Here is a 60,948-nt window from a genome sequence, read left to right as displayed (position 1 = left end):
AAAAAAACATAAATTTTGAATATTTTCTTCTTCCGAGGTTTCTGTGGAAGACAAAAATTGCTCCTCAGAATTTTGAGTCCGTTTCCCCTCTTGGGTGGATAATACGCATTCAACCAGCATTTGTGGGTGCCACTTGCAGTTGTTATGACATTGCTCCCACCCTCATCCAGTACAGTGGCTATTTAAGTTTAATTAGCTAAAAATCTAAAAGTCTTACATTCATTTTCATTTAATGAGTTAACTTTAAATTAAATAACCCAGTCCCACAATCACAGTAACTCCACTTGCAGTGCTCAAGAGCTACCCATGCTAGTGGCTGCCATACACTCAGCACATCTTATTCATCACTTCCACCCTTGCAGAAAATTCTGTTGGGCAGCAATGCCCTAAGCTATACTCTGGATAGAGAGCCAAGAACTTGACAGTCAACCTTGAAAAGGCAAAGTCAGGCAGATTAACCCTTTTGGTCCTGCTCTTCCTATTTTCAGGAATGACAACAGTTCACTGCTGCTAGAGATTAGAAAAAACAGATCTTTTATTTAAAACTAGAGGCCCAATGCACAAAATTTGTGCAAGGGGCTCGGCCCTCACAGCCCAGCTTCATCTAGAAGGTCGTCCGGACAGTTGTTCTGCTGTTCGGTCTAATTAGCATATTAGCTCTTTATTAATAGGATTTTCATGTGGGAAGAAATAAATTATGTGGTGTCTGTCATCTGGATCAGTGGTCGCCAACCTTTCGGACCTCATGGACCACCAGTGGTCCGAGGTTCACTGGTTGCCGACCGCTGGTCTTCATCATATAATAGTTTCAGGGTTACTTTTATATTTTAAAAGAAAAACCAGAGGAGACAGTAATTCCTGTTTTCCTTTCCCTATTTTCCTTCTCAGTCTTAGAGCGGTGAAACAGGGTTAAGAACAATGCTCTTTTCTCCGAATCCCGCTCACCTCCCAGCTCGCATGGTAGAAGAGGAAGAATGGGTGTGTGTGGGGGGGGGAGGAGGGGGGAGACAAAGTCACCTTGTTCCTTGGAAATACTTGTTTAAAGTTACAGGGACCAAATGTCCATAGCAGGGCTGCACTGAAAGGCCACCGGGCCAGACTGTGTGTGGGTCAGTGAGGTCAGCTTCTCAAGGTGGAAGGAGAAACACTGAGTCCCTTTCCCTCCCCTCTTCCCTGCCTTCCCGGTTCCCTCTCCTGCAAACAGAAAGCTGACAAAGCTTCCTCTCCTGAACACCAGCTCCTCTGCTCAGCCGCCAGGCTGTTCTCCTCGGAGCTGGACATCATCCCTGCACTGCGGCGAGGGCGATCTCTGTCCCTTCAGGAAAGCAAAAATAGCAGAGTCCCCGTCTATGTATGGAGAGAGTCACCATCTGTCTCAGGCCTGGCACCAGGAGACTTCTCCAGAAAGGTCGGGCTACATGATGCACAGTCAGGAAGACAGAGATGTGACCTGGAGTTTCAGAGAGTCCTTGCCTTCTCATGGAGACCCCTCAGGAAGGAGCAGTGGACTTGGTAACTGCCACCACTGCTGCTGCTGGTAATAATAATCATTAATAATAATAATAATAATAATAAATGTAGCCCTTTCTACTCATTGAATTCCTTCATTCTCACAGCAGCTCTGCATAGTGGGTACTTTTACTTTTGCTATCCTCATTTCCCAGAGGAAAAAACTGGCACAGGAAGGTTATTTCATCTGCTCAAGGTCACGCAGGCAGCAAGCCGCCTGCCTGTCCCACAGGCACCCACTGCTCCAGCCGCGTCCAGGGTGCAGGCGGCGCAAAAGCCAACGCTGGGATGGTTTGCAGTGGTCGGTGGGGCTCAGCGTGGCTTCTTCCTGCCTGCCTGGAAAAGCTGGTTTGTCAAGCCAGCGAGGCATTGCCAACAGTGTCCTGTACACCCAGCATCAAGCGGTGTGCACTGCTCCCCAGGTGACCCCGTCTTGACACTTAGCTGCTCACTGTTCTGTTGAAATTCAAAACTCCACTGGAAAGTTTTATAAAATAAAAATAAAAACAGTATTATAACTTAAAAGCAGTAATAAAATTAACCCTTGGAAAACATATTTACTTCAAATAGAACTGCAAAGAGGCTATAATATATAAATATGACATCAAAATGAATAACATAATAATGTCATTATCCTATCTAATAAAGAGGGGATATGATAATTGACCATCATGCCCTCACAAGATGGTGGCACTCACAGCCAATAAAGAGGGAATATGCTAATTGTCTGTCATGCCCTCAGAAGATGGCAGTGCCCATAGCCACAAAATGGCGGTGCCCTGTCCCCTCAACCCTGCCTCGTGCAGCCTCAATCCCCCAGTCCCCTCAGCCCTGCAGGGGAAGGCAGTTGGGGGCGATTATGCTGGCAGGAGAGCAGTTAGGGGACTATCAGGCTGGCAGGCAGAGTAGTTAGGAGCCAGCAGCCCCTGTGAAATTGGGCCTAACCTGGCAGTCACACATCCTCTGAGGGGTCCCAGATTGGAGAGGGTGCAGGCTAGGCTGAGGGACAACCCCCACCACTGTGCACGAATTTTGTGCACCAGGCCTCTAGTGTTATTAATAATGAATAAGATATGAAATATTGGACAAAAGGTATCAATAAAAGAAAAATTTCATAAGTACTGGCTAATCTGGGTGCTCAGAACTGTCTGAGGAGACATGGACTATAACCTTAACTCAACTAAAACCTTACAAAACTGAAGTTCAGGAGGTAGTGAATAAATTCCTCAGGGTCACGTGGCCAGACAGAGCTCTGGTGGATGAGGGGAGAAGTTGTCAAGAACCCAGATGAGCCAAACATTCCTGGATCCCTGATGAGATTCGGTCGAATGATTCAGTGCCTTTGATACTGTCAGAGAGTGAGCGCACTTGCTGGCTGATTGTTAGCAGGAAAGAAGCCATTTAGATTATCAGAGATGTTCAGGCCTGAACGTGAAGGAATCAGATTGCCGGTTAACTTAATGACTTCATACTGTGATTCCCTAATACTTCGGACTCCCTGTGTCCCAAGCTGACAGCTCTATCGCCACAGAAACACAGACAAGTGTGAGAATCACTGGAGTGACTTTGGGTCTGGATAATGACTCATAATGGCAGAGCAAGACTCCTGTACTTATCAGCCAGGTTGGAGGAGGAGGAGGCTGAGGATTCTCAAGCCAGAAACTATGCAAAGTTGCCAACAATAGACTCTACTGCTGAATTGCCTCCTGCACCTGTCATTTGAGTCTGCATTGATAAGAAGAGGAAGAACGGTTCTAAAAATCCCTCTAGATGGTTGGCACAAGGAATACAAACAGTGGCAGTGGGTGTGGCAGCTGACCTTTGGGACCTGAGAGCCTGGCAGTGCCACTCTCCCACCCATTGTTAAGGTTCATGCATAAAACTGTGAACAGCCAAGGAAACCCATGCTTGTCTCTCCTCCAAATACATTGTCCTCCTAGAACTATTTGAAAAAATGCTTCCACTAAATGCAATGGCAGCTGGGTCCCTGCTTAGGATCCAGATATCTGAGTTATGACCCTACTTCTATATTGACTTGGGGATGTCCTTAAAGTCTGTCTGTCCTTTACTCGGTCTCCTCCTCTTTGGGGAGAGGACACAGTGGTCATGGACTAAGGCTCACTTTGATGATCATAAGTTAAGCAAGAGATGGTTATCTGCATACACCTGCAGCACGGGGTGACCATAAGCTCACCTCTGAGCCTTCCGATATAATAAGTGAGTGAAGCACCCACTGGCCAGTCCGTCTCTCTATCCTAAGACCTTCTCCTCCCTGCTCTGTCTCCTTAAAACGCTCCCACCCCCAAATGCTCTTTGTGTCTTTTCAATTCCCCCTGAATTTAAAGCTTCCAACTCTTTACCTCTGGTTTCAAATATTCCTTATACTTTTGAATAGTTTTATTTGTGACTAGAGCACATAAAATCATGGGAATTTACAAACTCTTTCTCCTTCCCATTCTTTGTTTGACCAGACTCGGGAGAACCTGGAGAGATGGGAGAGCACCATCAGCACGGAGCCTCAGAGAGGAGGATGCAAGGGGGCAGAGAGGGAAAGGATGAGGAGAGGCATGGATGGAAGCTATGGAAGTAATAAATTGGGAAAAGACAAAAAATGCTCTAAGAGGATTTTTTAAATTGATTTTTACAGAGAGGAAGAGAGAGGGATAGAGAGTCAGAAACATCGATGAGAGAAACATCTATCAGCTGCCTCCTGCACTCCCCCTCCCCCCACCTGGGATGGGCCGGCAACCAAGGCACATGCCCTTGCCCGGAATCAAACCTGGGACCCTTCAGTCCGCAGGCCGACGCTCTATCCACTGAGCGAAACCTGTTTTGGCACTCCAAGGAGATGTTTATAAAATTTTACTTTAGGATGTGAGATGTAATTTCCACTCGTGTTTTCTGGCATCCACCCTCAAAAGCCTTTAATAAGAACCTTCAACAGGGTTGTGTGTGTGCGTGCGTGTGTGTGTGTGTGTGTGTGTGTGTGTGATGTAATAATGTCCTCAGACTGACCTTAAGATGAAAACTTTCTGGATACATTCAAATTATACAGTGTTATGAAAATTTCCTTATATAACTTCTCAGGTGTGCATGTCTGTGTCTCTCTCTAAATTATACACTTCTTAAAGATAATAATTTGAGGCTCTGCAATTATTCTCTGTATATAGCATATTGCTTATCACTGTGTCTTACATCTGATAAATACTCATTAAGTACTTTATTCTTTGATTGACAGGGAAAGCAAGAATTATTATAATTTGGTACGGCAAGGAACCAATACTTTACAATATGAGAGAATTGAGAACTTCAGCAAAAGGACACATTTTTCTTAGGATTAAAAATATATATACATAACAATGTTCATATTAACCTTGAAAGCAAAAGCTCAGTACTCAGGGTTATGCTAAGAGAATCACAAATGCCTATAAGCCACCATGTGCAATTGGTGTCATTATTTTCCAGCCAAATTAGTCTCAGTAATTGTCAGTACTTTCCATCAAATTTCCCAGCAGAACAGCCTCTCAGAGGACCCTGCCTTAGGCTTTGGAAGTTTGTCTGATAGGAAATGAACTGTGGGCGAGGAACTCCGAGCAGTAGAATGCTGGTAACCCTTTAACAACTGGTTTCAGGAAACCAAAAACACCCAGGCCCAGAGTGTGCGCCATTTTCCGTGGTGTAAGTGCTCTCATCATGGTGGGTTTCAATCTACCAACGTGACGTAACTAACTGTGGAATTGGGGAGAAATGTGCAGAAGCAGCTCTTCCAAGCCAGTACAGGCAGCTCCAGTACTCCACGGAGTCTAAAGCAAGTTTGCAAAATGCAGAGGAAGGTGGGGGGCACTACGAATTATTTTTAAAGCATGACAGAAAGGAACAAATAGAATTTAAGGGATAGTTATTAAGAACCTAACAGCTACAAAATGTATAATTAGATAGCAAAGATGTAACAAAGATGTAACAAATTTTAAATATAAATATTAGGGCTCAGAGAAAAGCATGATTAGCACTTATAAAACTATGTCCATGGGCTTTAGTTTTATTCAATTCCATTAAATCAAAGAATGCTCCAGCCTTGAACTTAGCCATTAGATCTGTCAATTTAACCACTGTTTATCTGAACTCTGGCATTCCAGGATAATTCGTCAGCACTATCCTCCAGTCCCTTAGTCTCTCTTTGTGTCCAGTTTATGGTTCAAATTACTTATTAAATGCTTAATTTTAATAACACCTTTTCTTTCTAAAGTTTTGAATTGATTTTTAGCCATATGTACACATGCTTTTGTATTTCTGCCTGATTTTGTTTCACATGTTTAAGTTTCTTATTATAAACAATATTCCTCTACTTAACACTTTGAGCATTCTAAACATACCTAATGTTAGTCTGTTTCTCAGACCAATAGCCTGCTTTAACTCCGGAACTAAATTCATATTACTTATTGATTTTGCTTTCTTTCTTAGCATCAAATGTCTTTGTGGGTTTCTTCACAAACCGAAAAAGCTTTTGAAGCCAATAGATTTGCAGGATCATTTTGAAGTGTTTGTTTGTTCTGGCTTTATTTCTCCCTTCTTTTGTGTTCCAACTCCCAGTCCATATGTTTGGGTGCTACCCTGGTCCACCTGCCTGCGCCCACTGCCCAGGGCCAGGCCTTATATCATCATTCAGCCTTCTTTTCCAGTGAGATGCGCTCAGCCTCACTCTCAACCAACAGGCAGTTTCATGAGGCTCCTTGTTGCCCCACTGTGTCTTACTCTCCCTTGGTTTAGAACTTCCTTTGGGGGCAGTAGTTTTTTACAGCTTCTTCTTATAAAGGATGGCTTAGCTCTGCCTCAGCCCCACGCTTCAAGCACCAAACCTGGTAGAGGCCCCACCTCCAGTGGAAAGCTTTCCTTTTCTCGCTCCTCTGGAAGCCAAACTGCCCGGTCCCTGCCTGCTTCCAGCCAGAGACCAGCAGGCCCACATCTCGAGCTTATTAAACGGCTTTGTATTGCTATTCCATTTCTTGTCTAGGTGAAAGTTTACTAGTATATTGAGTGTTAAGCCAGCCGTGATTGCTCACTTTTTTTTTTTTTATCAATAATTGTTATATGCTTGGAGCATGTTATTACTTCAAAGTGTGAATTTACTGTACCCTCCTGTCCATCCTATATTATAAAAGGCCTGTGGTCATGACGCCCTAACAGCCAAACAACGGGTCAGAGCTGTGCAGCAAAGGCGGGTCCTGCAGCACCTCGTAGTGAGGCCTGGGGTCCCTCCGGCCCAGTGGATCTGGGTCTCCAGTGATTTTGCATGCTGGGCCTCTAGTTAATAATAGAAAGGAACATTCATTAAGTACTTATGTACAGGCATTTGGCTAAATATTTTCAGAACTTACTGAACTTAATTCTTAAAATGCTTCCATGAGGCAGTTGCCATTCTGTATCTCCATTTTACAGAAGAAAGGAATCAACATTCTCTAGAGTTTAAACAACCTGTTCTGTGACTGGAGTCTAGCAAGTAGCAAAATGGGATTAGAATCTAGGCATGTCTGACTCCAGCGCCAGAGCTCTCGACCTTAAGCCATGGTAAGGATAAGAAAATGTCTCCTGTTCCTGGCCTTATGACCCTAGACAAGAACACACAGGGGGGTGTGGGTTGGGTTCGGTGGTACTGGTTTCTAGCTGCAATTATTTTGTTAACTACCAGAATAACATAGGGAAATCACTGAAGCAACCTCGGTCTCAAATTGCTCCATAAGAGGGAGTAATTAACAATTGATTTTTACCCGTTTCTTTATGAAGGTAAAAAAAAAATAATGGATAAAACATCATTTAAAAAAATAATAAGTAAAAATAAAGCATGAACAATTATGTATTTTATACTGTTTATATTGATTTCAAGCTCCTTTCCTTGTATTGAAACCATGAGGTGGCATAAGCAAAGCTCATATTGTTTTCCCTAAGAATATCACCTTACACTTGCCCACGCTAGAGCTCATTTTCTCTTTCTCTACCCACACAAGAAACCTCATGAGATCTTACTACAGTTTATCCCTGTCAGTTTGAAATTTCACTTCCATCTTTAATTTTGTAGATTTCACTGGGTTCTCTCCAATCCATTCACTTATAAACTATTAAATAAACTCATAAAAATTTTCCATCTGGAGAAGCAACTATATTTTTTTTACTTTTTTATTTCCTATTAAGCCAGTTCTTTATCAACAGCAAAACAAATACTACTCCCACCTCATCCCCTGGTTGGTGGTGAATGTCTTGACTGTTCCACAATTTCTCATCAGCATTCCTTCTTTCCTCAAGGGGAAGACATCAAAGAGCAGATTATGAGGCAAACCCACCTGCTTGGATGTCTATGAGCAGATTGGCTAGGGCCACTTACTTAGCTTCCTTAAGCTGCTATTGAAGGCAGCCTATAATCCTAAAGAGAGCATGCAATGGTTTTATGATATCAAGTATACCAAATTCAAGTACAGTATCTGACACATAATAGGATTTCAGTAAATGCAAATTATCTTTATCAATATCTGAAGCCCAAAAGCATTTATTAGTGGCAATCTAATACATATTAGATTGACCATACGCCAATGATGCAAATAATAACTTGCTTTTTCATTTTTTTTTAATCTTCACCCAATGATATGTCTATTGATTTTAGAGACAGAGAGGAGAGGGAGAGAAATCGGGGGGCGAAGAATGGGGGGAGGAGAGAAATAGAGAAATATTGATGTGAGAGAAAAATATCAATTGATTGCCTTCTACCTGAAACCCAGGTATGTGCCCTGACTGGGAATTGAACCTGCAACCTTTTGGTATACAAGAAAACCACTCTAACCAGCTGAGCCGTCCATCCAGGGTTGTGTTTTCATTTTTATTGCACTATCAGGTTCAATAAAACAGCAACATGCCATAATTTTCGATGTTGATAGATAACAATGATTTATTTCAAACTCCAACAAACATGTGGGCTTCATTTTCCACATCAGCCACGGTCCCTTTTAAAGCCACTCCGAAGTCTTTGCAAGGAAAGAAATGCAGGATCTTGAGTAATGTCGGTGAGTATGAAGCCTGAAAGCATGTTAATTCCAGCCCTGGGCCCGTCACAGCCAGCCTTTCCAAACCAGGGACAAGCTGTTTGTGTGACACATTGCAAGATGCTTCCCAGAGAAACGCAGTTCTATCCCTGAGAAACCGATTACCTGCTCCGCCCGAGAGTGACACGTCATTAGAATGAGTTTCACATCCCTTTCCCCCATACTTTATAGCCTGTGGCTCCATGGGTACTAGACAGAGAGTTTCCATGTGAATAAAACTTATAAGAAATCTCTGGCTTGAGGTTTCCTAGGTCGTACAAATGCAGGTGTGTGTGTGTGTGTGTGTGTGTGTGTGTGTGTGTGTGTGTAATTAATTAGGGGTAATGGAAAGACATGAGGAAGGGAAGGGGGATGTAGAGATGAGTGAGGGAGGGAAGAAGGGAGGATGGTTGGGTGTGTAGAGAGGGGCAGAGGGAGTCTCATTGCTGTTTCCTTTTACTTTCCCCTAGAGCACTGTACTCACCACCACCTCTGTGCTACCTTGCTAACTGCATCTTTTCAGAAAGCTACACTGTCAGGTTCAATAAGGCAACAGCATTCTCTAACTTTCAATGTTGGTAGATAACGATGACTCATTTCAAACTCCAACAAACATGTAACCTTCCTTCTCCATATAAACAGTGGTCCCTTTTAACACTACCTTGCGGACTGCATATTTCTACAGATTTTCCAGACGTTGTACAGATTCATCTGTCATTGCAGACGGCAGGAAGTGGAAGGGTTTCTCCCTGGAGGAAAGGAGACGCAACTACAGCCTGCTCCTTCTTAACCGTGTTTGTCTGCACAGATTTCTCTCCAAGTCACTGAGTCATATCTTCCCAGACACAAAACTGAAACCTTCTTTTCTTTTATCAGGAGATTGGGATTCTAATATAACATTTGATGATGTGCTCAAAGGGCACGCTTAAAATATATGAAATGCATATGAAATAAAGTCCTGGAGAACTGGAGATAGTACAAGCCTCAACCTAACAGTCTGGCTTCAACAAGAACCACAACAGCTTCCAGAGGAGAAACTCCGACTACGGCCCGGAACAGAGTCCCTCTCCCACTTCTTTGCAGTGAGCTCTCGTGTTTCCTGGTGCTGCCCCAGGGAAGAATCCTGAAGCGGATTACTTCAAAATGATTTTACATTTTCAAAACTATACAAGTGTGCTCTGAGAAATAAATAACATTAAATTTAAAATATGATGACTTCATATCCGTGATGGCTGCCTTGTAGGCCGTGTTGAGTTTAGCACAGTATGGAGAATTCCAATAACTTCTTGAAAGACTAACCCCTCTCTGTTCAGCACTTGCTGTCATTTCTCAAATGTTTATGGAAGCTTTATCTTATCACACCCTAGGGGATTTTCTTCAGTGAAATTACATTCCTGTTTCTATGATCCAGAACAAGTGCACAGGTAGGAATTTTGTAAAGCTATAATGAAAACAGTTTCTGTACTGGTGTATTAAAAAGTCTCTTCTCCCAAGTAAAAACCTGTATAACAAGAGAAAACCATGCCTTCCCAGTACATTGCTGTCAGCGAAGCACCAGCAACTCGTATTATGGGAGCACAGTAAAGTGAGCCCTTCACTAAAACCAGTTTTCCACCCACAAACTCCCGGGTGCTCCCAAAGAGTTGTAACCCAGATGTGACCATGTCCCTGAGGCTTTCCAGCCTCTCAGGAACTCCGTCAGATTGGGCTGAGCTCCCCGAGGAGGGACAAAACTGTGGATCCCTGAAAGGCCCTTGTTCTCCTGGGCACTTTTCACTCTTCTTGCTAACCAGATGTGAGAGTCAGCTTCTTCCTCAACGCACACACGCACACACACACATACACACTCACACACACACTCACAGACACACTCTCACACACTCACGCATACACATGCACACATACACACTCACTCACACACACGCACACACACTCGCGAACACATACTCATGCACTCATGCACACACACACGTGCACATACACTCTCTCATACACACTCATGCACACACACACTCATGCACACACACTATCACACACACTCATGCACACACACACACTCACACAACACTCTCACACACACTCACATACACACACACACACACACACACACACACACACACTCACACACACCAATATGCAAAGCTGGCTTTCCTGAAGGTTGGGGGATCATGAGAAAAGGTCACACATCCAGAGTATTTCACAGGACGTTGCATCTCCCAGTACACAGTTCTGTCCTTACATATTCTTTGGCCATCCTTTGCTTCCCTAACCTCCGAAGGAGTTTTCACTGGTGCTTTCCCCAGGCAGCCCCAGCCTCCTCTCCTCCCTCCAGCCCTGGCCTTCCTGGGCCCCCATGGCATTCTCCTCCCAGCTGAGCAGTTGGCCTCTCCAGGCCCTGCCCCCAAATGCAGGCTGTGCTGGGTAGAGGGCAGCAGCTGGAGTCCCAAAGAACTGGCCCTCAGAAAGGTAGGTGGGTATACACATCCGTCTCCCATCACACAGTACATATTTTTCTTACATTTTGGTTTTTTGAATCTTTTTCTTTTTTTTGCATTCTACGTCTTTTTTACTTTCTGTTAGAGGTTATCAAATATGTTTGCAGTATATAAGGCTTCAGCCTCACATTTTATTGATATAACAAATAAACGTATTTGCTCACCAAGTGGAACTTTTAGAGAAGGATACGTTCTCTCTCATATGTTGAGTGACAGGGGTTGACTTGCCGGCAGTAAGACTGATAATAATTTTCTCTTTTAATCGGTCTTGGTTGTGTTGTCACGAAGCTTTCTTAAGTCTGGAGGAGTAAATGCAGACTCATGTGGCTGTGAGAAGCTTAGAAAAACAGCTTCTCTGGTATTTTAGGGGCAAAGAACTACCATCAGTCAATGCCTAACTCCAAACTAGGTGTTTACATCATTACAGCATTAAAGTCAGTATGTAGTTAGTTTTGAGGAATGTTCTAAATATATGTGTTTAATGACTATTTTAGCATATACTCATGGTTTCACTTTTATTGTGCAGTAGCTTTTTAAAAAATAAATCAAGTGCCCCCAGTTAATGGCTATTTTTTTCTTTCATGCTGAAATTTTTCTTTTGTGCAACTTCAAGTATCAAAATCAAATGTTAATGTCAAACACTTTTATGAATCACTGTTAATTGGGGGGAAAATTCCAAATGACCAAAACCTAGTGTGCCCTTAGCACATTTTCAAATTAATATGCATTTTGTTACTCACAGTGTCAGTTGCATTAGGACCCAGTCTCTGTAGATTGGGTTGTTAAGAGGCCTCTCTGAGGAGGTGACAGCTGAGCTGAGACATGGAAAAGCTCTCCTGGGAAGATCAGAGGATCAGCAAGTGCAAAGGTCTGGAGGTGCAAATGGGCCTGGGATGTTCAAAGGAGAGAAAGGCCAATGTGGCTGGGTGTAATGAGCAAGGGTCAGTCTTCAAGAGGCTCTCAGAGCCAGACACCACAGGCTTTGAAAACAAGCTTTGAAACCAAGGTAAGCACCTGGCCTTGATTGTAAATGCAGTCATGGAGGGAAGTGAGCAGGGAAATTGCATTGATCTTGTTTCAGCTTTTGCAGGATTTCCTCAGCTGTGATAAAGAGAAAATGGTAGTGGCAGAGAGAGAGCAGATCCATAGGAGGCTACTGCCGGAAGCCAGAGGAGAAATGTCGGGGCGTGGCTTAGAGCAGGAGCATCCCAGGAGAGAAGAGGGCAGAATGGGAACACATGCCATGCATATATGTACCACACAAGCCCGGCACCATGTATGTACCAAAATGATACGACTTATATGGCAACAGCCAGGATCCATTTGATGTTATGGGTTATATGTATGGAAACACAGGTCCCTTTCAATAACACCAGGTTCCTCTTGAGAGCCAGTGTTTTCAAATATTGCAGTAGAATACAGTGCCAGGTTGGGATCCCTCCATAAGTTATATAAATGTCTAACCCCTTTGCTGTGTGCCTGAAACTGGTATAATATTGAATGTCACCTGTAATTGAAAAAATATATGTATCACTGTAGGCATAGTGGGAGGCACATTTCCTCCTTTACTTCATTAGGTGAACTTCCTGAAGTATCACATGAACTATTTTCAGCTGCAGAGTTCTAGAGGTAATGCCTTTTCCATCGGTGCCTGATGAGGCTTAATTAGTTAATGCTTACAGGAGGGTGAAAATAAAAGATAAAAATATGCTTAAATGTCAGCCATGGCTCTGTATAATTGTATTGTAAGCATTTAGCTCAGAAGCTTGCTGAGAATTCCTCTTTCAACCGACAGCTATTCCCCGGGGATGGTAAGAAGGCAGAAACAGCCTTTTCTAACCAATCAAAAGCCCATCCATCACTTCACACATCTCCCGGAAAGGATGCAGGAACCAAGTCCCATAGAGAGGTCCATTGTTACCTTCTAGAAAGTGACGTCAGAGGGTGATCGTTATGAGAGGAATAAGCATGCACAGAAATACCACACAACTTGACATCATTAAAGGAGAAACTTTTCCAGATAGCTGTCTACCTTGAAGCATCGCATCATTTTTCTTTAACTAATTTTGATGGCTCTCTCTCGTAGATGTTGAGCACTCCTCCTTACATTATGTATGATGATCCTTTCCCACCTGTGGTGAGGACCATGTTGTGATGTAAATGAGCAATACCTCCAGGAGCCCTCGCATCCCTGAGCATCTGGTTACCACTAAATGGTAACCTGTGTGTGTGTGTTTTTATTTTTTTTTTTCTGACAGTAAGGCATTCATTATCACATATTGTAACTGTCTTTATTTTTGCTCCAACCATTCATTATTTGTTATATTTAATCTACTTCAGGCTGGTGGCCAGCTAACAAAGATGTGAGCATTGCACGTGGAATAGAGAGGGAGGGATTCTGGGTGAGGAAATTAGGCTGCTATGTTTTGAGTTGAAGTGCTATGACTTTTATGACCTCTCTCAGGACCATGCAGATGAAGTCAGAACACTAGCTTTACTTTACAAATGAAAAAGCAAGCTAAGAAGAAATATATCTTTACCACCACGCTCACTGCATTAGTCTCCTATTGCTGCTGAAACCCATTGGCTTAGAACATACATTTATTACCCTACAGTTCTGGAAACCGGAGGTGCAAAACGGGCCAAGCTGGTCCCTTCGGGAGGCTCCAGAGGAGGCTCTGTTGCCTTGCCTTTTCTGGCTTCTGGAAGTTGCTGCTTTCCTTGGCTCGGAGCTTTCTTCTGTCTTTAAAGTCACAGCAAGGCACTTCGAATATCCCCTCTGAGTCCCACACTCTGCTTTTGTCATCACTGCTCCTTCTCTGACCTTTCCAAGGACCCTTGGGATGACATTGAGCGCATGCAGATAATCCAGGATAGTCTCCCCTTGGCAATGTCCTTAATTTAATCACATCTGCTTTGTAAGGTAACATTATCACAGGTTTTGAAAGGGAGTGGGTAAAACATCTTGGAGGCGTGTTTTTCAGCTCACCACACTGGCCAAATGTGACTCTGTTATGTAAGCAAAACAAAAATAATAAAAAATGTAATTGAAGATTGCCATTAGGCCATGAAATAAACAGGGCTGAGGTTGTTGTGCAGTTGAACATCAGGGAGAACCTGGAAGGCAGGGCGGTTACCCAGCTCTGAAAGATCAGCAGGCATCCATGTGAAGCATTAGGCAGACTGTTCTAGGCAGAGAGAACCAATGCGAAGAACCTGAGGTAGAAAGGAGCCAAGCACGTTGAAATAATGATTCAAAGGTCAGTTTGGCTGGAGGATAGAGGGTGATAGGGGCCCGTTGGTTTCAGTTTTATTTTAAAATAAACAGCAAATCATTAAAGCGTCAGGCAGATGAATGAGATGAAGAAATGACATTTTCCTATGATCACATTGCCTGCTATATGGAGACTGGATGGATGAGAGCAGGAGTGGAAGCAGGAAGACCACTTAGGTAACCAGCATAGATCCCCCACCTCCCCCAGCAAGACAACTGCTGGTGCCCATGGAGATGAGCTGCAGAGAACATGGCCAAGAGCCTGTTCTAAAGGTAGAGATGCTCCTGGATTACATGTGGTGGGAGGAACACTGGAGTTCAGAATGATTGCTCCTTCTTTTTTGGCTTATAAACTGGATGGATGAGAATGCCATTTTTATCAAGAAGAAGACTATCAAGGGGGAAACAGGTTTGTGGGAGAAAATTAAGAATTCTCTTTTGGATGTTTATTATGAAGAAGCCTGTTAGACACTCAAGTAGGCTGTTGGACACAGGAGGAACCAGAGACAAACTTGTATTTGCTGTAGCACTATCTCATGTTCGAGTTCCTCCTTCCAGGTAACACTCTTTGCTCGTGGGCGTTCCTAACAAACATATCCCACTTCTTGGGGTGACTCAGGTTGCTCCTTGATGAGGAAATAGCCCTGAGTGTTAAGAATCTATCTGATTTTGGGACCTCATAGTCTGTAAGTCACCAGCATAAATAAATACCCCAAACCATCATTGGGTACCTATATGTAGAGTACTTAGAGTGTAACTCCAAGAAATTACCAAGTGTTGAATGGTCTCCTTTCATTTCTTTATTTTCTCCTAGAGGCCTGATGCACAAGGATTCATGCAAGAATGGGCCTTCCTTCCCCTGGCTGCCTTCACCCTTCACTCTGGCTGGAGCTGCCTTTCCGCTCTGGCCCGGAGCCAACTTTCTGCCTTCCCACACTGCCCAGAGGCCCAGAGCAGCTGGGATGGTGTGGAATGCCCTGCCCCCCACGGCTGGGGGCCTGTGTATGCAAATTAACCCGTTAGGCAGTGTGGGTCAATTTGCATACTCACTCCTGATTGGCATCTAGAAGGTAGAGTCAATTAGCATGTTTCTCTTTTATTAGTGTAGATTAGAAAGAGAATGGGATTAGCAAGCATAAGTCTAATTTTTCCCTCAGGGAGAAAAAAAGCTACTTACCCATTGCAAGACCAGTGCTTCTCAGCCCTGGACATTCTATGGACCACTGGGTCACGTTGAAATGGGGTTTCTGATGAGTCAGTTTGGGGCGGTGCTAGAGATGCTGCATTAGTAACAAGTTCCCTGGAATTCCTGACGCAGCAGCTGGCTCTCAGATCACACTGTGAATAGCAGGGGGATACAGTCAGCCTATGTCCTATTGTCTAGCCAAGTGAACTTTCATGACATGGACAAAAGTAAGTGGGCAAGGCTATCACAACCAAGTGTGACCAGAGAGGCCACTGTCTCCTGTGGCTTTTGACAGCAATTCTTTTCTATTTTATCATTTGACACTCATTATTTATTGCCTTATGTTGTTAGTTACCATGTTATGCTGTCTTATTTTCCAAACAAAAGTAAAAGTGCCTAGAGATGAAGAACACAGCTGTATAACATTTTGTATAATAGCCCCAATACTCAATTTCCATTTGTTCACTAAGGAATTTTCCTATTAGGACCTATGGGCCCATCAGCATTAGTTAGACTCATACAGACATAGCAATATACCCTTTGCCCTGATGTTTCACATTGAAATCAGGTAGATTTACAGTTACACTCACATGCAACACAGAATGGACATGTCTGTGGTAAAACTCTGGGTTAACTGCATAAAAGAATTCTCCTAAAAGTTGGGTAATTGAATAAAGAAGTATTTCAAAGCACCTGAACATCTAACTGCTTCTCATTTACAAAAGGATTACATAAAACTGTACATCCTTATTAAAAACAAATCAAACAATAATCATGAATATTACCCCAAATAATAAAGTAACAGCAAGTAGCTGCTTGGAGTGAATTAGCAGGACTGTTTTCCTGATTGCTCTTTAATTAATTGCTGTATAATCTGAAAGCTTCTCTGCCTCTCAGTCTGCACAGCAGCATCAGCATCGTGTTATGTCTCCTACTCCGGTGCTCACTGGCAGCTGAAGTTTGTTCGGAATAGCATGGCTGTGAGGGGAACATCGTTGTGTAGGAAAACAACCCACCACCTGGCCAGAGCACGGAATCACAGACTGAAGTGAAGTAGAAGATCACTGTCTGAATGACCGCCATCTCTCGGGGGCCATTGCTTTCCTGTGCTCACAGGGAAGAGCGTTCAGAGGGCAGAAGCCAGCCAAGGCCACTCCACAACTCCGGAGGCCAGCTCTGATCTCTGCCCCGCAGCATAGCTCAGAGATGCTGCTGGAAGCGGTGGCCCGTCCCAGGAACAGCTGGGAGGAAATGTAACCACCGCTGACTTTTCATTTTTCAGAAGTGCCCATTAGGCAGTCATTTTTAATAAACACTTTTAAAGCATCTCTCTTGGTTAAGCGCTGTGGTTGGCTCTAGACAAAGATACAGGGACAGGATCCCTCTTTTCCGGAGCTCACAATCCACAAGAACGAATCTCTGAGGGGGCTGGGCCTTCATCTGGCTGTTAACACTGTATCCTCCAATCCAGCCATGTGCTTGGCTTCTAATAAGACTTCAGAAATATTTATTATGTGAATGGATGAAGGGTGGGTGTAATGGGGAGCACAGATACATAAGGGATTTACTTCTGGTTAATAGAGTATTTTATATTAAATACAGCAAAGCCACAATGTACAGAGTTCTCGCTAAGCCATGTGCCAGGCATATTCTATGAGCTCTGCACATTAACTATTTTAATCCTTGCAGTCACCTCTTATAGCTGTTAGGCATCACGGCATTGCACGTGTGAGATGGTGTGAAGAGGGTTGCACATTGTGCCAGAGCTCACGCTGTGTTAGTGTTGAAGTGAGAACTCAACTTTAGGCCTGCTGACCCTAGAACTCTTCACCACAGCACTACACTGCTCTCTCCTCCAGCTTCCAAAATAGCCAGGGGGTTCCAAATTGTGGATACAAATATAAAAAGGAAAAAGGATGGGGTTGCTAAGTGGTTAGAACATCAGCCCACACACCTCCGGGTCAAGAGCATGTACCTAGGTTATAGGTTTGATCCCTGACCCAGTGGTGGTGCATTCAGAAGGCAACCAGTTGATGTGTCTCTCCTCATATTCATGTCTCTCTCTCTCTCTCTCTCTCTCTCTCTCTCTCTCTTCCTCTCTCTCTCTTTCTCTCTCCCACTCTCTCTAAAAATCAATAGGAAAAAAATCCTTGGGTGAGAATTAAAAACAAAAAAGAATCTGCTATTGAAAGCAAAATTAGAGAATGGTAGGAAAAAAACATAATATTTTTAAAGTGTTATTTCTCAGTGTAGTAACTTCCAAATATTGCATCACACAATTCAATAGTAAGTGACAAAGGAAGCAAGCATGCATGCCATAAATACTTGAAGTGAGTCATAGACTTTACATTCTGAGGATTTACTCTTCAGATTACTTACCCACCACTTAGCTTGGGAGGTGATCATTGAGCTGCAGGTGTGCTGGGGAAGGTCTGTGTGGAGAGCACAACTTGGCAACACTGAATAGTCAGAGGCCCTCCGAATGCTAAGCACTGGGAAGGCAGGGCGACTAGAGCTTACACAGAGAGGTGGCACAACATCCAAAATTATTTTCAACTCTCTTAAAATTTTGCTAAAGAATAATCACCATATTTTTTAATCCCTTTCCCTACACTTCTAAACACATGCTAAGCCATTTCCCACATTCTGTTCCACAACACAGATTCCCTTCCTGAAGTAGAATGATAAACAGTGAGGAGTTAGTCTCAACACTGTGTAATAGACCCAGACCAGCTGAGCCAGGGAGCAGAAAAAGAATGTAATAAAGACAGTTTAGAGCATTGGTTTTCAAAGCCATTCCCAGATCAGCAGCATCCACTAGCCCAAGGGTCTGCCAATGTTTTCTGTGAAGGGTGAGAGAGTAAATATTTTAAGCTTTATGGGCCAACAGGCAAGACTGAGGATATTTTGTGGGTATTTATATAGCAAGAGAGTAAATGAAAATTCCAGTAATTTTGATGAAATTCAAACTATCCTATATAATAAAAGGCTAATATGCAAATTGACCAAAGGGTGGAACAATTGGTTGCTATGATGTACACTTACCAACAGGGGGACAGACACTCAATGCAGGAGCTGCCTCCTAGTGGTCAGTGTGCTCCCACAGGGGGAGCACCACTCAGCCAGAAGCCAGCTGGGCTCATGGCTGGTGAGTGCAGTGACAGTGGTGGGAGCCTCTCCCACCTCCACAGCAGCACTAAAAGTGTCCAACTATCAACTTAGGCCTGCTCCCCCTAAGCCATCAATCAGACATCTCCTAAGGACTCTCGAACTGTGAGAGGATGCAGGCTGGGCTGAGGGACTTCTCTCCTTCCCCCTCCCCGATCCCCTCAAGTGCACAAATTTCCTGCACCGGGCCTCTAGTAAGAGCATACTTTTCTTTAATACAAATGTACTAATAAGAATATAATTCTTTTTGTTAGGGATAGCATTTCACTTCATTGCAGCTCAAAGTTAGTGTTTCCTATCATGGGATCAATTGCAAAGGTTCTTCCATTTAAACTATTATTAGCTTCAGGCCTTACAAAAACAGGTGGCCACACAGATGTGGCTCTTCGGCTGGACCTAGGTACTTATTAGAAATGCAAATTATAAGGTTCCACTTCGGACCTACTGAATTAGAAAATCTGGAGGTGGGGCAATAGCCTGTGAGTTAACAAGTCCATTAGGTAATTGCGATGCACCTCACATTGGGCCAGAATTAGCCCCGCCCACACTGTTATTGCCATGGTAACAGTCATTTCTCAATCCTGGTCTTCAACCCTACTTTCCCATTGCCATTATTTTAATTAGTTTGGGCATATATTTAAAATAACCTTTTGGGTATTAACTCGTTTAAGAAACATGGCACGTCAGCTCCCAGATTTCTAAGCAGAGGCTCCAAGTCAGTGAGGAGAAAGCATTTACACTCTACACCAGATGGATAAACTCTCAGACACTCTGTTCTCAGTCAGGAGCTCTAGAGATTGGAAGTGAGAGTTGTGACTTTTCACATTTTCAATTGCTATCTCCGACCTACCTCTTCCCAATGAAAACTAAATGGAGATATAATATAGGAGCTGTTTCTTGATTGAATTGGTGGTCTTGGTGCTATAATCATTTCACACAATGCGTAAATAATATTTTTGTAACAAACTTAGAGGGGAAAAATATAGAGACTGTCTCCGGGGTTAATTCTCACTCTGATTAATCTTTTTCTCTCTAAAACACTGCCTCAATTTCTCTATTTGTACAATGGAAATAACAAATCAAACCCACTGACAGGATTGTCTTGAAAATAAACTTAGTTTTGTATGTTTATTTGTCTGCGGTAGTCAAATGCTGAGAATTATTATTAGATATTATTGTCCTAATAAATGGACAAGGTGATGTTTACAGTGACAAAAAGAGTATAGAGAACCCATTATTCATGCAATATCTCTCCTGTGGCTCAACAGACAGCTTCATTGTCATCTGGCGCCTTTTAGGCATACTAAATTTTGTTTTGCTAAAAATCCAGATAGGTATTTATACCCAGGTTGCCTCTGCAAACCTTTAAAATAAATTCCCCAGCAGCCCAACCGCATCTGTACCCACCACTGGAAATTCAGATCAGTTAAGTTGCGTTGGGGGTAAGACCTCAAAAGAAGAAGAGGGAGGGGTGTCCTCTCCAGGAGGGCCCCGGTAAACCGTCTAGGATAGGGGTGTCGAACTCAATCAGAGAAGGGGCCAAAATCTAAAATCCAGCCTAAATCGCGGTTTACTGAACAGTCATAAACTGACAATGTCATAAACTGACAGCGGAGTGCAGTGATGACAGCGCGGTGCGGGCCACATTGCAAGGCCTGGCCGGCTGGATTTGGCCCGCGGGCCTTGTGTTTGACACATGTGGTCTAGGAGCACTGGTTCCAGCGGTTTCCTCTTAATGTCAGTTAACTAATCATATTAGCCGGATGACACCTAGGAAGTCATAAAGAGCCGCACCCAAGTGAATAAAAGGTGGGATTTAAACTTTCCTGTTTGAGAGTTATGGGATAAACCCAGGAAGGCTGTAGATGTGAGAATGCCCTGAGATCTTTTATTTTTAAGTTTTCACCTTAAATGTAAGGAACTCAATGTACTCTGTGTTCGAATCTTATTCAGGCTTAGCTCCAGTGCAATGGATGCAAAGGAAGGATACAGACACCCAGGTAAGCACACAATGTTGGTGGACTGAGTGAAGGCACTTTTAAAGGAGAGCAAACGGAGGGGGTGAAGACTTTAGGAAGTGTATCCTGAGGCAAATATTCAGCTCTGCATCGACTTAAAAAACCAAAGTCCTAAGAGGATAGCTTGTTTTCATTTGCACTGGAGCATAGAAGGAAACTACAGGAAAAAGCATTGATTATGGGAACAAAGCAAATCTTGTAAAAAGAATTCCATAGAAGAGGACCATAAAAGGCTTTTTAAAAATATGCAGATAAAATGTATGTGGGGATGAATCCATAACTGTCTCAAAAACGTTTACCTTAATAGATGACACTGCTGAGTATTTCTAATCCCCACTTCAAGTTGTGCTTGGTACTTGGATTGTTTGAGTGTTGTGTGTTTTTGATCTTTTATTCATTCCTTATGAAGCCAATAATTAAAAAAAAAAAAAAATACCTTACTTAGCCCTAGAAATACTCCAGGTGGCATTTAGATGTTAACTTATTGAGGCCAATTCTTTCAGATGGTAAATGGTTCTGAGACTCTCCTAGCTGAGCCTCAGGTAAGCAAAGCATTGACCATTGACCAATAAGTGATGCTTTTGTCCTCTATTGCTTCATAACTTGCTTTCATGTAGTGACAGAGGCACTTCTTAGAACTAACTTCTAGAACAGTGGTTCTCAACCTTTCTGATGCCACAACCCTTTAATACAGTTCCTCATGTTGTGGTGACCCCCAACCATAAAATTATTTTCGTTGCTACTTCATAACTGTAATTTTGCTACTGTTAATGAATCGTAATATAAATAACTGTGTTTTCTTATGGTCTTAGGCTCTGCTGCAATGGTTCTCAACCTGTGAGTCATGACCCGCTAGCGGGGTCTCCTAAAAGGACTTTGGCTATACAACAAAGTTTCATGTGCCTCCATTTCTTTTTTTTTTTTTTTTTTTCAGGTTTTAAAGAAACTCTTTTTTCTAAAGAAATGTATAAAGAAATTCTGTGAACACTTCACCATCTTCTCCCAATGTTAACATCTTGTATCAGTGTATTATGACATCAAAACCAGGAGACTAACATTGGTACAACCACAGAGCTTATTTAAGTTCACCAGTTATAAAAGTACGTGTGTGTGTGTGTGTGTGTGTGTGTGTAGCTGTATGCAATTTTATCACATGTGTAACTTCATGTAACCACTGTCACAATCAAGATGCTTAACTCCATCTACCAGAGCTTCCTCTATGCTGCTTTGTAGCCACACTCATCCCCACTCCCACGATCTCTAACCCCTGGATACTACCAATCTGATATGTGAAAAGGAAAAAAAAAATCTGTCAGAATTTTATTGGAATTGCATTGTGCTAAGGGAATAATTGGCTTCTTTACAATATTGAGTTTTACAGCCAGAAAAATGGCATGTTCCTGCATTTATTCAAGAGTTAGAACCTCCTTCAAATGCTTCTACTTTTATGAGCTCTTTGTTTAATGGATGCTGTCTAATATTTCTAATTCATTTTTGTGTACTTGCCTCTTGCCCATAATCCATTCACTGGATGGAAAGTGTGTGATAGATCTTGCCAGGAACTTTCATTGGGGTTCAGGATGCTGCATTTCTATAATATGTCCATTTTATCACCTGAAAATGGGGTTGGCATTTCATATCTTATAGTTACTTCAAGAATTTCTTCATTGGAATACATGCACATACACACACACACACACACACACACACAGTGGGGCAAAAGTAGGTTTACAATTGTTTGTATGGAAAATAATAATTAATAAATAATAATACAAGAATAAACTGTTATGCATATTCACAACTGTAAACTTACTTTTGCCCCATTCTGTGTGTATATGTACATGTGTATGTATCCGATATAAGAGCCTAATATGCTAAGTGTCCAGTCATCCAGTTATTTGTTCAACCAATCAAAATGTAATATGCAAATGATATGCTAAGGCCACTCAACCACTCACTATGATGTGCACTGACCACCAGGGGGCAGACACTCCAACCAGTAGGTTAGCTTGTTGCTGGGGTCCAGCCAATTGGGACTGAGCGAGACAGGCCGGACATACCCTGAAGTCTTCCTGCGGTCCCTCCCCAGCTGGCCAACCTCCCACATTCCTCCCTGGGCCTGATCATGCACTAGTGAGGTCCCTCAGCCTGGCCTGTGCCCTCTTGCAATCTGGAGCCCTTGGGGGATGCTGGAGAGCTAGTTTTGGCCCAATCCCACAGGCCAGGCCAAGGGATGCCACTGGTGCATGAATTCATGTACCAGGTCTTGTGTGTGTGTGTGTGTGTGTGTGTGTGTGTGTGTATTTAACTGTAATTACAAAAAATGTATCCATGGCAACTGTGGAAATGTTTCACAAAAAAAAGAAAAATATGCAAAGAAAATAAGTGGAAACACATTTCCTATGAAGTGCCACTACTGAATATCTAAGTGCCACGAGGTTTTTGCTATGTTTCTCTACTCTCCTTGCTTGAGCCTCTGTCAAAGAGAAAACTGGAGTTTTGAGAAGTCAGCACTTCTCAAGGCAAAACTGGGAATGTAGAACTTCCTTTCCATTTTGTATGAATTAGTAATGCTTTTGGATCACCCAACTAACAACGGCTTAATCACATCAGGAGGTTTTTGTCTTTTGTTTTCCTCTGATACCGGCCATTGGCAGGGCAGCACCGGGGCACGACTAAGGCATTTTTCATACCCCGCTCTCCTGAGCAGTTGCACATGATCCCCAGGCATGTAGGTGCCCTCTCATCAGTAACATAAAAGCTTTCTCACAAACCATCCTTCACAGGCTTCTCCTTAACTCCTGTGGCCAGAACTGGGTCCCAAAGTCGCTCCATGCTGCAAAGTGGGATGGTAAACACTGGCTTCCCAACTGCCAGAGTAAGACAGGAAAACGAGTTTTCTACACCTTTGAAGAGCCAAACAGCAGTGTCTAGTATACACCTCTATGGAGTTCCAAAGTCACTTGTATTTGAACTTTAAATACATACTTTTAAAAAAATCCTCACCTGCCTTTTTCACTTACTATATCATGAACAGCTCATATCAAACCTGTCATGTAGGCTCTACAGCAGAAGTCAGCAAACTATAACCTGCAGGGGAGGGCCCGCCCACTGCCTATTTCACAAGGAAAGTGTCAGTGAAGCACAGCCACTTCCTCTGCTCACTCACTGTCTCCGATGCTTTGCTCTCAGCAGAGGACCCAAGGGCTCCAACGGAGACCATGGCTGACATGACTTCAAATAGTTACTATCTGGCCTGGACAGAACAGTTCGCCAGCCCTAACTCCCAGCAGCATTATGGATGGATGCTGATTTTCCACACGGTGATGGATGCCCTTACATTATCAAAACAAGTCTCTACTTTCCAATGTTGAAGTTGGGCTAGTTTTCACCATTTTAAAGCAAACATTGATGAACATACATGTACTGAATTTCTTTCAATCCTCACCTGAGGGTATATTTTTATTGATTTAGATTTAAAGAGAGGGAGAGGAAGAGGAAGAGGAGAGAGAGAGATGGAGAGAGATGGTTAGAGAGAGAGAGAGAGAGAGAGAGAGAGAGAGAGAGAGAAATATTGATAAGCTACCTTTCCGTACACACCCAACTGGGGATCAAACCCACAACCTTTTTTGGTGTATGGCCTGACACTTCAACCAACTGAGCCACCAGGTCAGGACATGTACTTTTTTTTGCATGTATTTCTAATAATTTTTATAGGAAGAGAGGGAGTATACTTTAGTACTCAATAGCATGTTCTCTGGAGCTTGACTGGTGTGTTCAAATCCTGGCTTTAGCAATCATTGCTGTGTGACCTTGAGTAAATGATTTCACTTTTAGGAACCTCAGTTTTCTTATCTGCAAAACCTACCTCGGGACTGTAATAAAAGGATTATGTGACGTAATACATGCCTTGTATACTGTATATATGAGCTATTACTGTCGCAGTTGTTTTGGCATTATTATCATTAGTAAGTTAAATCTCTAAAAGTGGAATTGCTCAATCAAAGCGTACACAGATTTTAAAAGATATTACACAAAAAAAGATATTACACTACATGCAAATACATTTTCCTATTGTAGTTTCTGACTAACAGAGAATATTATCTTTTGAAAAAATTGTTCTCTTTTGACATTTTGACAGGTGAATAATTGTATTGAAATACACATTTTGTTCTTACACTTGCTATTCTTTCATTATTAGTGAAATTAGCCATTTTTGTCTGGAATTCATTCTGGAGTATAATGAAAAGCAGGGCCCTAATTTATTTATTTCATTAACTGAATATCTAAACTAGCAAGATTTACTTAAAAAAATATTGACCTCTGACAAAAAATGATCATCTTTTTTAAAAAAAATATATTTTGTTGATTTTTTTTTTTTTTTTTTACAGATAGGAAGAGAAAGGGGTAGAGAGTTAGAAACATCGATGAGAGAGAATCATCGATCAGCTGCCTCTTGCACACCCCCTACTGGGGATGTGCCCACAACCAAGGTACATGCCCTTGACCGGAATCGAACCTGGGACCTTTCAGTCTGCAGGCCAACACTCTATCCACTGAGCCAAACCGGTTTCAGCAAGAAAAAAAAAAAAAAAAAAATCACCTTTGACATGTTGAAATCTTTTTTCATTGATTTGCCCATCTATATATTTTTAGACTATTTATACTTTTAAAATTAGAACTTTAATGATTTACTCTAATTATTATTTGAAATTTGTACCAGTAGACTCTTTTTCATTATCAACTTTTAAACTTTTAATTTTTAAATAAATTAAAATTAAAGTTGCAAAGATAGTACAGGGAGGTCCCACGAACCTTTCACCCACTGTTGCCCAATGGTGGCATCTTATACAATTGGAGTACCGGACCAAAATCAGGAACGTGACATTGCTACAATGTGCGCGTGCCATTTTATCACATGTGGATTTCTGTAACCACCATTGTAACCAAATTACAAAAATTATTCTTATACCACAAAGGTCTTCCTTGTTCTACCACTTTATAGTTAAACCTAGCTCCCTCCTCCCCACCATGCTGAACCTAGACCACCCTCGGAACCCCTACCAATCACTTATCTGTTCTCCAGCTCGATAATTTTGGCATTTAGAGAGTGTTACATTGATGGAATTATATAATATGAACCTTTGAGATTGTTTTTTGGTGTGTTTTTTTTCACCCAACCTAATGCCTTTGACTCATTCAATATGTTGTGTCTTTGAATAGTTTGTTCCTTTTATTGTTGAGGATGGGCATGTTTTATTGTGCTTTGCATTATGGTGGGTAGAAGTGGAAGAGGGCATAGAGGGGATAAAATTAAAATGTTCTTAATTTGCATTTTCCTAATGAATAGTTAGGAACATCCTTACATCACTTTGGGGAAATGCCTCTTCTTGACTATTGCCCATTTTTCAATAGGAATGTTTTTTTAACTGTTGAATTTTAATAGTTCTTTATGCATTCGAGCCATGAGTCCTTTGTCATATATGTGGTTTACAAGTATTTTCTCACAGCCTGTAGCTTTTATTTTCATTCTCTTAACAGGATCATTTTTTTTTTCACAGAGAAAAAGTTTTCCATTTTGATGATGTCCAATTTATTGATTTTTTTCTTGTGTGGATTGTGCATTTTTTAAAATATATTTTTATTGATTTCAGAGAGGAAGGGAGAGGGAGAGAAAGGGAAAAACATGAATGATGGAGAGAATCATTGATCTGCTGCCTCATGCATGTCCCTCCCCCCATCCCCACTGGGGATGTGCCCTGACCAGGAATTGAAACATGACCTCCCAGTTCATAAGTCTACCCTCAACCACTGAGCCATACCAGCCGGGCTAGATTGTGCATTTTTAAGAACTTCTCACCAAGACAAAATCTTTCCCACAGGAATTTTTCTGTTTTATTCTCTCCATTTTATAATTTTACATTTTACTTTATTAGCAAATATATATTTTGGTTACTTTGTTTAAGATGTAAGGTTGTGATCCAGGTCTGAGGACAGGACCATCTTTCTAACCTGCAATATCTGGGAAATGCAAATGAGCCACCTTTTTGAGACTAGCATGCACCTGAGACTCTGCAGACCCACCATGCTGGGAAGAGGAGTCATAACAAAGACCTGTGTAGTCATTGCTAATTGTAGGGTAAGAGGGTGAGCCATTCTCAGAAATAAAATAACCTGCAATAAATCCGATGAGACTCCCATTTACTATGTCATCAGATTGTAAGATTCTGTAATCCCTGCAAATTCCTTAGGTATCATATACAAATAATGCAGGCTATTGGCCCATATGATTGACGGCAAAATTCTGAAAACTGTTGGTGCATTTGTTGGAAGGGTATGAGAATGGTGGTAGGCAAAAAGTGACATCCTACTCTGAGAAGGTGATTGGGGAAAGAAAAACCCAAAGGAGGAGATGGTGGTGGTAGCTCCTAAGAGGAGAAGGCAAGTGGCACTCCTGGGGCCCCTGAGAAGAAGGGAAGGAAAGCCCAGAGAGGCTGTGTAGTGAGGGAGGAACTCTGGCTAAGGAAGAGGAGCTTCCCTCCAGAGGCACAGGGCTGCTGACCCTCAGCCTGATCCTCTTTGGACAGTGGGGAGGGGAAGGGGAGGGAGGAAGAGAGAAAAAGAAGCCCCTGAAAAGCCTCCTACAGAATTTTGCAATAACCAATCCATCATTATCAACTTCATACAGAGATACTATGATGAAAAACTGTTCGTCTATTAAATGAACACTTTTGATACAAAGCCGATAAAAGGCCAGAGGGGCGTTTGAATTTGGCGTGAGCTTATTACCTGATTTATGTGAGGAAAAAAATAGTTCATAAAGTGTTTCTTCAAAAACAAACTCAAAGTGGGATTGAACCCTTCTCTGACTTAAAACAAAACAGGCCGCTGTGAGGTACTTATGCCTTTGAGGATAGTGAGGGCTTGAATACAAATAACCAGAAGGAAATTCCCTGGTGACCCTGAACTTCTGTGAGTTCACTAATGAGGAGGAGAAGGGAGTAAACACAGCCTTAACTAAAGGTGAGACAAAATGAGGAGGAGTCATAGACACCCATACAGAGAGATAAATGAAAGCAAAAGGTTTGCTTAGATAAAAGAAGTTGCTCTAGGGGGAAAAATGTGATTCTACTGGGACAAGTGCCACTAATACCTCTGGGGTATTGTCCAGAGAGACAAGGTGGCTAATGAGCTAGAGAAACCTGAAAAGCAGCAAGAGCAGCATTGCTGAAAGAGATCAGACACAGAGAGCCAGAGAGCAGGCAGGTGTGATCCTGGAGGCCAGTATGTTAAGTGGCAAAATCAAAAATAATGGGGGAAGACAGACATTCTTAGCTACCTAACCGTCAGATAGCTAAGACCATGTTTTAAAAATCATATTCTTTTTTTAAGTGAACAAAATTATTTAGTGAAGCATTTTTAATAAGAAAAAAATGGAAACACCTTGAATGGCTACAATAAAGTTGTGATTAATTAAAATATAGAATATTTGTTTGGTGGAATTGGTGCCTTATTAAACATTATTTTTAAAACTACATTCTTGAAGAATACTGGTGTTCCATAACTAGGCTTAAACAAACGATTGTGTTCTTTTCCAATTTGTGGGGAGAAACTTAGACAAAGATTCATAGTTTCAAGGTGTTCTTCCATAAGGATTCCTTAAATATTTGATAGTATATTTCTATGTAAGAATCTAATGTTAGATGGTTTGTGATTCGATCCAAACCATACAGGAATGTAAGTTCCGATATCTCAAAATGTTCCAAGAAGAGCTCTGAGATTTTCAAAGTCCCACCTCCTGAAGAAGCTTAAGAATCACTAATCCAGCTGAAACCGGTTTGGCTCAGTGGTAGAGCATAGGCCTGCAGACTGAAAGGTCCCAGGTTGGATTCCGGTCAAGGGCATGTACCTGGTTGCGGGCACATCCCCGGTAGGGGGTGTGCAAGAGGCAGCTGGTCGATGTTTCCCTCTTATCGATGTTTCTAGCTCTCTATCTCTCTCCCTTCCTCTCTGTAAAAAATCAATAAAATATACTTTTTAAAAAAGTAGAAGAAAAAAAAAAGAATCACTAATCCAAGGTAAGGCAAAGTTTAGACAGTTATAAGACCAAAATCCAGTAGTTTCTCTATGCTTTGGGACATTGTTATTTCACTGTGTTTTGTATAAACCGATGTTTCTAATCACATAAGAGAAGGAGAAAGCAAAGCGTTCTAACAAACATTATATAAATGACCTGTCCCCAGTTCCTACAGTTTTAAGTGAGAACAGTAGGGCCCAAAAGACAGGAAGGAATCTTTAAATGTCATTTGTACTTTTCTTCAAATCACATGATTCAATACCAACTATTCAACACAGTGCATCATTTAAATAGGACATTAATATGTATTGTGCCCAAGAGGTTATGCAATGTGCCCTTGAGGTTTTCGTGGCTGCATAAACAAAAAGGGAATCAGCTTATCTAGTGTGACTTTCCATATCCTTTGAACAAATAGGACATTTTCAGTCTCCACCTCACTTGTGAGGTGAAGCATCACCCGGGAAAAGAGTACCAAGACTCTCATCTGACATGGGTTAGAGCCTGTCTGGCTCAGAGAAAGAGACACTGGCTGGCTTTTTGATGTCTCTCCATGCCAGTAGAAATGGGCCAGAAAATCAGAGAGTGAATTCTATTGATGGAGTCCTGGGGTCTCATAACTGCCTTCCATTTGAGAAACATGACTGCTTTGCCCCACCAGACCAGCACTCCTCACCTGTGCCCTCAGCTTTAGCAGATGCCTGGAGAAATTCCTCTGTAAAATAAAGCTGCAGATAGTCTCTGATTTCTAGCACTTCTAAAGTGAGCCATTAAATAGACACCCTGATGTGTAAGCTCTTAAACCGACTGCTACAAATTTCATCTTTCCTAATTCTCCTCCCTTGGGTGTGGATTCTCAGCCTTGATCATAATATATTTATCTCTGTAAATGGGAAAAGCATCATTTCCTTGGCAAAGAAAAAAAGAGTGGAGCTGTAGCATTGATTGATATCCAATTTTCAGAAAGTATAATTTGTCTATCATTCCATTAATATTAATGTCATCAAAAGCCAGGCATTATAAGTGATTGGGGGGAATTTAAAGGAACTGTGACACAGCTTCACTTTATGAGGTGCATATGTTAAGCTCTTACACCATTTGCTGTAAAACTCCCAGCCCTTCAGATTTTTCTGTAGCCAAACCCTGATCTTTGGAGGTGTTTCAAAGAATAATAAAATCAGGAATATTTTGAAACATTATCTCTGCTTTTTCTGTATATCATTTTTTCTAGTATGCCACACCAATATCTTACCTCTATAAGATGCTCTGTAACCACTTTACCTGTCAAGAAGTGATGTTTGCATCTTTCTCTCTGGAAAAAAAAAAAATCTGTACTGCTTTTCTGATGTAATGATATTTCAATCTGCTCCTGTATAAAGAAGCCAGCTGAGGTTGTTGTCAGTAAGATTTTATAGAAATCCAAAATTAAATTTAGTGTGGAAATGCTGTGTGCTTTTTCCCTTTAGGAAAATATTAGATTAATGTTACTTGGAGCCCATTGTAATCATTTAACATATCTTCTGTGGCTCTAAAACAATCAGAAGAGTTTCATTGGGTGAAAGTATGCTATCAGTGTTGATTTACCTACTAGACATTTATGTGCTTTGTGATGGTAATTTGGGGGAGGCAGTTTTCTCTTTTGCAGTGACCATTTATACCCTCAAAGAATATAAATGTATTACAGATGTTACTAGGGGGTCATTTGAAAGGTTTGTATAATGAAAAATGATTGGGCAGCACCCCCTTCAAATGTGAAATTTAGTTCCTCCTTGTGGTCCTTTGGCTCCTAACAACCTTGAGGCCCAGACCTTAAAATTACATAGTTATATAGTCAATCACTCAGCATTGGGGATTCCAAAACATTGTGAGGTTGTGTGAGCCCCCTCACACACCACACACCTGAATTCCTAAATGGTGGAGCAAATTGTGGGTCTGACATGATCGTCACAATGGCATGAGACTGAGGAAACCCAAGCCTCCTTCAGAGCACAACTCAGAGATAAGGAAGTGAGGGAGTGGAGATCAGAAAGCCGCTGCTACCTAGCTGGGACTCATTCAGAACTACAAAGCCATTCGGGGAGATTCCCTGTCTCTGGGATCTGACACAAACTTCACAGGTAGCTTTAGCCTTCCTGTGCATCTCCAATACCCAGCCCAAGGCACATAATGAGTGCTCTATAAATATTCACCATCGTCACCTCAACCACTAGCATCTGAATAATGCTGTACAGGCCGCAATGCTTATATCCCAAGCAACACCTGCAGCAGGGGCTTCGAAAGTTATACAACAGGCTTAGGAACAGTGACAAGGGATGAAGAACATTGCAAGTACTCAGTCTTTATTTCTACAAGTCCGTTTAGGTATAATTTTTGGGTAGTGGTGTTGATGGGGTACCCACAACTATCCCATCAGCAGCCCCGGATGATGATCTTATTTCTTCCTCACAACTACCTTGACAGAGAGGAATTACAAATCATCCTTTATAAATAGAACAACTGCATGCAGGCAGATAACTTGCTCAGTATCACATGTCTAGAAGGGACCAAGTTACTTGAGTATAAATGATCTGAATCTAACTCAAGAGTAGGGTAAGTTTGATCTTTTAGAACACTGCACTCAGACCTCAAATCCACCAAACCCAATTCCTGGACAGATGCATCAACCGCAAAAGGACCCACGTTTTCACCTTCCTCTTCTATTTGAACTAAAATCCATGCTGCTGCGCTATGGAAAAAAACAAAACACATTTGTGGCCACAGATGTTATATACTTCTATGTTCACTATTTGAAACAACAATTAAAGCAGATTTCTCACCAAAACTGGTTTGGCTCAGTGGATAGAGCGTAGGCCTGCAGACTGCAAGGTCCCAGATTCAATTCCCGTCAAGGGCATGTACCTTGGTTGAGGGCACATCCCCAGTAGGGGGTGTGCAGGAGGCCACTGATCTATGTTTCTCTCTCATCGATGTTTCCAACTCTCTATCCCTCTCCCTTCCTCTCTGTAAAAAATCAATATATTTAAAGGGGGGAAAAAGCAGATTCCTCTCTCTTTTGTGCATGCTCGTACAAACAAAGGGCATCAGGTAAATTATATTCCCTCATCCCCAAAATGAGAGTACTGAATTGGAGCATGGTTCTCAAAATTTAACATGCTCACAGATCATCTGGGCATCTTGTTAAAATGCAGACTCTGAACCAACAGGTTTGGGTCGGAGCCCAAGATTCAGCATTACTAACAGGCTCCCAGGTGCTGCTGGTGCTGCTGATCTGGTCCACAGACCACACGCTGAAGGCCCTTCCCATTCTCAGCATCTTAACACCTCCGTGACTGGCAATCTTGGCTCCCTACTCCCTGGGCCTCTTACACCCATCAGAGAGATTATGTCCACATCATTTCGGTTCCCACGCCCAATTCTATGCCTGCACTCCACTTTCCAAATCTATGCCGAGTCAAGGCTGAGATCCATATCCACAAAGTATTCTGTAACAGCTGACCTTAAACAACACGGATTTGAATTGTGCTGATCCACTTATAGTCCAATTTTTTTCAATTGACCTTTGCAGCTCAAAGCTGGGTTGTTCAAGGTTGAACCAACTGGCCACTAGGAACCCATGTATGTGGAGATATGACTTAAATTATAGGAGAATTTCGACTCTGGTGGTAGTCAGCACCTCTCATCTCTTATTTGTTCAAGGGTCAACTGTAGTTTTTCTCCCCACTGGCCATTTTATTCTGAAGTCCTCTAGCACCTAGAGATTTATCCTTCTGCCTTGTACTGGCCACTAATCTTAGTTAGACTTTGTTAAATCTAACTAATTATAGGCTAATAAGTCCATGTCCCTTCATTCTTTTCTGCCCCTAGGAATACTTTCAAATGGTCAGCTCCTTTTCAGCTTTTAATTCTCAGTGCATATGTCAAGCTTTGGTGACACCGTCCTTAAATACCCAATCTAAATTACCCCTTTCTGCTGCCCCCTCTGACCAGTGAAAGCACCCTCTTTTAATTTCTTCATATCACTTATCAAATTTTGATGTTTTCTTGATTATTATCTGTCCCCTCAAGAGAGAGGGACTTTGTTTACACTGTTCACCACTCTATCTCCAGTGCCTAAAATGGTAACTATCACATAGTAGATGCTCAATAAATATTTGTTGAGTGAATAAATGCAAGAATCAAAAAGATGCCGAAACTGGTTTGGCTTAGTGGATAGAGCATCGGTCTGCGGACTGAAAGGTCCCAGGTTCGATTCCTGTCAAGGGCATGTACCTTAGTTGCGGGCACATCCCTGGTAGGGGGTGTGCAAGAGGCAGCTGGTCGGAGTTTCTCTCTCATCGACATTTCTAGCTCTCTATCTCTCTCCCTTCCTCTCTGTAAAAAATCAATAAAAATATATTTTTTAAAAAAAGAATCAAAGAGATGTTCTTACAAGCAGTGCTTAAGAAAATGCTTATTAGATGAATCAGAGACCTGCCACCCAAACACTCATTGTGGAATCTTTTGTTTCTACAGTTTTGAAAAACCAGTTCCTTGCCTGTGTGTTTGTTCTTTCCTACTGGGTACTCACAGCAGCTCACATCACAATTAATTCTGAAAGGAGATCAGATATGTGAGTCCCTATTAGTTCTCAGTAGGACAAGTCATCTGTCTGCAGTGCCTGTGCATTGTAAGAAGTAATAGGAGTGACCGAAGTGTGGACATTTAGGATATGTTCTGGAAACACGAAGCAAATTTAGCTGTGTGTCTCTTCTTGGCTCTTCCATTAATGGAGCCCCCTCTGCAAAGCCCTGTCCAAGCTCGGCCAGATCTGCTTTCAGGCCTGCCCAGGGACCCTAGTGTCTCCTCTCAGACCTCAATTATTTGAGGCACACAATCTAGCTTTGATGGTGTGCATGGAAAATGGTAGAAAAAATGAGAGCTAAAAGGGAAAACTGGATGTACACAAACAAATCTGCTTATTAGAGAAAACAACCGCTGGTCTCTAATTGGCAGCCCAGTGATTTGTTATATTAAGAAGGAGTGAGGCTGGAGGCAGAGGTGAAGGCTGTCATTGCTACATGCCATTTATCTGGAGCACAGGTAGAAGCCCCACTCTGAGGAAGGCTCTTTAGACATTTCATCATTTCCTTTCCCTTGTGGTAGAAGCATTTGGCCTTCAACTCTTTGAAACCTTTGAGAAATATAAGGAAAAGGCTTGATCATGACCATGACACTAGCATGAGTTTACCGCTAATTTCCAAACTGAGGTTCTTGAAAATAATGCTGAGTTGTACCTCTTACAGGTTCATTTGTGGGGCTACAGGAAGGGGAGCACAGCAAGCACATACCCTCTGGCATGGCAGTGTTCCATGGGGAAGAGCTGGAAACACCAACCATGTAACCTCTGACAATGAGAAACCCCAAAGCCAGCATGGCTCAGCTGTGGAAGTACCATTGCTGGACTCCTAAATTCTATTGCTCCATCCAGACTCTGTTCAATGTTTTCTTTTCCTGCCTATTCTGTTCCAAAAGAAATACAATATAATGGAGCCTTAATTCACTAGTGCATTTCCTACTTTCTTTCTGATCAGGTTATTTTATCCTTTACATGGGCCATGAAAAATTGTGAGACTACCAAGGTACAGTATTTTGTGGTGAGGATGCAGATAAAAGACAGGATGCCCAGGAAAATCTGAATTTCTGGTAGAGAACAATCATTTTTCAGTGTATGTGCCAATATTTTATTTGCTGTATCTAGTGCTTAGTTTTTGTTTTCTTTTGCCAAGTTTTTGTCATATTGTCTTTTTTTTTTTTTTTTTTTTTTTTTTTTTTGTTGTTGTTGTTGTTGTAGGGGTATAAAGAAGGAACAAGGAAAGAGAAGTGAGATATTTTGTATCCTGTTTTCAACCTTGGAGTGATGGTTCCCTATTTCTGTTGTAAAGATGCCATAAGAAGGCTTGAGAGTCTAATGCTGGAGGTCTGGATCTGGCATCTAGAAGGGTTCATGATCCTGGAGAAGGTGCTGTTGCATAAATTAATCAAGAACCCAGAGATGAAACAATTTTGGAAGGCATTCTGGGAATCAGAGAAGACTTAGCTAAAGGAACTAAGTTCTCCTTGTCTCAGGACCCCTTGCTTTTTATTAACACAATTTGTCTTAAGGCAAGGTGGAGATATACACATAAAAGAGTAAGATTTTGTATACACAATTCATTGTCAGGTTGGAAGAATTTGCCTATGGCTGTTCAGTTGTTTGGCCAGTAAAAGGCAATAACATGTAGATTAAGATGCCCTTAGCTGTCTGGCAGCAAGCAATCATTTTATGCATCCTTTTCAGTTTGGGGAAATGCCCTCAGCCATCTCCAAATGATTCAGCCCTGCTGACATGCTGGAATTAGCTTCTGGCAAGAGTCCTTGCTATGAAATTCTCAAACTTCCAGGCTAAAGAAGAACCTCTTGATTTTTTTTTTTTTTTGGGGGGGGGGTGGGGTGGTGAGTAAGGGTGTTTGTTTGCTTTTGCAAACTTTTAATTTGACTAAAGAGTAACATGACTTTGAAATATGGATTCTCCAGCAAACTAAAATGAAAGGGCTTTGCCCTAATTGCAAAATGAGTGAAGTAGCATGTGGCATGTGGACAGGCACAGTTCAATCAGAGCAGCTGACCCTGTAACCTCATTTCAGAGAGGACAAGTGCAGCTATGGTCCCACAAAGATCCTGGAGAGTGTGAACAGAGCGGGAGAGTGAGGGTTACAAGCTGGGAAAAGATTTTAGGACTAAGGATGACAGCTACCTTTAATGAGCTACATCACATGAACTAAACTCTTTTATTCCTCACAGCAATGCTCTGAGGTAGGCATTAGTGTCATTATTCCATTACAGATGGGGACACTAAGGCAGGTGAGCTTAAGTCATTTATTTACTTAAATTAAGTGAAGGGTACAAACCGGTTCCAGAACCCACTACGCTAAACTACTGTTTCTTGTTTCTGCAGCCCAGACCATCTGAGAGCAGAGCATGTGGAGAGGGAGGAGTTGCTGAGCTGTTGATCCCTTTCCCACTGCACGCTCTTGGAGACCAAGAGGGGCCTGAGTGGGCCCGTAGCAGCCACCGTCTCCTCCTGCGCAGCCCTGGGGCACACAGGCTGGAGAGCCAAACAAGGTGATGAAATGATCAGGGCAAGTACATGGGTTGTGAATAAATTATGAAACTGATAAATTACATAAGGAAGAGCAAATGAAAGGTTTCAGGTCAGAGTTTAATCCAACTAAACTGGCTAATCTTTTGCCTCTTCTCTCCCTCTCCTCCCTCTGCTCCCCCCCACCCCCCTACCCAAGGCCTTCATTATTCTCCTGCTAGGACATTTGGAATGCTGTGCTGAGCTCCAGGGAATGCTGTGCTGAACTCCCAGTTCCTGAGACACTAGTGAATTATCGTGACGAGGTAGCCTTAGCCCTTTGATCCTCAGTGGGATGAAAATGGGTGTCCCATAATCTCAGAAACCATCTAAACAGAACAGCCAGTGAAACTAGAAGGAAAAATAACTCCAGGAAGGCCAAAAGCATCATTGTTCCTCTGAAAAGAACTGTATATAACTTGGAACCCCCTGGGAATGTATGTTGATACTATGTTATTACAGAGGGCATCAAGGACTCCACTGGAAACACACGTGATCCATCTGATTTTTCTCTGATACCCTGAGCTGAAGACAAAGAAAATTACCGAAGGCGCTAACACTTGGGTTAAATAGAGCCGTTCGAAGTTCCAAAGAGCTCAGTTTGAAAGGAAGCCTTTGATTAATAAAGCATAAATCTTATTGTAGTCATCAACATAGGAGAAAAAATAGCTCTGTCCCAAAGCTTGTTTGTCTAGAAAAGAATTCTTCTCTTCTCCAAATCCCTCCAATGAGTTTCAGATGTGCAAATAATGGTTATAATTTATGCAGAAATGTTAAACCATCAGTGGCTTAACCTACCTAAAATCCTAATGAAGTTCTGCAGTATTATTCCAGTGTATACAGCTCGGCAGACAGAGGCCCACAAAGGACAGAAGTTGCCACCCAAAGCCCCTGACAGGCAGCTGTGTGATGAGATGAGCTCTCACATCCCATCTTTGTACAAAACACCAGACTATTATTTGGATTCAAGAAATCCGGAAGCAGCTCTGAGCAAAAAACAACAAACAAACAAAAACCACACAACACAAACAAATAAAAAAACAACTTTAAAAATGAAAATTAGACCCAGTTGTTTCTCCTTTGCAGTGATTTTCCTAAAAGGAAGCAGTCCAACGTGGGATTTAAAACTCCCTTCCTTGCAGCTTGCTTTCTGGCCTTCTGCACGCGAGTAGGGATAGACAGGACGGAGGTGGGTCCAGAACTCCGTGATCCTCATCCTGATTCATGACTGGCTTGGGAAAGGTGACAGAGATCACTTCCAAACAGGCAGGTACAGGGGTTCCTTTGGGGAAATTTTTATCCTCCATCCCTCTTGTCTCCCCAATCCTTCTAGCACCACCTCCTATATCATTGTCGGCTTTTATCTGTTTCAACCTGTAAATGTTTGTGCTTTTGCTGCTCGTTTTGAAAAGTGTACGCTTTAGCCTTACACACGGGTGAATTCTGTGTACTTGGAGGATGTACCTTGTAACTGGAACTGTGGGCATAAAGCCCTCCTTCTGCGGGGGTCCTGTGGCCCCTTAAACAGCGAAACTCAGAACATACACCAGACAGCCCCACGCACACATACACCGAAATATTTATGTCTGGAACCCCAAGTTCAGGCGGCACTTGTCTCATCTGCCCTTCGGTCGCTTTCTTCCTGAATCCTGGCTGCCTCGTTTCAGTAGCTGATTGAAAGCTTTCTTACTTTCTCAATAGCTACATGGGGAAATTCCACTTTGAAATTCTCTTTTCCATCATTTTTTACTTTACAGTTGAGAGGCCAGGGAGGAGCCCGGGAAAGCACCTCTCTCTTCCTCTCTCCAAATGACATAGGGAGTGTGGATACCCTCCCCACCCCCACACCCCCTCTTTGATGCTCACCCTGATCCTTGCAGAATTAAGGTTTTCCTTTTCATGCTTGCTGACAGGAGCAGGAGGGGCCGCCCCAGGAAGAGCCCGGAACAGATTCTAATCTCCGAGGTGCCCCAGCTGCAGGCTACCCGGGAGAAGCTGAGGTCCAGGGGGGAGGGCGGTCACAAAGCCTTGGCTTCCCTGAAGCGCAAGGACCGAGAGGCGCAGTCCCGGGCTGCGTGCACCCCGATCAGCTGGACCGGCGCCACTCCACTCCGGCCCCGAGTTTTTGCTGGGGGACAACTTACTGTGGTCGTTGAGTGTCCACACCGCAAACTCCCCCATGGGTTCGTCCGCCTCCTAGAGTAGACGCCACAGAAGGGAGAAGAAGGGGGGAGGAGACGGGGAGCCACCCCCTCTGTCACCTAGAGCATCCCTCCCTCGGATGCTGATGGGAGGACCCTCCGGAGCGGAGCGGCGGCCCCGGCGGCCCTTCCTCTGGGCCCTCCCGGCCCGCTGCTCAGACAGGTAGTTGGGAGAAAAGGAACAAAGCTCCCAGCGGAGACAGGAGGCGGGTCCCCTGGCGCCCGGGGGCGGGGAAGGCCGAGGCCAAGGCTCCCCAGGCGCCTGATCCTCCCTCCGGACACGCATCCTCCGACCCCCGGGGACCCCTCCTCTGGGAGCCCTCGCGCCTCCCAGTCCTCGGGGAAGCGGTTCTCCGAGGGGACGCGCGGCGGCCGGAGAGGAAGCGGGTGCGCACGGGTGCGAAGGGAGGGAGGACGGGGAAGTGGGGGGGTGCGGAGGGGGGCGCCCAGGAGGAGGCGAAGGGCGGGGCGGGGGCGGGGGCGCCCCCGGCGTGCGGAATCGGGCAGCTACCGACTGCCATCCTGCAGCGATTTCCCTGTGTCATGGCTCCGGTCTCTTAGCAACAGCCACCGGTCCGGCCGCCCCGAGCCGCGCGCCGCCCGCCCCGGGCTCCACTCCACCCGGCGGAGCCCGGCGCGCCCGCCGCGGCCACACAAAGAGGCGCCGGCGGCGGGGCGGCGGGGCGGCGGCGGGGAAGGCGGCTCGCCGGCGGCATGCGGCGGCAGGAGGACCTGACACTTCTTGGAAACTCTTGGAAATGGCTCCCGCCGGGGCGCCCAAGCGGGCTGCGCGCCTGGGGCGGGCGCCGGCCCCCGCGGGGCTGCTGAGCCGCGCGCGCTCGGAGGCCGGGCCCGCGGCGCCGCCATCCCCGCGCCCCGCGGCCGGCTCGGGCGGAAAAAGTTTCTCCATGCTGCCTTTGTGTCGCCCGAGCGCTCCATCGCCGGCCCTGAGCTGCCCCGGGCTCCCTGGGTAAGTAGTGAGCGATATTGTTGGCTTCTGGTGCTGCCATTTTGAGCAATTCTATCTGCCCCCTGCCCCCCGCAAGCTGCCCCTTCCCACCGGGTCCCCGGACGGGAGAGCCCGCCGTCCTGTCCTCCCGGGCGGGCCGTGCGGGATGCGCTGCCCACAAAAGCCCGTGCAGATCGCCCTCTCCCCGCTCCCGCCGGCCCTCCTGCCGGAGGCGGACTCCCAGCTGCTCTCCTGTGACTCCAACACACACAGGCAGACGGGGAGCGGGGCGAGGGGCTCTCTGCGGGTCCTGCCAGGGAGGGCGCGGGGGTCCGGGACCTGGGCTGAGTCCGGGCCGGGGCAGGGCGCTCCCCGCCTGTGGGCTCTGAGCCTCTCCCGAAGAGTGGGGCGCAATCCATCATGAGCCCAGAACTTGAATGTGTCTCCTGGAAGCAGTTGTATTTTTAGACTCCCCCCCCACCCCATCCTTCCATCATCCATTCCTTAACCATAGAAAGACCAGCACCGGGCAGGAAATTTCGAGGGTAGCCAACCTAGATTGTTAAGTTAGTTTTCCCTCTTTCTGTTTTGGGGAAGGAAGTGGGGCTGGGGCGGGGGGTGGGGGGTGGGGGAGGAAGAGCCTCAGAGGTGATCTTCCCTCCCATCTGACCACTATGCTTAGTGGTGATACATTAGAAAGACGCTCAGCTTTCAACAGAGCGGAGGAAAAATAAACCAGGGAGTTCGTAGCTAGTTATTAAACTAATCTGAAAGGTCTTCTGTGAAGGATGACTGAGACCAATTCCAGTCTTCCTTACATTCTACCCAGAGCCACGAGGAGAAATTCATTGCGGGGGCTTCCCTCCCCAGGGCACGCAGCAGCCTGGTGCGTCTTATCTGTGCCCAACAAGATGCTAGCCCTTCTCTCATCTGGGAGAGTCACCTGCCGGCCCAGTCCGGTTTTGTTTCTAAAATGTCTGGCTCCTAAATCCTTAAAATAAGCACAGATCTCCAGATACGATGCTAGATCTAGGGTCACTTAAAACAGCAGTCTCTGTGTCACAACGTGCTTATTGGGGGGGGGGGGGGGGGGGGGGTTAGATGGACAATAAGCTACCCTGGGTTGTGTGTGTGTGTGTGTGTGTGTGTGTGTGTGTGTGTAAGTAACAGTCTGTGCTTGTGCAGTTTCTTAAAACAAAAATTATAATAGATGTATTCTCTCTACTTACCCCTCTCTAACCTACCTAGTCTTTCTCCTTCCTGAAAACCAACTAAATTCTAAGGAGATGTGGACTTGCAAACATTGCAAAGAGCTGATTACCATTTGCTTTCCCTCTGGTGGAGAAAAGATCCTGCCTAGATTGATATGATGGAGGGAATTGAGGGCCAAAGCTCTTCACCCAGGCACCAATTAAAAGCGAAATCCTACCTAAGCCAGCCCACATTTTCAAAGGGTAATTTATTCTGACACATGAATTATTTTATAAAGGATAAAATGCCAAAAGGCGTGTGGGTGATACCTAAGCCTTTCATTTTTGGAAACTAACAGATAGCCACAAAGGCACGTCTGCATTTACAGAACCTCAGCTCTATTATCAACAACTAAACGTCCTGGAGGATACTTCACTCTCTGATGGCTGTCGCCCTCCTTCTTTAAAAAAAAAAAAAAAAAAAAAAAAATGACCTCATGAGAAAAAAAGATGAAGAGAATGTGTTCTCAGTTGGGGAGATGTCATTTTACAAATCATCATTATTACACTGTGCCCAGTTAATTGCCTACTCATTTGAATTTTGGGATTCTGAGAAGTGTTGACACATTAATAAGGGGTCAGAAAGCGGGTTAAGGCAGACTTTTTTTTTTTAAGGTGGTAATTTTCCCACAGGAAAAAGAGACCTTTCTCTTGGAGGGTCTGGGGACCTCTCAGATCTCCTGAAGCCATCTAGCCTATGGTACCTGTCTGGGAGCTCCTCGGAGGGAGGAGAGGAAGGCCGGAGGAAGAGCCGCGTTACATAACCGGTTACCTAAAACTGAGTATTCCCCTCCAAGAAGCTGTCCAGATGTTGCAGGAAAGAGATGATGAAAAGGCTCCGAAAGGGATCTGCTCGCCTGTAGCTGTGGGAACAGTCTTAGGGGGAAGACGTCTTTGTGCAGATATTTGTCAGAGCGTTGGGCCCTCTCTCGGGTGTTCTGCCAGCAATGGGCTCTCTGTTCATTCCCTGAGGTGAACAAGCTGCCAGCATATGTATGACCTTTAACCTTCACCCAGCGAAATGAGTTCCCTTTGTATGCCATAGTTACTTGGGGGACTGTTTTAGCGACTGTTGACTGCACCTTGAGGAATGACTGGCTTAGGTCGAGAGTTTAAATTCCTGTGGCAAATCCCTTGGGAATCTTCTGATTCCAATAGGATGGCTTTTGCCTGGAAAGTCCTCAGCTGCTACTTTGAGTCCCCACATTTGGTGTCTCCTAATGGTCAGAGCTCTGTGGGCTGCCAGCCAGGAGAGTTTGAAATGAAGAAGCTGGGATGTTAGCCATAGAGTGTATGTGAATGGAGGAGTGGGGAGGGGGAGAGAAGCCTTCTCTCAAACTGTTTGATCGCCTTCTATCAATTTTTGCAACAACTCTGCCTTTCCCTAGGCAGAGAAAGGTCTCTCGCAAGCCACATTCGGCTCTTTGGCTCTTCCACAAAATACCATGGCCTGGAATAGTCTATCTTGAAGAAGTGGCCTTAGAAGAAGTTTAACTATAAAAAATTTGGCTCTCAAAAGAAATTTCAATCGTTGTACTGTTGATATTTGGCTCTGTTGACTAATGAGATTGCTGACCACTGCCCTAGTCCATCTACCCCACCCTGGTCTCTCTAGGCCGCAGGCCGCACTCCCCTTGGTGTGTGGGGGAGGGGTAGGGGGTAGGGGAAGAGGAGGCACACCTGTGGAGGGCTGGGGGGAGCGGGACAGTTGCAGCGCGGGTCATGTTGCTGCAGCCAAGCCCCATCACCTGACTGTTGTCCTCTGCTTTGCAGCAGGAGGAGGTGGCGGAGCAGCTAGCGGGCAGCTGGCGCCCTCCCTGCACCGGCCTCCGCCCCCCGGGCCAGCCCCGCACGCTCCCCGCGCGCCATGATCGCCACCGGCGGCCTGCTGAGGATCTCCGCCCGGAAGCAGGACCCCCTGCGCCCTCCGGGCCAGGCGCCCAAGCGCAAGCGCAAAGTCCAGAGGAGGCGCAAGAACGACGTGGTGGTGGTGAAGGGCAAGCTCAAGCTATGCTCCATCTCGGGGCTCATCGCCCTGTGCGGGATCCTGGTGCTGCTGGTGGGCATCGCCATGGCCGTGGTGGGTTACTGGCCCAAGGCCAACGGGGCCGGTCGGGAGGGGGGCAGGCAGCTGCCCCCCGCCAGCAGCGGCCACCGCGGTGCCCCCACCGCGGCCAATAACAGCAGCCGCGGCAGCGGCGGCAAAAGCCGGGCCCAGGGCCCCCTGGGGCCGGGGAGGGGCCGCAACGCCAGTTCCTCCGCGGGCGCCGCCCCGTCCCCGCCCTCCTCCACGTCGGTGGGGTTCTTCTTCCGCGTCTTCTCCGGCTACCTGAACTCGGACAAGCTCAAGGTCCTGGGGCCCCTCATCATGGGCATCGGCATCTTCCTCTTCATCTGCGCCAACGCCGTGCTGCACGAGAACCGCGACAAGAAGACCAAAGTCATCAACCTGCGGGACCTCTACTCCACGGTCATCGACGTGCACAGCCTGCGCGCCAAGGACCTGGCCGCCGCGGCGCCCCCCGGGGCCGCCCCCCTCAATGGCTTCCTGGGCTGCGTGCAGGCGCGGGGCTTGGAGCTGAACCCCGGGAGCTGCATCGCGGGCGCCGGGGACGCCTTCGGGGCGGCGGCGATGCTGGCCCGGGGCTCGTGGCCGCACCCCGCGGACCGCCGGGCCGGGGACCCCGCGTCCCCCCGCTGCCCGCGGGAGCCCCCGAGCCTGGCGGAGGCGGTGTACAGCATCTACCGGGAGCGCTCCGGAGGGGGCGGCCGGCGCCGGGCCGCCACCGCCGCCGTGGCCGCCGCCGCCACCGCCACCGCGGCCGCCGGCAGCAGCTGCAGCACCCCTGGCCCCTGCAGCCCCCGCGGGAGCTGGGGCCGCCAGAGCACCGCCAGCTCCCTCCTGGACTCCTCGCTGAGCGCCTTCGCGCTGCTGCCCTTGCAAGGGGACCGCGACGGGGACGGGGACCCCGAGGGCGCGAGCTGCAGCTGGCACAGAGCTCCCGGGGAGCGCGGCTCCGGGGAGATCCCGCGGGGCGAACTTGACCTGAGCTTGACCGACGACCTCCGCGGCGGCCCGGGGGGTGCCCGCTGGGCGCCCAGGCGGCGGCTGCAGGAGCCCGGGGCGCAGGGCGGGCCGCTGCCCAGGACCGGCAGGCAGGTGGCCCCGCGGCGCCGCAGCACCAGCGGGCTCCCCGACCGCCGGGCACCCCTGTCCCCGGAGCCCCCGCCCGCACCGCACAGCGAGGACCTGGATGCCGCCCCTTCGCCCCCTTTGGACCTGGAGGGCTCGCCCCCTGCCGGGCTGGGCTCGCCCAGCTCCCAGTCCGAGGACCTATCCTGCAGCCAGCAGGGCTACACGCCCCTGCGCGAAGCCGGCACCTCCTTGGAGTCCGTGGTAGACGCAGGAGCCAGGAAAAGTCCAGACTGTGAGGCCAACGCCAGCCCGGGCCCTGAGGAGCAGAGCCCAACAGAGACCCTCCGGGATGGCGCCAGCCCAGGGCCGTCCAGAGACCAGCCCCCGCTGGCAGGGCAAAAGCAGTTTACTGAGAAACTTTGCAAGGTTTCCGGGTCTCAGGCCACGGGGGTAGAGGTCAGAGAACTGGAAAGCACTGGCGATTAGCTGGGGAAGGAGTGAGAAGATGGACTCACCGCCTTTCCTTGTGGATCTACCGGAGGAGATCTCCCAAAGAGCTGCAGAATGTCATCCTGGAATGGTGTTCACAGATTCCTTAGATACTCCAAGCAATTTTTTTTTTTTAAAGCAAACTAGTCTCCTATGGCCGATGGTGATTGTATGTTCCATGAAAACCAAATGTATTAAAAGGTCAGCGATCTAGTTCACTAGATAAAATGCTCTTAATTTTCTTAGGGTCAAAATAATATATTTTTTACAGTAACTGTGCACTTTAACTTCTTTTTTGAGTCCCTGATTCCCCTCACCCTGTATTCTGCTGCTGGTGTTGTCCTTAGCCGCTTGTGAATGACAAGCTTTTTTTTCTCCTGCGCTTTTGCGGATCATAGAGGAGGGTCTGATTCAGAATGGACATGACTAGATGAAGTCAAAGCCAACAGCATGAGTATGTCAGGAAAGAGCACTGTCCTTCCCCCACCCCACTCTGCTCACCCAACTGCCCAAAGGCCTCTCTATTTTTTAAAAGGATATTTACATTTTGCTACCAGGGTTGCTAATGGCGAGGGAGGGGGCCAGCTTCTAGTTGGACTGTTACATTCCGAAATTCACTATATCAAATAGTACACGATACTTCATTGAGTACCATCACACCTGTATTGAAAATAGCATTACTATTAAAAATCTTTTTTAATAAAAAAAAAAAGTTTCCAAACAAACAAATACAATATCGCCTCATTTTGCCTTGGAACTAATGCAAACACAAACATTTAACAGTTTGACTAATAAATCTAAAATATTTTGCTAAGATACAGCTACTATGATTGTAGTTATTGTCCCCAAAGTGCTCAGCGCCATCATCGCTCAAATAATTTCCAGTTACATAGAGATGGTGTTGACCATTTAGGAGTTTCTCTTTCAAATAGAATTAAGCGTTAAATACAAAGTAATTATTAATAATGCTTCAAGTTTACCTCAAAGTATTAATTTACAAAGTACCAGGCTTAATATCCTGTTTCATACTCTTGGAGTTGACTAAAAGTTCATAATCTCATTGTTGTTAATCCTCACTTGAGGATATTTTTCCATTGATTTTTAGAGAGAATGGAAGGGAAGGAAGGAAGGGGTGAGGAAAGAGAATGAGAGAGAGAGAGATAGAGAGACACCAATGTGAGAGATACATCAATTGATTGCCTCCCATACACTCCCTGACCAAGGCAGGGATCCAACCAAAACCCAGGCATGTTTTGACTGGGAATTGAACCTGAGACCCATCTGATGCTCTAACCATTGAGTACACCAGCCAGGGCCAAGTTCATATTCTTGAATCCCATGGTCTACATAGACTAAAAGATAATGTTTGAATAATGTGGTAGGTTTTTTACACTTAATTTTATTAAAAGCCAGTGAGTTAATTTTTAAGAATATGAGCTATTATTAGGAATGGTGTCATTGTTTTTCGGCCCCTGGATACAAGTTCTGCGGTTGCACACAGCCAAAGCTCTCATTGCAAGAGATTAAAATACTGATTTTAAAGGAAAATTCAGTCAAAGATGTGGTCATGTTGGTCCCCAGGGGTGTGAGACTGGCCCCCAGCTTTCGTCATTGGCTAGCTGCGTCGCTTTGAAAGTCACCGTGCTGAGTCTCAGTCATTTATCCATAAAATGGAAGAAACTGGACATATCTCATAGAGCTATGAGGCGGGGGACAAAGAGTTGTAAGTACAGAGCTGAGCAGAATACTTGGCTCAGAGTATGTACTTAATAAGTGGTGGTTATTGTTATTACGATTATAATATGTTGTCTGAACGCATGCAATCGAAGAGTGGGACATCCCTCAAGTTGAGCTCAAGAAAGCCTCTGCTAAAATCTAGACTATCCCCTTATTCTCCATAACCTTAGCCAAATCTCTTACCCCCTCTGGGTCTCTGGTGGATGATGTAATCTCTATGAAAGCCTTCGGCTCTGAAAGCTTTACCTAAATTCAGGGTATTTGTTTTGTCCAGGATATAATCATATCATATTTGTACACACAACTTTGCAGTGAATATACTTAATAAACTATTATTTATTGTAATATTCTGTAATCAATTTTAAAGGACCTAGTTTATTCCCAGATTGAATCTGTATTAAGCTTATTAGCATTAAAACTGTGGATGAATTTATTTGGCACTTCTATATAGCAAAAGTGAGTTTCCGCTAGTAAAAGTGACAAGCAAGGGTAATCAGACCTCCGGGTAGTGTTAAATTTCAAGTCTCACATGTTTTCTCACACACACACACACACACACACACACAAATTTCAAATTTCCTTAGGCTTTCTTCTCTATTACCTTGCATACTGGGTAACTTATATATTATATGATGAGTTGTTTAAATTAATATACTGTACTGGTGATTACAGTAAATTAATATACTGGGTAAATTAATATACTGTATTGGTGAGTTGTTTAAAAGGAAAAAAAACAAATTCTAGTAAAATATAGTGAAATATAGTCTTCAGTCCTCAGAAAATATACTGTAACACATTTTGCAAATAATAAAACCACTACCTCTTTAACTAAAGAGGGGGAGACAGATTAAATCCATTCTTTACAAGCTTTAGAAAATCCAGTCCAACTGACTAAACTTAATGATACTTATTGCCTAGTTAATTTAATCAGGATAAATAAAAACGTCTAGTTCTTATTGATCTTATATACACAGGCCCTCTGAAATTAACTAACTTCACCAAACTAATATACAATAGTTCAGTGTCAAGTCACATCTATCTTAACCATTGAGCAATTTAAGTGGATTTTTTTTTTTTTGCTCCTGAAGATACAAAGGTTGAGCCCAATTTTTCAAATCTTGAAGTCTGGGCTTTCATCAGATCCCAGAAGGATCCTCTACAACTATGACAATAGGTGGAATTCACAACTGTCCCCTTCTTAGGAAAAACAGGTCTTCTGCAATAATAATACTAAATTTTTGCTCACTACATCCCATGGGCCAACCTCTGTTGCACATTCTTTACACATATTATTTTGATTCCTTCTCACAGTGATTCTGTTGGGGTAGGATTATTATTATCCCCATTGTGCAGAGAAAGATGCTCAGGTCAGAACAATGGAATACTTGCCCAGGTTACACAGCTGGTGAGTGGTGGAGCCAGGAATTATAGTGTGGAGGATTATCTGGATCTATTGGCAGATGCAGAGCTGAAATTGGCACTTCTGAAGGTCAACAAAATATTGTCTACATTCTTAGCTTACTGCTAGATCCTTTTCCTGAAACCATTCTTGAAGATATGCAGAAAGTGTTAGAACGTACAGTGAGTCTAAAAGCTGGGGTAAGTCTTCAGACTGACATAAACGACTTTTTTTCATGTGACTTTGCAGGGTTTGTTGTACCAAATCAAGAGGAAATATCAGAAGGGACTTTAGAGATCATAGAATCTTCCCACTGCCAACCATTACTTGTAAATGAGTTGGCTAAAAATTAGAAAGATGGAGTAATTTGTTTAAAAGCAAAAGGCAATGGCAGGACTATAATCTTAAAATAATTCCAACTTGGCAGTTACATAACCCCTCCACCCCACCCCACCCCAGCAACATCACCACCACCACCATCACCACCAAAAAAAAATTTTCTATCATACTAGCTGGGTGGCCATGAGCAAGTTACTCAACCTCTCAATGTCTTCATTTGCTTTCCCATACAATGGGAATAATAATGGTACCTACCTCACAGCACTAGAGCAAAGATTAAGCGAATTAATACCTGTGTAGTATGCTTACAACAGCTTGGCACATGATAGTGTTATAAAAAAAAATTATTTTTTTAGTTTTATTGAAAATAAAATCAATTGCTAAACCAAATCATTACATATGGCCTTCCTTTTTATTAACAGAATAATGTTAGGTTTAAAAATCTAAAGTGTGAGGCAACATAGCATATGGCTCAAAGCCTAACTCAGATGCCACTGTATATGCATTTCCACATTCGTTAAATGGATATTAGTAATAGCATCGGGCTCATGGAATCAGTGATTTAAATGCAGCAAACTAATACACTCAACTTAGAACAACTCCTGGCACAAATAAGCCTTCAGTAAATGATAACTACTATTACTAAGGCAAATACAGAAAAGTAATTAGTAGGCTAAGTTTACTAATCAATCAGTTGTTAGTAAAAGTGCTGCACTAAAGTCTTTATAATGTAAGTATATTAGAAATAAAATAAAATAAAAAACCTTTAAACGTGAGGACAAGCCACTAAAATGCCCCCAAATAGACCATGGAACTAATGAGAGCTAGATGTACGCTCCTCATGGCCCCATGGTCAAAATATTATAAAACAACGAACGATTGCCTGAGCTGGCCTAGTTGGCTGTATTTGGCCATTTCCACTGACAGAGGCTGGTCACATGGGAAAGGCCAAGCTAAGCCCTGGGTCTCAGCCCTGTCCTGTCAGAGGAGCCATCAGGGAGAAAGACTTTGTTAGGGCCTGAAGTGAGGAGCAAGTGCGTGAAGATTTATTTAAATTATCTAGACCAAACTTTTTCTATTAATGTTCTCTTTAGTCATTCTGGGTTCTTTTTAAAAATTCAGTTTTGAAAAAAACTTTTGAGTTAGAAAACTTAGAAAAGAAAAAAAAACCTCCACCAACATAGAATCAGGACAAACTACATATATGCATTTGTATTTTGATCAGAAAAGTATTTTTGTCAAGATATCGAAATAATTTTACAGTCAAATAAAGAATAGAATTTATATTCGTGGAGTTTGTATTCTATAGACCCAGACTGTTCATTTGTTTATTTTTAATTGTTTTGGCTAAAAATCATTGGATAAATATGTAGACTGTTTTTGAATGACTAACTCTGGAGAGCATTCTAAGTATTCTTCAAAATGAATGACTTTCAATGGCCAGGGAAGTTATCTGAGTTTTGTATTAAAGTCACCACAAGTTGAGGAGTCCATTTGCACCAACAGCATTAGTCAACAACTTCCTGCCACTTTCCGAACACCCCATGAGCCATTTACTTTGTGGGTGCCATCTATTTCTAATGCCAGAAAAGCGCTGGGCTCGTAGTGTGAGTCCCTCTGGGCATGAACCAGAGAAGGAGTGAGTATAAATGGCTGCCATCCTGGGGTTTCAGCCTTCACCCCGAGATAAAACGCTTCAGGGTTTCTACCATCTGAAACTCTATTTATTCAACTGTAAAATGGCTCCCCATCCTTACTCCATCCACAGTGCTTGCCTATGGTATGGCCCTGCGTGACGAACAGGGTGTTTGGCTGATTCATTACTAAGTTTTTTTCTGGTCATGGTGTATGGTTAGCAGACTCAGAAAGCTTACACAAATTCACCAGGAGCATCACAAAGTATGTCTGTCTCAGTAACCTGGACTGCTTTAGTGGTTTTCCTGAGCCCCACTGTCCCAGGTTCTCCTGAAGGCAGCAAGGCTGACTGCCAATCACAAGGGAGAAACAGAGTCCACAGACCCACAGGTGGAAGAAACAGAAAATCCCTCAGAAAGAGGTAAAAGGTAGTTAGGCTGGAGTTGTTAGGAAAGCTTTAGTTTCACAGTCAGCATGAGGTTACTCCGGTAGACAAGTGTCATACAATGAAACATTATAGTAACTTTTATTCCTTAGAAAACATCCTTTCAGCAAATGTATTGTTGGACATTGATTTGCAACTTTTTCAACACTTAAAAAATTTAACCTAACAATATATTATTGACACAAATTCACTTGATACTAGGAATTGTTAACCATCCAATAATGTTTAAATCATGTAAAAGAATCTTATGGGAAAAGTTGTAAAGAATTGCTTTTAGATTGAGAAACTCAGGTATGTTTACACTATGGCTATACTTTGAAAGGAAGAAAATACACAAGTGATTATTCATAAATTAGTCATTTGAAGGACAGGCCAAAAAAACTACTCTGTCTCAGTGTGGGTCTTTGGCCATTGCTTTTTGCTGTTGTTGTTTTGAATAATTGTCTTATTACTCCATTTATTTATAAATGGAACTTAAAAGAAAATAATTTCACCTGTATGAGTGAACATTTTTGGTGAAGCTGCTGCTCTTTTGGTAAAAAAGATCATTTATTTGTGGATCAGTTCAAGATATATTTTAACTGCCTGTTGTGAGCCAGGTAGGCACTGTGCTAAGTGGGAGGGATTAAACTATGAACAATTCCAGACCGCAGGGTCTTGCAGTAGTATTGTTGTCAACACAGGCACATAAACAATAATTTCAACATTGTAAGAATTATGAAAGAGTTATGATATGGTCCCTGCAGCTGAAGCTTGAAAAATGAAGAAAATGTCAGCTGGGTCCAAAAACGTGGGAAAGGTATGTCAGAAGAAAAGCCAGCATAAGCAACTGCAAGGAGGCAAAACACAATTTAATCAGCTAGATCGTCATAAGACAACTTATATTTGTCTTTTCTCTAACATCCCCACAATTTCAGATAAAGTGAACTGTTTATTTTGAAAAATTAAAAAATGAAACAAAAATAGTTGTCATCTATTTGTCGATCAGTAGATATCTTCTCTTATTAGTAATAGATGCATCTTTGGAATTAAGATTTAAATGATTTGGGCATTAAAATACTAAAATATATATATCCTCTACCGTTAGATATTTAATAACACCCCTTTTACAACTGACCTCAACTAAGAAAACGTCTTAATTGAGTAGTATCAGTACACTTCTAAGTAATAATCTAGCTTTATGAGCAAGAATGATTTTTTGCTGAATTATATATTGCTTTAAAATAAGCATCTCATCTCTATATGTGGTATGAAGGGATAAAACTAAGTAAGAAATCTGTCACTCAGCAATCCTGTGCCAGCATGTTGGATAATGTGATAATTCCCCTGCTGTGAGGATTGGAAACAGCATAAAATTGAGGGCTATTTTATCAGGATGCAGGGCATTTTTACAAAATATAGAATGTATTTCTACATCCATTTGTAACATCATTGATATCTGAGCAGAAATAATGTATCTTTGTTTATAAAGCATCCCGTTCCTATTTTTTTTTTTTTATCACATCCATGTTCATCGCAAAAGGGTTACTTACCGTATTTTCCGGCGTATGAGACGACTTTTGAAACGAAAAAAAGTCAACTGATAATCAATAATCGGGGGTCATCTTATACACCGGAAAATACAGTAGTTGCAAATATATGAGAAATGTAAAAGTATTCTTCAAGGACTGACTATGCTTTTTAATTTTTAAATAGCCAGTCATTCAGGGATATTCACTGAAACCAGATTCAGCTAGAATATTTGTTGGGCATTGTGTAAATGCAGGCTACACTTCTTTTACATACAAAGGTACAAAGTAAAAAAAAGCCTGCCCCCCCTCCCCAAGATCTACTCTTCAAAACAAATATTAAAGTACAAAAATAGTAACATTCTGTTTCCTTGAATTCCTCACATTTTTATTTCCTCAAAATTGTTTTAATGCATCTACACAGTCAAGGCAAAAATATAAAATGTGTTTATTCTTTTTTTAATCCACGAATGTGAGAATTTTGCAAAAGCACTTTCCTTTCAGATAAAGTTCAGCAGATTATCAATTGCAGTTTTATTACCACAGCCACTAAATAAATCTTTCTATAGAGATACATTTATTGGTAAGCAGCTTAAAATTTGAAAATACTGATAGATAAAGTGCTATGGGTGGTATGACATGGTAAATGGTGTCAGGAAACAAGTAGAATCCATGAGAGAGCAAGAAAATTCAAAAGTCTAATTTAGTGACCTAAATGCTAATCCTTCTGCATATATAATCACACATCCAAATGTGTTTGGAGCACAAAATATTGCTTCAGTGTTTGTGCATTTGATTGTATAATTTCTTCCATTTCTGTTCCTAACTTCATTTCAGCCTCATGCCTGAGAGCATTTCTTGAGTTATTAGTTTTGCTCAGGATTACTTTAGAAAAAAAATAATGTATTGATGATGTTGATGATGATAGGGTTAATGGAGACCCAAAGTAATTTGAATACTTTATTAATAATATAGTAATTATTTGCCTCAAAAATTTAAATATCTTCTCAAGTAGAGAGTAAATTGAATGATATCTTCTTGAACATGTTTCAAGAGCCAAACACAATTAAATTGCATGCTTGCAACTTCCTCAATCCTTAAATCTTTAAATGTTACACACTAAAAACTTGTTTGTATTTTTACAGTATATTCTAAGTTAAGATATGGGAATGAATGTTTTCCAAGGTTTATTTTGTGTTCAAGTGAACGGAAAGGGAACTTAATGATGCTATAACTGCTTTAAAAAAAAATGCCAGCTTTGATTTTGTCAGTGGCAATTAAATCTGACACTTACAAATAAACTAAACAGAGCATCTGGCCAGCCCGTAAGTATGAATCATCTTCAATGGAAGTACCAAATTATAGTAAAATAAATAAATAAGTAAAGTGACATGAAAAGAAAAAACTTATTTCAGGCATGATTAGGGCCTTGAGTAAAACTAACCCAAGTTGATATGTGGCAATTTCTAATGCAACATTATTTTAGAAAAATTATTTAGCGGTTGTATGAATGTGACATGCTTGAGAAATGCTCATTAAACTGGTTTACACAGTAGTCGAGACGGATAATTATTTAGCCATATTCCCACATTGAAGAAAATAGTAAGTTCCAATTCTAATAGGGCGTTTTGAATTAGAACCCCCAGAGCTGGTGCTGAATGCAGAACTTTCTCTACCCACTGAAAACTACGGGGCCCCAGAAGTGCCACAGTTCTGCCTCGCTCTTCTCTGAGTTCATTCATGCACGTGATGAAGACCAACGTCAACAGCAATAGAGACCTACACTTGAATGCTTCTTTCTTTTTTGTCCAACATCATTTTGCATGCTTACTTCACAGAAGAAAGCAGTAAGGTATTAGGTTTGGGTCTCAGAATGAATAATCCAGCCATTGTGTCTTTAGACATATAAGCACTCCGTGCAACCTTAAAGGCAGAAGGGGAGACTGCTGAGTTGAGCTGAAGGCCTTCTTAAAATCTGGAACATTTTCCCCATCATGTGCTGAAACTGATATGAGTGCCTTGAATTGAATTCCCTATCTTAAACTGGAATTACAGACTTGGGAACCCGGCTGTTGAAATAAAAATTGGGATTGATGATAAAAGTATTTGGTGGAAGGGTACCTAGGATTTTGTGGTGAAAAGTTACTGACCAAAGATCTCACAGGTGTTTTAGTGTGTGTGCACACATGTGCATCAGTGAGCCTGCTGAAACATAAAGCAAGATCATCTTTGCAGCTTTACTTTGAGGTTTGTGATCAAAAACAGCACAGCATTAAGAAAGCATAGCATAGTAAGGAAACTCTTGCTTCAAAGTAGATCATATGCTTATGACAATTTGCAACCTTAAGAAAATCAACAAACACCAAAACTTAGTTTCAGTATCATAAAATTTTATTGTTGTCCAGGCTTAGGAGCAAACTTGCTCATATTTATACTGACAGAGGAAATGAAGATTTCCATGGTCAGTGTTTGTATTGTATTTTGGTTTCCATATCAAATAGTTTATATTACTGTTATGCCTACTATTATCAATAGTATAAGCTTAAGTAAAGACCTGAGTGCTTCAGAGCCCTGGGCCTTGCCAGGTGGGCTTACTGAGACTAGGAAAAAAGAAAATGCTCTGAAAGCAAAATGAACCAAACAAATGTCAACTTTACAGGCACTGGAATTCATTTCAGACCAAATTTGCATAATTAAATTAAAATAAAATAGGAATAATTCATTATGCAACTAAGTTGCTCAGTTTGACAATGCAGACTGTTTTTCCCCTCAACTCTAATTTAAAAACTCAGAGATGGTCAGAATAATTTTGAAAGCTTGTTTGTTCTGATGCCAGTTACAGGTATTTTAAAGGAAATATTTTTTATGGAGAGTATTCAAAGACTCTTCTCAAAAGGCAATTCCATCCACATTCGTTCGTAGAACTGTCTGCCAAACCCTTGAAGTGACCTTGATTTTCTCTAGTCTTCAAAGAACCAGCATTTGAATTTCTTCTTGAATTTCAAGGCAAAATTATAGGCCTTGTTCACAAAACAAGCAAACACATAATCCTAAGTACTGCAAATTTTACATTATTACTATATTATACCTGGAAAGTGTTTGAATAGTATCATTTAAACAAAATTTTCACTTCAATAGACCACCAAAAAGGGTTCAAGCCTGGGTCTAATTAGCATGAATTTGGTGGGAATTTTACCACTGTCAAAGGACAAATAAGTTAATGCAGGTTAAAAACAATCAACTATGATTTTTCCTTATTGATCATTGCCGAACCTTCCCTGAGCTGCGCACTAAGATGCCACAGCTCCAGTAAGCAATTTCAAAATCATTTCAAATAGAAGTCAGTACTTAAAATATAGCAACACCCCGTTTTCAGGCTGCTTTGTGTAAAATCACTTTCTTAATGTTCTAAAATATCATTTCCCTACATCTTGCTCCCCCTACTGTTGAATAGGTATATGTGCTCCTTAAAGTAAAAACAAATGCCACGTTTCAAGGTATTATGTGTTTTTTCTATGAGGGCCTTCAGGCTGCCCCTCTCTCTATCTCCCAATCAGCATGTGAGTTCATCTAAATGATAAACCTTATTTTCTCTCACCATTATTCCTATCAATAGCATAAGCTCACTCTGCATTGCTTCTGAATTCTTTTATGTAGCTAGGTGTACGTCCTGGAAATGTAAACTGATGTCCATTGCAAGAGTTAATGCCAATTTTCTTGGCCAAAAGTCCTAATGCTGGCCATGTGTCCTACCACTGCTCCTTCACTGTGTCCATTTGTTCAGCAAACATTTATCATAAACCTTCTAATTTTCAGACTTTGGGGTTTAAGAATAAAGATATTAAAAGGATGTGCTTCTTAACCTTGAAACATATTCTAGTGATGGACACTAATAAGTGAATAAATAATTTTAATGTGTGACAAGTGGAGGCATTTTATATGTATACTGTAATTGTTAAGAACATGCATTGTCAGGTCTGAGCTAGCCCTAAACATATTCTCACTTGCCAAATAGTATATTTGTATCTACCTCAAAAGGTTTTCGTGAGGAATAAAGGTATAAGATATGCAAAGCCCTGTGCCTGGCATATAGTAGGTGCTCAATAAATGACAGTTATTATTATTACTAGCCATTAATGGCACTAAAATCATAGCAGTTATCTAGGTTACTAGGAGAAGGCACTCTTCCTTCAATCACTCACTACTTAAAATTCCTTCCTTTGGTTTGACATAGCATTTAAATAAGTCAAGATCCAAGATCTTGGGATGTGGGGGATGGGCTTTAGTACAGGAGTGGAACCTTGCACTGCTGTAGGTGTAGCTGGGGGAAAGTGAAGGTCCAGGAAGGAATCTGGAGTCTCAGAGAAGGAGGCACCAATCCGAGAAGCCAAACATGTCCAGCCACCAGGGCAGGACTCCAGATCACAGACTCCGGCTTCTGTGCACCACCACGTTGGTGGGTCTGCCACCAGGCTCTGGAGGTGGGCCTGGGTCATGAGTCAGGAAGGAGAGCTGGACATGGGGTGGAGGAGAGCAGAGGCAAGCTGTGCCCCTACCAGGAGTAATCACTGTTGCTTTGCTTCCTCCTTTTTCCAATTGGGCTTTTGGCCAATTTTAACTCAGAGCCATACAGGGCACCGCATTCTGAGAAAAAATAGACCCAACCTAGCTAAATTGACACAGCTAAAAAAAACAGCAGAGTCCATCTGCTGTCAACTTGGCATCTGTAACTTTTAACCATATTTAACTTTCAGATAAAGACATAAGAAAATCATGCCTCTACCTAACAAGATCCAAGTATCTCCCACATAATGGAAAACACACTAATCCCCTCTCTCCAAAAGACAATCACTTTTTAACCATGGTCATTCCTCTTCTAGTGACGTCACATGCAACCTTCTGCCATCCTGAAGCTTAAACATTGAGGTATAATAAGGTTAACTACTATTAACATATCTTAAATGAGATTAAAGATGTGGAGTGGGGAACAAAGAAAAAAAAGTGTTCATCTTTTCCCTTCATCTTCAGCCAATGGCTGGTTGTGATTTCCCTCCTGGTGGTGACCCAAACCTTCATTTCTGAAAAGTCTATGCCAGGAGCCTTCCTGACTGTCAAGTGGCTGTGGTGTTTCATTATAGAACATGGAACAACAGGCACCATCAGGATCTCCTGTATTCCGGACCATCTCTTTCCCCCATTGTGTAGTAGCAAACTTATTTCCTCTGACAGTCAGAATTAATCACATCCGTGAACACAGTCACTCCCCTTTGTCTGTGGGCTCACTGGCACAAAGAGTCTTAGGAGACCACAAGGCAATCTCCACTTTCAGCCTGATGGAATGCTGTGTCCCTTGGTGGAAACATTCTTTCCTAGGGAGAATAAGATCTCTACATCCGCAGAGCCCAAAGTCACAGCCTCTTGGAAGTGGAAATTTCACTGGTAAGTCATCGGGGATAACAGTAAGAGAACTATGCCTCTTCCCATCCCTTGATTATCGGACACGTGAATCACGGCTATGGGAGAAACATTGGCATATGTTGTTTGCTGACTCTGAATAGAACACATTCTAGAGAATATTGCTCCAGCTCCGCAAAGTGTTGCAGAGCAGTGTGGCCTTCAAAGGACCGTTTCACTGTTTATCAGGCCAGCTGTTTAATTAATTAAAACTGGGGATTTGCAGTGCCTGATCCCATTGCTACATCACATTTACTGTAAACTTAGTTACACTAAGTATTGTCAGACTCAAAACTATGGAATACCATCATGATAATAAAGGCATTCTGAAAGCCCACAGGTGGTGATTTTGTCAGAAGCAGTTCCAACAGGGAAGGCAATTCCACATCCTAGGTAAGTGTCTATTCCCATGAGTATAAAGCATGGTGAAGCGATCTACGGTAATTTAATCAACCTCCCACCCATTTGGGGGGCTCATTGTTGTATCCGCTGTCATAATTACTTTGCTCCTAAGCCCACTAGACAACAATGGGGGTGGGCAGGGGAAAGGGTATGGCTAACATTTACAAAATGAGTGATCTTGTCTACCTGCTTATTACATTCCTCCTCTTTTAAGACTGTTCTTTGGTGGGCATGAATATGGGACACAAATATCTTTACCTTCTGTACTCATTCCATGGTGCTATCCATATACCATTTTCCCTATACCTTCCTGTATACCAGCCGCCTGTCACCAGTTCTCTAATCGTGTTCTTTCTAAGGCCCCTAACACTTAAGCTCTGAATAAATGCGGAGACATTCTTCTGAGCATTCCTCCTCCCAGACAAAATAAACAGCCTCGTGTACTCTGCCCACAGAGGCTTTCCTTCCTGCAGCAGTCTTCCAGGACACTCTGGAGCGGGCTATCCTAGTACTGCTGCCTTTCAGCAAAATCTTGTAGTTTTCATTTTATGGGTTCTCATCTCTTTTGTTAATTCCTAAGTACTTCATTCTATTTTTGTGCTATTATAAATGGAATTGTTTCTATTATGTTCTTTCCAGGTTGTTTGACTTTTAGGTACAGAAAGAAAATGTAACTGATATTTGTGTATTTTACTTCTTTGCTGATTTCATTTATTTGATCGTCTTTATGAAGTTTTAGGGTGTTTTTTTTTAACGTGTAAGATAATATTACCTGCAATTTGAATTTTATTTTGTTTTCTTGCCTAGTTGCTTGGGCTAGGACTTCCAATACTACATTAACTAGAAGTGGTAAAAGCTGGCATCCTTGCCTAGTTTCTGATCTTAGGGAAAACATTTTGTAGTATTTCACCATTGAGTATGAGATTCACCATGGGTTTTTCATACATGGCTTTCATTATGTTGAGCTATTTTCTTTCTACTCATAGTTTGTTCAGTGCTTTTATCATAAAAGGATGTTGAATTTTGTAAATTCTTTGTCTGAATAAATTTAGATAGTCATTATTGTTTCTCCTTATATAAATTCCTGTATAAATCCCATTAGTCACGGTTTATAATTATTTTTATATGCTGTTGAGTTAGGTTTGCATTGCTCTAAGCGCAGAATGTCTGTTCCCATACCACTCACTAATGAGAAGTATTGTTTTACCAGAAAACTGCTAATCCCAGTAAACAGAATGCAAAATGCTTGTTGCTAGTTGTTTATTACCCAGGAAGTGTGCCTCTCTCTCTCTCTCTCTCTCTCTCTCTCTGGGTCCACCTAAATGCTTTCTCTATCTTTGTTATGTTGTGGGGGTGAGGGGGGGGGTTATATAGCTCAAAAGTTTGGGTTGTCAGGGTGAGTATCTTGGCCTCTGTAACCCCTTAAAAATAGAGGCAAGGATGTGCATACACAACCTTCAGTACCTTCTCATACAGCTGCTCTCTTGCCTCAATGTTGGGGGCTCCTAGTTGGTCTGAGCACCCTAATGTGCAGGTTCTGGTGAAATGGCCTCATCTGGTGAAATATTAGACTCCTTAACCATTCTTAGAGCAAGGAACCAAAAACTGAAGTCCATGCTTTGCTTAGAGACTAGGGCCCCAGCTCTGTCCGGGTATCTTTAAGTGTTAAATTACTTTCAATCAACTTATTCCCATTGGCAGGTTCTCCAAGTGTTACAAGACACAGGTGGCTCTTAAAGAGACAGTCTTAACCCCAAGATCTAATGTGAGTGCTGACCTCAAGGGCTTGCAGTTGGGGTAAATGGCATGTGGACATAGTGCACAACCCCGGAGAAGGGAAAAGGTACCTGTTTTGTGATTTCAATACAGTGCTCTTGTCTCAGAGGACTGAAGGACTGACCCAACACGTTACTGAAAATCCAGTTTTAAATCAGATACGCCAGGAATTTGGAAACCAAGGGAAATTATACCACGGCCCCATGTCGAAAAAAACAGAAGTGAGCAAATCATGCGTAGACACAATGGCAAACCTAGTTCAGGGGGTAATTCTGGGTACCAGGAAGCAGGGATAGGAACCAACAAGAAGGGCTGAGGAGGGGTAAAGAGAAAAGAAGGAAAAGAAAAAGGCTTTGCAGCTTTCCCAAGGACGTTCCTATTTGCTGTAACTATTTCCATAGCTGCTACAGTTCCGCTGTGTTGTGATTATTTATAGACAGTCTAAAGAGTCTCTTTTTTCATGTGTAAGTTCCAATTAAAATCTGGCTGCAATGCATCAAACCTGTGAAGGCAGTGCTGGAGCTGTTCGCGTGCCACCTGGCTCCACTTCCCCCAAATCAGGTTCTTTTCCAAAGAAAAATCACTTTGTGGAGTCCTTTATCTGCAAGGTAAGCAGCGAAAGGGCTTCACCATGGGACAAAACCCTTTAGCAGAGTCTCCATGGCGGTTTTCACACTGACTCTCCACATGATCAGTCCCATAAGCAGAACGTTCTACCCCAATAGTATGTTCCTTCTTTATTGAGCAAAACTATTTTTTTTTTCCTGTGAAATATGAATTTCCCGTCAGCTTCTCACAGTTCAGTGACTCTTGGCAACATCAAAGGACCGGGATGACAAAATGGGCTGCTTTCAGAACATAAAGATGCCGGTCCTTCCATCTCTTTCAAGAAATAATGGTGTCAGCAACACCTCTCAGCTGAGATTATCATCAGCACAAACAGCCCGAGGAGCTGAGAGAAGCCTGGGTTGTTAGAGCACAGACATGCACGCCACTTTCAAACCAAAAAGCATCTAGCATTTGGCGATATTGAGATTTCCTATTACTTTGTAATGATTCCAGCAGCTCTGATAGTTGGGGCAAAGGAAGAATAAAATATAGGAAAAACCTGAAAATGAATCATTGTTTAGGGAAAAAATGACTGTTGGGATAAGAGCAGCCATAAGAATATAACTCCACAAATATCACCCCCAAACAGTGTGATGTGGGAATGACACAGGTGGTAGATGTTTCTATTATGTGTGTGAACAGAATTAAAGAAACTCAGGTCCCAGTGAACTGTAGAATGCCTCCTCTTCCATTCCCATCCGCACACTGAACTCATTTCCCTAACCTTTTTTTGTTTTTGTTAGTTAATCCTCATTCGAGGGTATTTTTCCATTGATGTTCAGGGGGAATGGAAGAGAGAGGGAAAGGCGGAGAGACATGATGTGAGAGAAGCACATGGATTAGTTGCCTCCTGCAGCAGCCCCGGACCAGGGCCTGAGCTGGGGAGGAGCCTGCAACCAAGGTATGTGCCCTTGACCAGAACCGAACCCAGGACATCTTTGGTCTGCAGGCCAGCACTCTATCCACTGAGCCAAACTACCTAGGGCTTTTCCCCTTTCTTTTGAGGTGGCCATCACTGGCTAGTCCTGGCTTATGGATCCCGCTAAAGGTGAGTGCGTGTAACTGTGGGGAACGGAAGCAGCGACGCTGATTGCTTCCTAAAGCTTATGAGTGTCACATGGGATGATGAGCTTCCTATTGCTCAGCAGAGGGCCCCTGAACACACTCAGACTGGCCTGCGAACTTAGCATTCCGCCAAAGGAGTCTCTCTGGATGGGGATGTTCCTGTATACAAGCAGATCTGAGTCAGCACTGTTCTCTAAAAAGTAGGTACTGATACCAAGTGACAGAAAACCCATCTTTAAAGCAATCAACTCTTGGAGCAGATTACTGGCTCCCCAATGGAGGTGATTTTGTCCCCCTTCAGGGGCATTTGGCAATGTGCAGAAACATTTTCAGTGGGAGTGTGCTACTGGCATCTAGTGGGTAGAGACGAGGATGCTGCTGAACATCCTATAATGCACAGGACAGCCTCTCCCCTCTCCCTGCCCCTTTCAACAAAGAATTCATTTCCCCAAAATATCAGCCGGTGCCTGTGTGAGAAATGCCATGATGTATTAAATATGACCACAGATGTTTGCCACCTCTCCCATGAGGAGAGGGCGTCCATTTCCCCACCTGGGCCTTGCCTTGCCTCAGTAAGCGGAGGAAGTGATGTTCAGGCCCAGAGCTG

At 43.2% G+C, this 60,948-nt stretch overlaps 2 protein-coding genes across 4 annotated transcripts; one reads left to right on the top strand and one right to left on the bottom strand.

Annotated features, from left to right (window-relative positions):
• Positions 1–1,901: 1,901 nt before the first annotated feature.
• Positions 1,902–38,213, bottom strand: LOC311624636 (uncharacterized protein). 3 transcript variants are annotated; one of them, XM_084888147.1, is made up of 4 exons: positions 38,092–38,213; positions 17,911–17,963; positions 15,523–15,683; positions 1,902–1,986 (listed from the first exon to the last, which is right to left on the bottom strand). In XM_084888147.1, exons 1-4 carry the CDS (start codon positions 38,126–38,128, stop codon positions 1,950–1,952), a joined length of 288 nt encoding a protein of 95 aa, XP_084744273.1. In that variant the 5' UTR covers positions 38,129–38,213; the 3' UTR covers positions 1,902–1,949. The 3 variants fall into 3 exon arrangements, 2 of the variants coding, with proteins under 2 accessions (XP_084744273.1, XP_084744272.1); XM_084888146.1 differs by lacking the exon at positions 1,902–1,986 and adding an exon at positions 13,583–14,080; XR_014795360.1 differs by lacking the exon at positions 17,911–17,963 and having other exon boundaries at positions 38,092–38,195.
• A 12-nt stretch (positions 38,214–38,225) lies between these two features.
• Positions 38,226–47,645, top strand: TMEM200C (transmembrane protein 200C). Its single transcript, XM_084888116.1, has 3 exons — positions 38,226–38,311; positions 39,080–39,118; positions 42,121–47,645. The coding sequence occupies exon 3, from the start codon at positions 42,215–42,217 to the stop codon at positions 43,967–43,969; it is 1,755 nt and encodes a 584-aa protein (XP_084744242.1). The 5' UTR covers positions 38,226–38,311; positions 39,080–39,118; positions 42,121–42,214; the 3' UTR covers positions 43,970–47,645.
• Positions 47,646–60,948: the final 13,303 nt, after the last annotated feature.

Source organism: Pipistrellus hanaki, assembly GCF_964339955.1.
Source record: "Pipistrellus hanaki genome assembly, chromosome: 6".
Taxonomy (NCBI): Eukaryota; Metazoa; Chordata; class Mammalia; order Chiroptera; family Vespertilionidae; genus Pipistrellus; species Pipistrellus hanaki.
Note: the sequence above shows the minus strand (reverse complement) of the source record. Positions and strands in the feature narration are given on the sequence as shown.

Excerpts from the sequence above, each read along its gene's own strand:
- LOC311624636 (XM_084888146.1), bottom strand. The coding sequence starts at position 38,128 with ATGGGGGAGTTTGCGGTGTGGACACTCAACGACCACA. Across the intron at positions 15,684-17,910 it reads CCTCCCAAGCTAAGTGGTGG|TGTGATCTGAGAGCCAGCTG; the intron begins GTAAGTAATCTG and ends TGCTATTCACAG. Across the intron at positions 14,081-15,522 it reads AAGCACTGGTCTTGCAATGG|AGTCACATTTGGCCAGTGTG; the intron begins GTAAGTAGCTTT and ends CTTACATAACAG.
- TMEM200C (XM_084888116.1), top strand. The coding sequence starts at position 42,215 with ATGATCGCCACCGGCGGCCTGCTGAGGATCTCCGCCCGGAAGCAGGAC.